The sequence below is a fragment of the Aquarana catesbeiana genome, linkage group LG13 (assembly GCF_042186555.1).
Source record: "Aquarana catesbeiana isolate 2022-GZ linkage group LG13, ASM4218655v1, whole genome shotgun sequence".
Classification (NCBI taxonomy): Eukaryota; Metazoa; Chordata; class Amphibia; order Anura; family Ranidae; genus Aquarana; species Aquarana catesbeiana.
Window position 1 is genome coordinate 156,743,449 of NC_133336.1, and position 72,089 is coordinate 156,815,537.

A 72,089-nucleotide genomic window follows, 5' to 3' on the forward strand; every position below is an offset into this window, starting at 1 on the left:
GCATGTGGGCTGTATTGAGTATTAGTGTCAGGTAGTACCTGTGTATTGTGAATACCTGAGTGTTGTCTGAGTAGTGTGTGTGAATCGTTAGTAATTTTTTATACTTGAGTATTGTGTGTGCTCATGGTCTGCGAGTGCACATGGGTCTGCAAGTGCACGTGGGTCTGCGATTGCGCATTGGTCTGTGAGTGCACATGGGCCTGCAAATGTACGTGGGTCTGCGAGTGCACATTGGCTGTGAGTGCATAATTGCCACTTGCCAACAGTCCCAATTTTCCCAGAACAATCCCTTATTTTGGGACCCTTGTCCTGATTGGAGGCCGTCCCAATTCAGGATTTTGCCTTTTGTCTATGGAAAAATGGGATTAATTGGCTTTGCAGCAGTTCTGGCTCTTGGCTCCAACAAAATGGCCACCGGCTGCCGACGCAGCCACGAGAGCTCTCCCCTTCTGTTCAGCTACATCTCCTCTTGTTCCTCAAGTTCGGTGGAGGGGGAAGGGGCCAATCCGTGCAGCCAATGAATCGGTTTCTCTCTTCACAATTCTCCAGCCGGGGTGAGCTGCACAGATCGGCCCCTCCCCTCTCCCCTGAACACGAGGAACGAGAGGAGATGTAGCTAGACTGCAGCCAACACTCCACTGGGTGCACTGACTTAAGAGGCACTCCACTGGGGGCACTGATTTAAAAGGCACTCTGCTGGGGGCACCTGATGTAAGAGGCACTCCGCTGGGGACACTGACTGCTGGGGACACCTGATGTAAGAGGCACTTCGCTGGGGACACCTGATGTAAGGACAGACTCTGCTGGGGGCACCTGATGCAAGGACGGAGTCTGCTGGGGGCACCTGATGGCATCTGGTGGCAGGTGACATGGCAGGTGACACGCTCAGGGGTCCCACTGATTCTGGATTATGGTGAGTTTAATTATTTCATTCTATATCACAAAGTAATAATGCACTTCAATCATCCTGACAACAAAACAGCCATGGTGCTGGGATGATTGAAGTGCTAACACCAGGTGTTTGGAGTATCTTTATCTGCTGATTTGTTAATCTCTGGAATACACATTTCTATTGTGGTGTAGGATCTGGGCCTGCTGTCTCTCCATCCCTCTTTCCTTCCTTCTCTCTCCTTCCCTCCTTTCTTTCTTTCTTTCCTTCTTTCTTCCTCCCTCCCTTCCTCTTTTCCCCTTTCTTTCTCCATCGCTCATTCATCTCAGACTCTAACCACACTCCCATTTGAACCACACCCATATAATCCACACCAATCTGTGACAAAGATCTGAAGCGCTGAACTTTATGTTGTCTATCGGGCGCTCGGGTTCGGCACATCACGAATCTGGTGGACAGCTTACTGGGAGGAGCTGGGGAAGACCCGGCTGTCATGGTGCATGTTGGCACCAATGACAAAGTCAGAGGCAAATACAGTGTCCTAAAGAATGATTTTAGGGACTTGGGAGCTAAATTGAGGAAAAGGACCTCCAAGGTAGTATTCTCAGGAATACTACCGGTACATCGAGCCACACCAGAAAGGCAGAGGGAGATTAGGGAAGTAAACAAGTGGCTGAGGAGCTGGTGTAGTAAGGAGGGGTTTGGGTTCCTGGAGGACTGGGCCGACTTCTCAGTCGATCACCAGTACTATAGAAGGGATGGACTGTACCTAAATGAGGAGGGTGCAGATCAGCTGGGAGTTAAGATGGCCAAAAAGTTAGAGGGGTTTTTAAACTAGACGACGGGGGGAGGGCCAAAAGGTAGAGATAGTCAGCACAGAACATATTCCAGAGGGTAGTATTGGGGGCATTAGTGGTAGGTTGAATAAACCCAAGGTAAGTATAGTAACAAGTCCTAGTTGCAATCTCCGAACACCCAATAAAAGGACAGTATTTGACCGGTCTAAACTACGTGGCATGTTCACCAATGCCAGGAACCTGGCGGACAAGATGGGTGAACTAGAATTACTGTTCTACGAGGAGGATTTGGAGTTTGTGGGAATTTCAGAGACCTGGTTCAACAGCTCTCATGATTGACTGGCAACCATTCAAGGGTATACCCTTTATCGCAGGGATAGAGAGGGTAAAAAGTGGGAGGGGTATGCCTATATATCAAGAATAATGCACAAGTGAATGTGAGAGATGACATCACTAAGGGAGCTAGGGAGGAGGTGGAATCCTTATGGGTAGTGCTCCAAAGGGATGAAGCTAGTTACATAGTTAGTACGGTTGAATAAAGACACCAGTCCATCCAGTTCAACCTGCGTGAGTACACCCTCACATCAGTCCCTACCCTCAAGAAACCCACAGCTAAGGGGAAAATAATACTAGGAGTATGCTATAGGCCCCCTAACCTAAGGGAGGAGGGGGAGATGGATCTCCTATCACAATTTGGATTAGTAGTACTCGGAATGGTCAAGGGTGGGTAGTGGGGTCCCCCGGTGTTTTGTGCTGGGACCAATCCTATTTAATTTGTTCATAAATGACCTGGAGGATGGGGTAAACAGTTCAATCTCTTAATTTGCAGACGATACTAAGCTAAGCAGGGCAATAACTTCTCTGCAGGATGTGGAAACAGGTCAAAAAAGATGTGCAAAAAGATCTGAACAAATTAATGGGGTGGGCAACTACATGGCAAATGAGGTTTAATGTAGAAAAAATTAAAATAATACATTTGGGTGGCAAAAATATGAATGCAATCTATGCACTGGGGGGAGAACCTCTGGGGGAATCTAGGATGGAAAAGTACCTGGGGGTTCTAGTAGATGATAGGCTTAGCAATGGCATGCAATGTCAAGCTGCTGCTAACAAAGCAAACAGAATATTGGCATGCATTAAAAAGGGGATCAACTTCAGAGATTAAATGATAATTCTCACGCTCTACAAGTCTCTGGTCTGGCCGCACTTAGAGTATGCTGTCCAGTTCTGGGCACTAGTCCTCAGGAAGGATGTATTGGAAATGGATTGAGTACAAAGGAAGGGCAACAAAGCTAATAAAGGGTCTGGAAGATGTTAAATATGAGGAAAGGTTGCGGGCACTGAACTTATTCTCTCTGGAGAAGAGACGCTTGGGAGGGGATATGATTTCAATTTACAAATACCATACTGGTGACCCCACAATAGGGATAAAAACAAGACGAAGGGAGTTTAACAAGACACGTGGCCACTCATTAAAGTTAGAAGAAAATAAGTTTAACCCTAAACTACGCAGAGGGTTCTTTTCTGTAAGAGCAGCAAGGATGTGGATTTCCCTTCCACAGGCGGTGGTATCAGCGGGGAGCATCGATAGTTTCAAAAAACTATTAGATAAGCACCTGAACGACCATAACATACAGGGATATACAATGTAATACTGACATATAATCACACACATAGGTTGGATTTGATGGACTTTTTTCAACCCCACCTACTATGTAACTATGTAACATCACATTCACTGTCATGGTCTGGAGTCAGGCTCAGAGGCCAATAGCTATAGCAGTGGAGCAGCACCCACTCACAAGCGGGACAAGTATACATGCAGGTCCTGTTGGATGACACAGGTTTATATGAGGCGCGGTGCTTAGGTACTAACCTGTATTCACCAGAGCTCCTGATGGTGGAGATAGGCCTGTTATAGATTGGGGGGAACGCCATTTTTTTAAACATTTTTCTATTGTTGGAAATGGTATTGCATGGCCGGCAATTTAACCACTTCCTGAACAGGCCATTTTTTGCAATACGGCACTGCATCGCTTTAACTGACAATTGCGTGGTTGTACCCAAACAAAATTGATGTCCTTTTTTCCCACAAATAGAACTTTCTTTTGGTGGTATTTGATCACCTCTGCGGTTTTTATTTTTTGCACTATAAACAAAAAAAGAGCGTCAATTTTTTAAAAAAAAAACAATATTTTTTACTTTCTGCTATAATACATAGCCAAAACAAAATAAATATATAAGAAAACAAATGTATTCATCAGTTTAGGCCAATATGTATTCTGCCACATATTTTTGGTAAAAAAAATCACAATAAGCGTATATTAAATGGTTTGTGCAAAAGTTATAGCATCTACAAAATAGGGGAAAGATTTAGGGACTTTTAATTTTTTTTTATTGCTTTTACTAGTAATGGCAACGATCTGCGATTTTTAGCGGGACTGCGCGACATTGTGGCAGACAAATCTGGCCCTAAGTGACACTTTTTGGGGACCAGTGACATCAATACAGTGATCAGTGCTATAAAAATGCAATGATCACTGTATAAATGGCACTGGCCAGGAAGGGGTTAACACTAGGGGGCAATCAAGAAGTTAACTGTGTTCCCTGGGAGGTGTTTTTAGCTCTGATCACTGTATAAATGTCAATGGTCCCAAAAAAGTGTCAAAAGTGTCCGATCTGTCCACCACAATGTCACAGTCACGATAAAAATCACTGATCACCGCTATTACTAGTAAAAAAAAATAATAATAAAAATAAAATTGCCATAAATCTATCCCCTATTTTGTAGACGCAATAACTTTTGTGCAAACCAATCAATATACGCTTATTGCGTTTTTTTTTTTACCAAAAATATGTAGAAGAATACATATCGGCCTAAACTGATGAAGAATTTTTTTTCATTTTGGGATACTTATTACAGCAAAAAGTGCAAAATTATCGCTCTTGTCGCTCTCGCAAAAAATAAAAACTGCAGAGGTGATCAAATACCATCAAAAGAAAGCTCTATTAGTGGGGAAAAAAAGGACATAAATTTTGTTTGGGTACAACGTCGCACTACCGCACAATTATCAGTTAAAGCGACGCAGTGACGTATCGCAAACAATGGCCTGGTCGGGAAGGGGGTAAATACTTCCGGGGCTGAAGTGGTTAATGTTAACATGGTGCAGATAGACTGGCAGCCAAAATCATAGCGATGAATGATGTTGTGTGTCCTGGCCCTAGAGTGTCACTGGTCATTATGGTGCTGGTTGCCAGCCCGCCCAAGTCATGGGAACTCATGATGCTAATCCAGGGCAAACTGAGTCCTGTGCTTGTAGCACTCAGAAGGAGCCCAGACTGCAAACCAGTTGAAAAACACTGCTTTAGTTTATAAAAAGAACAAGGAAAGTACACCTTAAAGGTGCTGAAAAACTTAGATTGAATTAGTGTTTGTCCAGAGGACATATACCTATATACGTAGATAATAAAGTCAACCCTAACTGTGTATTCAGATGTACAGTGTATAAAGATTCATAAAACAGAAATGTTTCTTTATCATACATCATAGGACACAGAACCTCAAGTAATTACTTGGTGGGTTATGGGCCTACCTTCAGGTGTTGACACTGGTATAACCAATACAGGAAGTTGACTCCCCTATATAACCCCTCCTCCTTCCAGGAGTCCTCCGTTTTTTCGCCAGTGTCTAAGGTGTTGGTCACCAGTGAAGATGTGCTCTGAGGAGCTCCAGGGAGGGATCCATGCTGGATTTAAAAAAACCTCCACAACCGGATCCATCCTCGCCACTGAAGCCATAGGATGGTATCTGGGCCTCGCATTGAAGAACGAGGTTTTGCCTGTAAGCTTCTCTTTGAGAGCTGCACCCTAGGAACCAGGACTCTTTTTGGTTTTTCATATTACCTAAAGTTGTTCCTGAGGGGTGCTATACAGGTCCATAGGAGCGGAACCCCTTTAAAAAGGGCCCCAGTCTTTGAAGGTTTAACTACGCTGCCCGCCGTGATGGGTGAAGGTTGGATCTGTCTGTTAAATCAGCAGTATCCTGCAGCAAGGATAAGGTAAGGGGAGAAGCCTAGGAACTGTAAAAAGTCCACCTATGCCTTTTTCTCCAAAAAATACATATAATATATATAAAATGTATAACTGTATGCCTTAAAATGTCTCCTCTAGAGGGAGTGTATTACACTTGCCTAATAAGATGCCTTTTTCAGCAGCTCTGTGTCTGGCTATAGCAGCGGGTTTGGTCCCTGCAGCCAGAGGGGAGTTCTTAATTGAACAGATGGTGTTCCTCTTCTGAGGGATCTAAAGGGGTTACAGCAGTAGTTTATGAACATACAAAACCAGCCATTTGCATTTTTTTGTATAAAGTGAAGTTTTCCTTTAAAACTAGGAGCTTAACAAACACTGCTGATAAAAATTCCCCTCCCCCTCCCCTCTCCTCCTGGAGAGGTGCCGTAACAGCTGACACTTATGTGTAATCAGAAGCAGACGCTCTCAGTTCAGATGCTGAAGACAGAAGTCTGTCACACTAAGAGACACAGGAGCGCTGGGCATGTAAAGGTGTGTAAACAGGCATTTCCAGCACAGGAAATATTATGGTACTCAGTATCAAAGGTTGATCCTTATGGTGACATTGTTTTCTTTTGCTAAAACTATTGGTCAGCAAATACCATAATTTGTTAAAGTGCCTCTGCTCTTGTGCTTAGCACATTTGATTTCCAGTGTACCACAAAGGTACCAAGGATTCCACCCCCAGGCACTGGAAACTCCAGTCATGCCTCCACACTGTCATCCTCTCCGGAGATACCTGACATGGCAAGCCAGGGTGAGTCATTGGAAGCAATTGGTGGTACAACTGCTTCTCACACTTCAGCCCCTGTGTATGTGACTGAAGATGCATTCTCCTCTGCCCTGTTGGGCTTAGAAGGAAGATTAGAGGCTTTAATCGCATTCTCCATCCAAGAGGATAGGAAGCATGCTAGATCCCCCTCCCCCACCTCAAACCCCTTTTTCCAAGGGAACAGTGGGCACAGGATGAGATGTTATCCTCAGGTGATCACGGGGAAAACAAGCCAAATTTTCCTCTGTGGAGGAAACAACAGTTGATGAACCGTATGCAACCTCACAATCTGACAGATTGATGGTACAAACTCTTACAGAGATGGTTCATTCCACTCTTTATACTAATCCTAACAGATTAAGCTGAAAGTCTGGGTCCCTTCTTTTTTTTTTTTTTTTAAACAACCTTTTTACAGCGCTTATTTATGCTGAATGGGATCATCTGGATAAGCATTTTTTCCCTCCAAAGAGTTTCTCAGTTCTCTATCATGGAGGAAAAATTCACAAAGGTTGGAAAGTACCAGCAGTAGACGCTGCGATTTCCAGCATCAAGATGCATAATTTCTTAAGCATCCAACAGATAAGGAGTTGGAATTTTTTTGTTAAAATCCTCCTACCAATGGCGCTATGTTTCGCCATAGATGCCATAAAAGACCCTATCCACCAGGCGTCTCGCCTTGCGCTTGTGCTAAAACACATGCTTAGGACCCTGTGGTTAAAAGGGTTGGTCAGCCGAAGCATCTTGCAAAAAAGGGTGTCTGACTAGTTTCCCTTTTCATTGGGGAAGGTTTGGAGAAATAAATCCAAATGATTTCTAGCAGTAAAGCTCTTTTGTCCAGTAGAAGGTTTAAATGTCCTATTATTTAAAGTGAAGCCACAACAGCTCACAGGTTAAGTACTCTGATGACCAGTGCAGCCATGGGAGACTTCCTGACAGACATGGGTTCAGATCCACATGTTGGCGTTCACTAGTGAAGGAACCACTCCTCACAGGTTAACTACTCTGACGGCCAGCGTAGCCATGGGAGGCTTCCTGAAAGACGTGGGACCTCGTCCTCACGTTGGCTCCTTGTGACCTTGGACAAGTCACTTAAACAGATTCCTTCCCCTGCGCAGGGGCAGCTGCCTCTAGGCAGCGGTCACGGCCTCCACTGTCAGATTCTAGGGCATGAATTCCAATACTGTTCAGATCTGTGCGAATTCAAGGTAGTCCCTGCACTACTTTGGTACCACTTTGATGCGACTTGAGGTCCATAAACCTCTAGAATACACAGGCATTGTTTCCTGTCACATCAAAATCATGCCCCGACATATTCTCAGTGGCAAAGGATCACGGTAAAATGATGCAACTTTGGGCTTGCAATAGTGGAAACTGAACCTAGATAATTAGATAATCATCTGAATGACCGCAACATACAGGGATATGTAAGGTAATACTGACACATAAACATAAAAAGGTTGGTTTTGATGGACGTGTGTATTTTTTCAACCTCACCTACTATGTAACTATGTAACTATGTAACCTAAGAGGAGAAAATATTCAGCCCCTGTATACATGATTGAAGATGCGTTTTTTCCTCCGCCCTGCAGGGCCTAGAAGGAAAATTAGCGACTTTAATAGCATCCGCTATCCAAGGATGGGAAGCGTGTTAGATTCCCCCCCCACCTGAGATCCCTTATCAAGGGAACAGTGGGTAGAGGATGAAGGATTACCCTCAGGTAATTGGGAAGAAAGGCAAACTGAGTACTCCTCTGCAGAGGAGACAACTAGAGTTGAACTTTTTTTCAGCCTCGCAATCTGAGAAATTGCTGGTACAAACCTCTTACAGAGATGATTTGTGCCTCTTTCAAGCTACCTCTAGTAGAGTCAGCTGATAGTTCTGTTTCTTCTTAGGTTCCTTGAAACCTTCACTGCCTTTTTCATGCGTTTCCTGTACATGTACAGAGCCACGCAGAAATTCAACAGATCCATTCTAGATCTAAAAGAATCTAAATCAGTTCCTGAAGATCCGCTCCTTTCTATGGAGTCGATCAAGTTAGTAGTTTCTATCCTGCAAGGAGGAAAACTTCTAGCGCCTATCAGCAACAGGGACGCATATCTGCATGTTCATATATTTCCCGCTCACCAAAGGTTTCTGCTGTTCGAAGTAGAACAGCAGCATTTCAGTTTATAGCCTTGCTCTTCGGGCTAGCTACAGCACCTCGAGTGTTCACAAAGGTGCTAGCGCCACCTGTAGCCAGGTCAAGGGCACAGGGCTTAAACAGTTTTGGCATACCTAGACGATCTATTGCTAATAGACCAATCGCTGTTCGGAGTAAGGTGTACGCATTACAATCAGTTATCTGGAAAGGTCTGGGTTGCATTCTCAACCTAGTAAAGTTTCCATTAAAATTGCTAAAAAAGGGCTACAGTATTTGGGTCTGATCATAGATACAGCCCAGAAAAAGGGTCTTCTTGCCCAGAGAAAAAAAAAAACACCACTCTATAAAAGAGTTGGCGCGGATGGTCAGGTCAAAAGGAGGTCCCTCCATTCACCTTTGCATGAGGTTGTTAGAAAGGATGGTGGCTTCATTCGAAGCAGTTCCCTTTGCCCAGTTCCATTGGAGACTGTTGCAAAACAGTATTCTATTTTCTTGGAACAAAACAATCCAAGCTTTGGACTTGCCAATGCGGCTGTCCCCAAAGGTGTCCCAAAGCCTCAATTGGTGGTTACTAAAGACTGTCCTAAAGGGTAAATCCTTCAGACCACTTATCTGGAAAGTGGTAATGACAGAGAAGACAACTGTCCAAGGACAGTGTTCAAGAACCAAAAGAGCCTTGCCCATCTAAATCCTAGAGATTCGGGCAGTGCGTCTGGCTCTAAAAGCCTGGACTTCCAGGTTAAGGGATTGTCCCGACGGGATCCAATCCGTCAATGCCATGGCTGTGGCCTACATCAATTACCAAAAGGGGCACCAAGAATCTCTCAGTGCAGAGAGAAGTGAACCATATTCTAACTTGGGCAGAAAGAAATATTCCGTGCCCATCGGCAGTCTTCATTCCAGGAATAGAGAATTGGCACGCGCACTACATGTGCCACCAGGAGATTCCCAGGGGAATGGTCTATTCACCCCGACATGTTTCGGGCTGTTTGTCAAGGATGGGGGACTCCAGATGTAGATCTTCTAGCATCCAGTGCAACATAAAGTTAGTCAACTTTGTGTCCACAACAAAGGATCCATTTGCATGCTGAACAGATGTGTTGATGATACTGTGGGATCAGCTTTTACTGATCTATGCATTTCCCCCTATTCAGTTGCTGCCTTGACTTCTTTGCAGGATCAAGCTGGAAAGAAAACCGGTAATTCTGGCAGCACCAGCATGGCCCAGAAGGTCATGGTATGCAGAGGTCGTAAAGATGGCAGTGGAGGATCTGTGGTCCCTTCCACTAAGGCCAGACCTGCTCTCACAGGGGCCGATATTCCATCCTATTTTACGAATGCTAAATTTAACGGCCTGGCTATTGAGACCCACATTCTGAAAAGACGTGGGCTTTCCAGGGCAGTTATTTCTACTTTAATGCTAGGAAGCCAGCTTCTAGAGCTATATAGAGTCTGGAAAGCTTATGTTTCCTGGTGTGAATCCAAGGGTTGGCACCCTCGGAGATGTATTATAGGCAGAATTCTTGCCTTTCTACAAGTAGGCGTAGAGATGAAGTTGGCCCTGAGTACTATTAAGGGCCAAGTCTCAGCCTTATCAATTTTATTTCAAAGACCACTTGCTACGCATTCTTTAGTCTGGGGTTTCATGCGAGGAGTGATGCGGATTAATCCGCCAGTTAAATCACCCTTAAGCCCTTGGGACTTGAATTTAGTTTTGTCAGTGTTACAAAAACCGCCATTCGAACCATTACAGCATGTTCCCTTAGTCCTTCTGACTAGGAAGCTGATATTTTTGGTTGCTATATCCTCAGCAAGGAGGGTTTCAGAATTGGCTGCTCTTTCCTGTAAAGAGCCATATTTGGTTATTCATGAGGACAGAGTGGAGTTGGGCCCTCGTCCAGGTTTTTTACCAAAAGTGGTCTCAGGTTTCCACCTGAACCAAGATATTGTCCTGCCATTTTTTTCCAAAACCATGTTGGTTATTCATGAGGACAGAGTGGTGTTACGCCTTCGTCCAGGCTTTTTGCCAAAAGTGGTTTCAGGCTTTCATCTGAATGAAGATATTGTCCTGACATTGTTTTTTCCAAAACCATGTTCCAAAGAAGAAAAGTCACTACATTGTCTTGATGTGGTGAGAGCAGTGAAGATCTGTTTAAAGAAAACTGCTCAGATTCGTAAGACTGATGTTTTATTTATTCTGCCAGAGGGTCATAAAAAAGGACAGGCAGCGTCAAAATCCACTGTGGCTAAGTGGATTTGGAAGGTTATAATTCAAACTTATGATTTAAAGGGAAGGATTCCCCTTTTTCAAGTTAAGGCGCACTCTGCCAGAGCGGTTGGTGCTTCTTGGGCAGTGCGTCACCAGGCCTCCATGTCTCAGATCTGCAAGGCCGTGACTTGGTCTTCAGTGCATACATTTATAAAATTTTATCAAGTAGATGTAAGATGGAATGAGGATATCGCCTTCGGGCGCAGTGTTCTGCAGGCAGCAGTATAATTCCTCAAGGTCTGGGGGTGCCCTACGGGTTGTGTCTCCCTCCCCTCAAGTAGCATTGCTATGGGACATCCCACCAAGTAATTACTTGAGGCTCTGTGTCCTATGATGTATGATAAAGAAAATAGGATTTTTAAAACAGTTTACCTGTAAAATCCTTTTCTTGGAGTACATCATATGACACAGAGCTCCCGCCCCTCTGTTTTATGGGGTGAGAGTATATTGCTTATATTGCTTGGCTACAAAAACTAAGGACTCCTGGAAGGAGGAGGGGTTATATAGGGGAATCAACTTCCTGTATTGGTTATACCAGTGTCAACACCTGAAGGTAGGCCCATAACCCACCAAGTAATTACTTGAGGCTCTGTGTCCTATGATGTACTCCAAGAAAAGGATTTTACAGGTAAGCTGTTTTAAAAATTCTATTTTTAACATAAAATATCAGTGCTGTATTTTTACAGAGTAATACAAATGTCTTTGATGGTATTCGATTTCTGTCACTTGATTAACACACTTAGGTAGTTCTGTTAAAATTGGGGTTTATTTACTATAGCACAGGGGAAACAAATGGTCACAAGTGACTAAAATCTATAGAAAATGACGAAATCTAGTCAGAAAAGGAGTTTACTATAGCACAGGGGGAATACATAGTCATGAAATCAAATTCACTATAGGTTACATAAATCAGTGACCGACTAAATCAGTAGTCGTGGTAGAAGCACAGGAATTGCTCATGCAAATAATGTTTAGAGTTTAAAGTGATTTGTAAGGGTTCGTTTTTATTTTTTTATATAACAAACATATCCTACTTACCTCCACTGTGCAGCTCCTTTTGCACAGAGTGGCCCCGATCCTCATCTTCTGGGGTCCCCCAATGGCTCTCGCGGCTCCTCCCCACATCAGCTAACCCCCTAGGAGAAGTGCTCTCCCGAGGGGGTTACCTTGCGGGTGCGCTCCCGAGTCCAGCATTCGGCGTCCATAGATGCCGAATGCATGACTTGGCCCAGGGGTGGACTGACAACTCATGGGGCCCCCGGGCAATAGGAGAAGATTATGTAGCCCCCGGGCAATAGGAGATTATGGGGCCCCCAGGCAATAGATTATGGGGCCACACAGTATAAACACACACACACAATATACAAACACAGTATACACACACAGAATAAACACACACACACACTGAAAAGGTACTGGAGAGGCGGGGCAGCTATAATCTTGGGATTTTTTAAAAAACACAGATTTTTACATGCTGTCCCTGGTTTTATTGAGGCTGGCTACCCTGATGGGGCCCCTTAGTGGCATGGGGGCCCTCGGGCAGTGCCCGAGTGCTTGAATGGTCAGTCCGCCCCTGACTTGGCCCCGTCCCCGGCGTCCGCGTCAGTGGATTTGATTGACAGCAATGGGAGCCAATGGCTGCACTGCTTTAAATCTAGCCAATCAAGAGCCAAGAATCCCTGGCAGTGAGACAGTGCGTCCCAGCCGGGTCAAGTTCCAGGGCTCATGCAATTAAAACGGGGGGCTGGTCACTGCCAGGTGTTTTTTCACTTTAATGCATAGGATGCATTAAGGTGGAAAAACACGAGGGTTTACAACCCCTTTAAACATAATCATAGTTTAAATGGTTCCTCACAGTGTTGCCAACCGCCCGTAGATTTACGGGCAGCCTATAAATTTACTCCCATTTTCGGGGCGCCCGTAAATGTCCGTTACGGGCAGCGGTGCTCGGAAAAAAGATGGCTGCGAGCCGACCATGTAACTGCACATGCGCCATTCCGTAGCCGGCCAGGCTCGGGAAAGCTCGTACTCGTTCGGCCAGGCGTCGCATGCGCTGTAACTTAATGGCGCCGTTTGGTGCCATTTTTTAATAGATTCCAGGGTACACTTGTTCCTGGCTAAGACATGGCAGCCGCATTTTGTGCACTCGCCGTAGGCGGAGGAGTCGAGGGGGGGTAAGTGAGGAGGAGAGTGTGACACTGGGGCAGAGGATGACATTACTGGGGACAGCAGCTGACACTACTGGGTCTGGGGACAGACGACAGAGGATGACATGGCATTACTGGGGGGGGCGGTGAAGCCATGGCATGCAGGGGGACAGTGAAGGACACTGATGTGCTGCCCTTGTGGACTGTGGAGAGGTGAAAGGGGAGCAGCACAGGAGCAGCACACACTGGTGTGGAGACTGTAATATGATGATGAACAGAGGAGGAGGCTACTGTGTGGTGATGAGGAGGAGACTATCATGTCCGCAGCCTCTGTCCCCCTCCTGTAGTATGTCCGCAGCCTCTGTCCCCCTCCTGTAGTATGTCCGCAGCCTCTGCCCCCCTCCTGTAGTATGTCCGCAGCCTCTGCCCCCCTCCTGTAGTATGTCCGCAGCCTCTGTCCCCCTCCTGTAGTATGTCCGCAGTCTCTGTCCACCTCTTGTAGTATGTCTGCAGCCTCTGTCCAGCTCTTGTATCATGTCTGCAGTATCTGAGGGCAATCCTAGAAAGGAGTCAAGAGTAGGAGTGCTGCCGGGATGGGGGTCACGGGAGGAGACAGACATGTGTGGACTGTGGAGAGGAGACTATACAATAAATCCAGAGCTGCCAAGCTGCTTAAGCCATCTGACTGAGCCCAGCACGGTGCACCTGAGAGGAGGTGTCAGTGACAGCGCCGCCAGGCCGCCGGTCTGAGGGTGGTTGCTTATGTAAGAGGGGAGTGAATAAAATAATGTAAGGGGGCACTAATATAAAGTTTCCCCCCTATATTAGTAACCCACCTTAGTGTATTCACTCTGCAGAAGGGGGTCTCTAGTCACCAGAGCAAACCCCCCCCCCCCATTTTCTGAGTTCCCCCTTTCATCATGATCTGCAGAGTTCCCCTTTACACAAGAGTTCCCTTTCACTGTAAGGGGAAATCCTGGAGACTCTAATGTAAGGGGGAACTCTGTGCTGGCCGGGTTATAGTAACCTGACCTTCATGTCAATGGAGAAATATGTTTTTTGACTTTTGTTTAACTTAAACACATTGCTAATAGCACTAGCTATGTGTTTATAGTTCACATATTGATATTTGCACTGTTTAGCGCAGAAAACTGTCATTTTAGGTACCTTTTTGCAGTGCCAGTAAAAAATGTTGTGTTGTCAGTAAATTTCAAGATTTCTGCCAGTAAAAAAATTGGTGCCATTTGTAAATTTTGGCGTCCTGCCAGTAAATTTCACTTCGAGGGGTTGGCAACACTGGTTCCTAAACATGTGGTATATTGTTTGGAGATGATCTGCTTTTACATTTCTTGAAATATTGTTGTGAAAGCAGAAATATGCTTGAAAGTCTGAGAAGAGATAAATTCACCCTGTTTTTAGAACTCTGTACTGACACAACTCAGCACGCCCAGACTGAAAACTAGTCACAATCCTATTCTCATTTCATTTTAGCCCCGTGCTATAGTGAATTTCGAAATGTGTGAATGCTAAACAATCATCCACGACTGGGAATTTGTGAGAGCTAGCAAACTATTTGCTATTTATAGTGTCAGCCATTGATTCTCCTTGTATGACTGACACTTCCACAAAAACATGCATTTAAATTTTGAGATGAACTGTTAAAATTCCTAAAATAAATTGTCCTTGGTGGGTTTTCATGCTGCTTTTTATTCCTTCTTTTTTTTTTTTTTTTTTTTACAATGCTAGTAATGTGTAATGTTTTCATGATTTTCGAACAGATATTATTCTCTCTCTCTCTCTCTCTCTCTCTAGATAGATAGATAGATAGATAGATAGATTTTGTTAACATATTTGAGATAGATGATAGATAGATAGACTATATGCATTTTCTGCATTATATATATTTGTGTATATACTGCAATGTGCATTGTGTATGCCCAGGGACTTTTCCATTTGTGACATATCTTTTGTTACACTGAGCATGCTCAGCCACTTTGCCATTTGAGCCATATCTCTGGATAAACTGAGCATACTCAGAGACTTAGCTGTTTGACATCGGATAAGTAAATTGTAGATAATGCACTTGTTGCTCTCCATCTCACACAAATCTAAACCAAAAACTCCCACAGCTGTCTTCAAAAACCACACACAATACCATTGCTGATGTAAATTTAAAATGAGTAACAATTTTGTGTGTTTAGTATTTCCAAATAATCATAATTTTCACCACAAAAATGTAATATGTGTACCAACATCATTATTCCAAATCAAAATGTCATTATCAAAATTCAGAGGGTAACGCCACTATTCTACACTCACACACCAATAAACACAGAATAAATCAAGAAACAGAACTCCTACCTGATGTAATTACACCACCTATAGGTAAATGCCTAAAGAAATGTAGTATTTAGGTGTAGGAGAGTTCCACCACCATTGCAAATCTTCCATGTGTTCCATGGGGCCCCAACATTAAAGATGGTCCTATAGCAGCATGCTGACAGTAATCAGCCATAACCAGCCTTGGAACCAGATGGCATATCACAGAAACAGGTTGTTCAATGGCACTCAGGACTTCCAGGGTATATCTGATTTGATTAACTTTTTGCACCCCAGGGACCTAGGGCTGTTTAACACCACAGAGATGGAGGCTCCATGCATGTGGCAGCACAGTGGCTAACTGGTTAGCACTTCTGCCTTGTAGGGATTGTTGGTTCGAATCTCAAAACATGCCACTATCTGGTAAGAGGTTTGTATGTTGTGGTGCTATAGCTTCTTTTTCACAAGGTATTATATTTCTGACGGATGGAAACAAAAGTGGAAACAAAAGAAATTACATTATAAATAAAGCAAGTGTGGGTTTTACACAAAATCTATAACAGTGTTTTTTGGTCAGATATGGATTTATAAGTATGGTGTAATCCTGCATCCATATTTAAATGTTGAATGCTGATGATGAATGTGCTTGTCAACAATTTGTGTGAAGCAACCCTCACAAAGTTTACATTTCTTGCTTTGTACCCTCCACATGCCCAACAACTTACAACTTGAATTGTTTTGTTTTTGGTATCACTGATCATGGCCAGAGACTTACACATTTGATCTTTTCCATTAAACACTGCACAGATACATATGCTTATAAAGCTGATGCATTCTTTCATTGCCAAGAGTGTGTATTCCTGATCAACAGGTGTGAGTACTTGAGGCATACATGAAGAGACAGAATTAATTACACTGGTGGGCGTGTCCTTTACTGGGCGGATGTAGGTGTGCTATCAATCCAACCTATGTTATATAAAGGCCTGCACTCCTGCAGTTTGCTTTGCCTGAAAAGAGGCCAGATTATTTGCGGGCAGGGTGCTATAATGTGCACAATGACCAACACCGGCTGTGGTGTAATTAATGTTTTGTCTGTCTGCTGTAATTGATTTGCCCTCAAAATTAGATTTTTTTAGTTCTTGTCCAGTGTAACCATGCGTTTCTTGTTTGTGAGCATCATCCGACCCTTCTCTTTTGATTGTTACTTACGTGTTAGACAACTCCTAATGTTGATCTAGTTTCCTAAATTGTTTTTATAAAAATTAAGCTTCCTGCTAACTCTAACCAAAAATGTGTATGTGAATTTAGAGGGGTATAGTTATTGCTCTGCCTTTTGATTTTGTCAAATTTTATATCTTGTCTGTTTTGTTTGTTTAATCCTGCACTTAAACTTTTGATGGGGGGTGGAGTGGTGAGAGTTGTTGTGCTCATATTATTTTTGTCCCTGCTGTACACCATGAAATTTAAGGTGTGTCCAATTTAAGTGTTTCTTTTAGTTTGTAAGCTCTTTAGAGCAGGGCCCTTCTAACCATAGTGTAAAGTGCTGTGAAAAATGTTGCAGCATTAAATGCCAGTCAATTTTTTGGGCAAAGTAAATGAATGTACAAAATAGTTTTCCTATTGTCCAAATAAAATGTAGAATCAGTTTTAATTTTTATTTTTTTTTTATTTTTTAAGGATTAATAAAATATTTTATAAGTGGGATGTATTGTTAGCACACCTTCCAATCTCTATTAAATCTACTTTGCTACAAAATAATTTTTATTTTGCACACATGCAAGTCATTAAATAGAGAAAAAAAGGTAAATCCAAAACTACAAGAGCAAGTTTTTAACAGCTCCAATGCTGATTTTCAGGTCCCAATGATTTTTACTATGGCCTAGGTAAACTATTGAACATGTCAAATTAAGTATTAATTTTCTCTAATCACCACAAGTTGTCCACCCCATGAACACCATTTTTGAAATAATTATTTAAGAAAATAAGCAAATTGAACACATGTGAAAAGATGTTAGCGAATGTGAATTTTTTGAGATTGCATATATCTTTTCGCAATGGCACACAACTGGTTGCCCGGGCCGGCTTCTGGACTGGAAATGCATCCTCGTGTGTAGAAGGACATTTGGTTGCACTTGCAAGTTAGTGCTGCTCAGAAATGTCAGCACGTTATCATGGTAAGATCACTTTTTTTATCATGAGGAGATGTTGCTGATTTGCAAGGTAAGTGTGGGAGATGGCTTGGTGTTTCCAGGGTTTGGGGGATGTAGTGTTTGGAATTTTGTGTTTAGTGATCCTCAGAACACACGTCACTTCCTGATTCTATGCACAGTAGACTTCCTTCTTTTGTACATGTACAACGCTTCATCTCTTGCTGGTGTAGCGGTACCCTCTTGAGGGCTGCTGAGTATTGTAGTCCACCTGTCACCCCGCGCAGCCAGGCACACGATTTCCAGTCACTCTTAGACAGAAAACAGTCCATGCACTTTGTTTTGTATTTTTATTGAGGGGAATTAACTCGGATAGGGTAAGGGTATATGGGATGCCCAGTTGATTGAAGAAAATTTACATGGGACAACTATATACACTCTCTCTATGTACACTCCAGTCTTCACTCCAGCACAACACTTGCTTGCAGTCTATTATTCCTCAATACCTCCAGCACTTCACTTGCTTATATTTCCAGGACCAGCTAGCACTGAGTTGTAGGCAGGAACTGACTCAACCAGGCCTAAGGTAGATACCCTTTGCAGGCAGGGACAGCTGGCCCCTTTTAGTGTAGCACAAAAATAAAGTACTTCTTTAATGCTAGCTGTCCACGAGGCTACTGAGCCCAGTACCACATCTTCAGGCCCTGCCAGTCCTCATGGCTGCAGCTGCCTCTCTCCACTGCCCATGTTTTCACAGTTCTCTCACCTGATTCAGCACCCATCTTAGACTGCAATCTCCCAGTCCTCTCAGGCGTGCCTCCTCAGTCCTCTCTTTTAGTTCTGCATCCATGTCAGACTTCTCTTTAGCAGTCTTCTCAGGCCTGTCTCCCCAGTCCTCTCCACTGTGCTTCACTCACCAGCCCTCCTGGCTGCGACCTGTTGTTCCTCCTTGGAGACTTGCCTGGTAGTGCTCTTTCCTGCTGTCCTCTCCTTTCTCCTCTTGGCCAGGACACCTCTGTGTGTTGTAGGAGTGTCCCGTTCGCACCCAAGCCCAGGCCCAAGGTCACACCCCCAGACTGGGGAGCTCCCTCAAAAGCCACCGACAGCCTAGCACTCCATCTCCAACCACTCCTCCCCAGCTGAGCTGACCCTAGGTATTTAAGGAGGCTTTCCCCCTGCCAATCCTGGTTGGGGGTTGGTCAGGGCTCCCAAAAAAACCCCAGGCAGCTCCACCTCTCCTCCTCTCTTTCCAGAACTTTCCAGCAAATCTAGAAAGAAGAGGGAGGTCTCAGTGACGCTGCCTGTAAGTCACCAGCTGCTACCCTGAGCCACTCCCAGCCCAGATCAGATCAAAACAAGCTGCCACCCAGGTCTGCCTAAATGTACCTATCCTACAAAATCCTATCTCTAGCACCTACCCAGAGGGTGCTACAATGGTATGTAGATATTAGACATAGAAGCCAGTAAGACACAGGAAGGCATTCATCACCTGACCTCATCAGCACACACCTGGGACTACTTACCCTCCTTCCAGCAGATCCCAACCACCAGCTAGGTGCATGGTTTTCTAATACAATTAATCAGTGATCACTGATCTCACTAAATACTAAATGTTGTCTTAAATTCATCTTGCATAGATCTGTTCATTTGGAGAGTGCAGGAAATGAAAGATCGGATAACAGCCTATATGGATAGAGCTGTGCAGTTGAAAACAGAAGTGTGTCCTGGGTTCTGTAAAACTCAGCATACACTATACAATTTGATTGTACAATCTCCTTTAGATCTGCCATCAATTATGTAGTGCAAGGGCCTGCCTGATTGGGTAGCTGGTGTGTCCTCCCATTATATAGTTTTGCTAAATCTAAAGGAGATTGTACAGAGCTTGTACAATCAGATTGTATAGTGTATGGCCACCTTTAGCCACCTAAAATGAGCTAGTTTCTAACTACTTCTAATCATTGTTTGCTTTGCAACAACATTTTCAAAATACAAATCCACTTCAGTAACATTTAGAAAAGTAGGAGTAGCTCTTAATTGTGTCTAGGCAAATCTACTGTATGTAGCTTTGTGGATTGGAGTTGTGCTGCCTGCCACAAGTCGGTGTAACAACATGAATTTGATCGGAAAAAGAATCAGCGTGGGGGTCCCCCCAATCCAAACCAGGCTCTTAGGTCTCTATTATATGATAAATAATTGTTAATGTCTAAATATAATTTTATTAGAATGTTGAATTCTAGTACTACTATGTATTGTAGGGAGAAATTTGATCAACATAGTGTCTTTGTGGTTAGCACTCTGATCTAGCAACAGTCAGGTCATGGGTTCAAATCCCACCCATGCTACCTATTACCTCCCTAAAGTTTCAATCGTGAATAGATATGTACGTAGGTGAAAGCATATTTGCCATCAGCATGATACAATTTATCTCTCGCTGATGGCACTTATGCATTCGTCCAAGTACATATGCATTTGCCATTGATATTGCTATTCTAGGGAGGTGGTAGCATGAGAGGGATTTGAAGTCATGACCTAAGTGCTGCTAGCTAAAGATTAAGCCACTGCGCTGAGTACAATTATACCTAGAATATAAAGAAGTACCATGATTACAGAATGAACATATATAAATAGAAATCAACATTTTCATAAAATACGAATTAGACATAAAAAAGTTTGACATATATAGAATAGAGATGTAACTCTTACATCAATGATAATTATATAAATATCAGCAAAAGAAGCAACACAAGTCACATCTACTAATTTTTGATGATTTAGCAATGATCTTGCATTTTTATTTTAGAAGAATATAGCTTATGTGCTCATCTCAATGGCTTAGTGGGTAGCACTCCTACCTAGAAGACCACGGGTTTAAATCCTGAGCATGGTATCACCTGCTTAAATTTTAAACAGCAGAGTATGCTGAAAATAGGCGAATGCCTAATTGCCACTGGCACATCAGCATGGTTGTCTCCATAATTCGTATGCTCAATTACTCATGCTCATACTATTGTGTATGTTATTTAGCAACAATATTATTGTGTGGAATTAAAATAATCAAACACTAGGGTGTTAGCATGGTTGGGATTTTTTTTTTTTTTTAGATAAATGAGCTTTATTAGATGTATCCAGATTCCTTGAATTTAATCTTTTACTCTTCAAGCTGCTGGACTGTTCCTTTTTCTGAGACATAGATACTCTTCAAGCTGCTGGACTGTTCCTTTTTCTGAGACATAGATACCATCCAAGAATTTTCGGAGTCTGGTGACTGCAGAGCACTAGGCCAATGTGCTGATTACAATTAGACTTGTATAATAGTTTAGTATGATTAAATAATGAACATAGATAATTAGAACTCTATAGTCTCCTGAAAAAGAAATGTAACATGAAAAAATTAACATATACAGTAGCAGATTTGTAACTGTAAATGATAAATATTCACGGAATAGCAGACATTATTCTGTAATAATCATTCAGAACAGCATTCATTAGCAAAAGAAGAAAACAAACTATGCACAATAATTGTAATATAAATAAATAGCCTCACACAAGGTAGAGCACACCCCATATAAGAATGATTTATTGGTATACATGTACACACATGATCATAGCTAAATACTGCCAGCAGTTCCATATATGAAACTCGTTGGCAAATGGCAGTTATGGAACCACAACTATGCTAAGCAGGAACATGGATCTCTGTGTTGTCCCAGTCAGTCCATCTCCCACACAGTTAGAAAACACTCCCATGGAACACACTTAACCCCTTGATCAACCCTGGTGTTAACCCCTTCCCTGCCAGTGTCTTTAGTGCAGTAACAGTGCATACTATTAGCACTGATCATTGTGATAATCTCACTGGTTCCCAAAAAAGTGTCAGTTAGTGTCCGATTTGTCCGCCGCAATGTCACAGACCCGCTAAAAATCATTGATCGCCGCCATTACTAGTAAAAAACTAAATAAATACAAAATTGCAGAAAAATATCTCATAGTTTGTAGACGCTATAACTTTAGGGCAAACCAATCAATATACAAAAATATGTAGCAGAATACATATTGGCCTAAATTGATGTACATTTTTTTATTGGATATGTTTTACTGCAGAAAGTAAAAAATATTGTTTTTTTTTTTTTTCAAAATTGTCGCTCTGTTAGCCCAAAAAATAAAAATCCCAAAAGTGATCAAATACCATCAAAAGAAAGCTCTATTTGTGGGAAAAACAAACACATGCATAGGTTCGACACGCATGTAAAATATCATTACACCACACATGTGAGGTATCACCGTGAACATAAGAGTGACAGCCATAATTCTAGGGCCATCATTCCCAATTAGAGAGGAAGTAAACCCTGGTGGGTTTTACTTCCTCTTTATTTCCCTGCAAAGGTAAAGCATAATGGGCTACTATGCATTGCATAGTAGCCCATTATGTGTCACTTACCTGAAACCGAAGCCCGCAATGTCACCGTTGTCCCCGCTAGCAGGGAGTGTCCATCTTAGCCCCTCTTCTGTGAACTCCGGCTCTGTGACTGCCGCCAGTCACGGCATGACCGCTATTAGAAACGGCACGATGCGCCCTTTCTAAAGTGTGCATGCGCCAATGACATTGGCGCATGCGCCGTAGTCATCGGCGTTCGGGTCTTTCGCAAATGCAGTTGCAATAAAAAGTATGTGAACCCCTTTGGAATGATATGGATTTCTGCACAAATTGGTCATAAAATGTGATCTGATCTTCATCTAGTGCCGTGTACACACGGTCGGACTTTTCAGCTACAAAAGTCCGACAGCCTGTCCGACAGACTTTTGACAGACTTTCGACTGACTTTCTAACGGCTGGACTTGCCTACACACTATCACACTAAAGTCCGACTAATTTGTACGTGATGACGTTCACCGGAATATAATAAGGAAGTTGATAGCCAGTAGCCAATAGCTACCCTAGCGTCGGTTTTTGTCCGTCGGACTAGCATACAGACGAGCGGATTTCTGGGTCCGGCAGAGTTACGACGTAAAGATTTGAAGCTTGTTCCAAATCTAAAGCCCATCAGATTTGCGACTGGAAAAGTCAGCTGAAGGTCCGGTGAAGCCCACACATGATCGGATTGTTCGCTGGATTTGGTCCGTCAGCGTCCGTCAGACCAGTCCGGTCGAAAAGTCCGACCGTATGTACGCCCCATAAGTCACAACAATAGACAATCACAGTCTGCTTAAACTAATAACACACAAAGAATTAAATTTTACCATGTTTTTATTGAACACACCATGTAAACATTCACAGTGCGGGTGGAAAAAGTATGTGAACCCCTAGACTAATGACTAATGAGATTGGAGGTGTTGGTTACAGCTGCCCTGCCCTATAAAAAACACACACCTGTTCTGGGTTTGCTTTTCACAAGAAGCATTGCCTGATGTGAATGATGCCTCGCACAAAAGAGCTCTCAGAAGACCTACGATTAAGAATTGTTGACTTGCATAAAGCTGGAAAGGGTTATAAAAGTATCTCCAAAAGCCTTGCTTTTCATCAGTCCACGGTAAGACAAATTGTCTATAAATGGAGAAAGTTCAGCTCTGCTGCTACTCTCCCTAGGAATGGGCGTCCTGTAAAGATGACTGCAAGAGCACAGCGCAGACTGTTCAATGAGGTGAAGAATCCTAGAGTGTCAGCTAAAGACTTACAAAAGTCTCTGGCATATGCTAACATCCCTGTTAGCAAATCTACGATTCGTAAAACATTAAACAAGAAAGCATTTGGAGGATACCACAGAGGAAGCCACTGCTGTCCAAAAAAAACATTGCTGCCCGTTTACAGTTTGCACAAGAGCACCTGGATGTTCCACAGCAGTACTGGCAAAATATTCTGTGGACAGATGAAACCAAAGTTGAGTTGTTTGGAAGAAACACACAACACTATGTGTGGAGAAATAGAGGCACAGCATACAGTAAAAAATTGATTCACCACAAACTCGCTCCTAGTGAACTCAAAATAGCAGCGCTAAAGGTGATCCCTAATCAAATAATGAGGTGTAGTGAAGAGTGATAAGCTGATGTATCAACCTGTGCAATGATTACATCACGTCCTCATCCTTCATCATTAATGTGCATACAATGACATACTCAAAAAAATCACAAACGAATGGTGCATATAAACCAATTAAGTGAATAACGTATCTGTGCACATACAAATATAATGTGAAAATTATAACTGAGAGCCAATGTGAATTAACTCGCAAAAAAATTATTATATCTATAAAGTGTGTCCACAAACAATCCAAAAGTAAAATAGTCCAAAACAAAATCCGTGACGTGTTTGTAGTGCAAATCTTCTACTTAAATGAATCTTCCACCGCACCTCTGTGACTGTGAATCCACTCCCCTTAGGTGAATGCACTCACCAGCTCCTTTTGCCCACACTCTCGTGTCAGGGCCAACAAGCTTTTATCCCACACTCACAAGGGATAAGATTGGTCTTCAGTGGTAAACCTGTACACCTTTACTTCTCCAAAGTGTAATGCCCAAGAGCTCTCTCCTATCCGGGCAGACGCACACCTCGCCTCCATGTGCTTCCCATGGACAATACTACAGCACAGCTGGCTTTAGACCATGTGACCGACCACCACCAATCAGCTCCTGCGTGAGGCACATGAAGCACATGGAGGCACATGAAGCACATGGAGGCGAGGTGTGCGTCTGCCCGGATAGGAGAGAGCTCTTGGGCATTACACTTTGGAGAAGTAAAGGTGTACAGGTTTACCACTGAAGACCAATCTTATCCCTTGTGAGTGTGGGATAAAAGCTTGTTGGCCCTGACACGAGAGTGTGGGCAAAAGGAGCTGGTGAGTGCATTCACCTAAGGGGAGTGGATTCACAGTCACAGAGGTGCGGTGGAAGATTCATTTAAGTAGAAGATTTGCACTACAAACACGTCACGGATTTTGTTTTGGACTATTTTACTTTTGGATTGTTTGTGGACACACTTTATAGATATAATAATTTTTTTGCGAGTTAATTCACATTGGCTCTCAGTTATAATTTTCACATTATATTTGTATGTGCACAGATACGTTATTCACTTAATTGGTTTATATGCACCATTCGTTTGTGATTTTTTTGAGTATGTCATTGTATGCACATTAATGATGAAGGATGAGGACGTGATGTAATCATTGCACAGGTTGATACATCAGCTTATCACTCTTCACTACACCTCATTATTTGATTAGGGATCACCTTTAGCGCTGCTATTTTGAGTTCACTAGGAGCGAGTTTGTGGTGAATCAATTTTTTACTGTATACTTATCATTTAAGCAGCAGCTCAGATTTAGGTTTTTGCCATCAGCGCAGCGTTTTTGGGTGTATGAGTGGGCGGATTTTTATACATCTGATTTTTTTATATTATAGAGGCACAGCATACCAACATCAAAACCTCATCCCAGCTGTGAAGTATGGTGGTGGGGGCATCATGGTTTGGGGCTGCTTTGCTGCGTCAGGGCCTGGATGGATTGCTATCATCGAAGGAAAAATGAATTCCCAAGTTTATCAAGACATTTTGCAGGAGAACTTAAGGCCTTCTGTCCACCAGCTGAAGCTTAACAGAAGATGGGTGTTGCAACAGGACAACGACCCAAAGCATAGAAGTAAATCAACAACAGAATAGCTTAAACAGAAGAAAATACGCCTTCTGGAGTGGCCCAGTCAGAGTCCTGACCTGAACCCGATTGAGATGCTGTGGCATGACCTCAAGAAAGCGATTCACACCAGACATCCCAAGAATATTGCCGAACTGAAACCGTTCTGTAAAGAGGAATGGTCAAGAATTACTCCTGACCGTTGTGCGCATCTGATCTGCAACTACAGGAAACGTTTGGTTGAAGTTATTGCTGCCAAAGGAGGTTCAACCAGTTATTAAATCCAAGGGTTCACATACTTTGTCCACCTGCACTGTGAATGTTTACATGGTGCATTCAATAAATACATGGTAACATTTAATTCTTTGTGTGTTTTTAGTTTAAGCAGACTGTGATTGTCTATTGCTGTGAGTTAGATGAAGATCAGATCACATTTTATGACCAATTTGTGCAGAATTCCATATCATTCCAAAAGGGTTCACATACTTTTTATTGCAACTGTATCTCCTAAACCATGGAGGTTTAGGAGATATTTCAAGCACCTACAGGTAAGCCTTAATATAGGTAAAAAAGGTTGTACTGGGTGTACAACCACTTTAACTCTACACTAATAACATGTAAAGGCTTTTAAATAATCACCTATGAAAAAATGTTGTTACTATAGTTTGTTGCTGTGTTTCAGGTATGTGCAATTTTGAGTCTTGACATGTTTGGTATCTATTTATTTGACTCAAGATCAACTTTTATATTTTACCAAAAAGTTGGGTATTGTGTCTGTGTGCCTAAAATACATTTTAGCATTTTTTTCCCCAAATGTTGCATTTAACCAATGGCTGGGCAAATGTTGTGTGACCTAAAACATTTAAACAACCACTATTTTATTTTTTGGGGCCTCTGCTTTAAAAAAAAAAACATATAATGTTTGGGGGGTAATTTTCTTGTAAAAAAATGTTGATTTTAACATGTAGCGCAAGTGGTTAATTAAATACTGATGCTTGCTCCTAAACTGACTGTTTCTAAAGAGCTGCCCTAATTGTGGACTCTTACATGGGATGTCCTTGAAAATATGAGATACTGTAACCAGTTTGCTTTCTGATTTACAAAGAAATATCTAATGTGTGAACTAGATCTCTGTGGGAAGCAGATATGTTTAGATTGCCTGCCAAGTAGTCTACCATGAAATGGCACCATCAGTTATTCTCTAATGTTACTGTGGTTCATAAAAAGACAAGGAGACAAAAAAGAGAAACTGTATGCAGGTCTCTTCACAGCTTCATTGTGTGACTTTTCAGTACATTCCAGTTCACAGGACTGCAGATAAGAGACTAAACAATTGGATTGCAATCCATTCAACACATTTTTCCACATTCTGAATTCCTCAATGTGGCAACTATTCATTGTGTTTTAATGGTTTTTCTGAACATGTTTGTGTGCAAGAGCTTATTGTTAAAGTGTGTTACATATTATCTTCTATAGCATATTCGCCTCTGTATGATGTAAACATTGGGGCTTTGTTCACAGCTGTTGCATTGCAGGAACATGCGCAAAATTGCACACTTTCCTGCAATGCACAAAAATGCATCACACTTTTACAAATGCCATTAATTCTAAATGATGCCCCCACCCATCGTGCTAATGTGTGCGCCTTTGTGCACGCCAAAACACATGGTACTGTAGTACCATATATTTTGGTGTGGCATGATTTTAAATGGTGCAGGCATTCTTTGTTAACAAACTTTTACTGAATAATTAAAATCGTACAAAAAGTGGCATCAGAGATGCCCAATGAGAAAAAACATACAAGGCAATCAGTGTAAAAAATCTATATTATGGTAGTAAGAATAAAATTATGCCAATTATGCAAAAAGTTCCCAATGTCATCAAATAAACTGGAAAAATTTACAGAAGAGAGAATTCGGCTGACATATAGCTAAAGATTAAAGAGGATTCATGAAAACAGGTCTCTATAAAGGCCCCATTGTTTATGAAAGAAGGGCATCGTATGATGATGTACTGTATGGTAGATAAGTTGCATAAGCATAATCGAGTCTAATTTATTTCTAACGAGTATATTTGGGACCTCTGTGAATTGCCATTGAAAGGCGATAGCCCATTGGGTAGCTACACAAGGTGTATGTATCAGCCTTTCAGAGGTACAAGAGGCCTCATGTATGAGAGTGAAAACTAAACAGTTAGCCATAGTCAATGTTAGAGAGTAACAGACTAACTTCGATGCAAACTCATTATTTTTGCGCCAGACTGGTGCTATTCTATTGAACGACCAAAATATATGCACAAAATTATCAGGAAGGGGACAGCCTCAAACAGTTAGGGGAGAATATCCGATAGATGGCATGAAGTTTGTTTGGGGTCAAATACCATCTAGTGAATAGTTTTATGATGTTTCTCTAATCATAAGAGATCTGGTACACTTACAGAGTTTAACAATAGAAGTGTCCCAGTCCTCAAAAGTTAAGGTTCAAATCACCTTCATGTTCCCACTTTAATACATAGTCCAGTTTAAAAGTAGGTTTATTCATTTGTCATATAATTATAGAGATCTAAGATAATACCTTTTACCTCTCAGATTCTCCGATTTTTCTGACATATTTCATAAAGAGTAGGAAGAGAGGTACTGGTGAGGGAGTAGTGAGTATCGATCTACCATAAACATGTAGTGCAAAGGCCTGCTTGATTGCATACAAATTGAAACTCTTAAGGTTTGACCTCATTTTATATGGTTTTGGTAAATCCGAAGGAAAAAATTCTACAGAAAATTGTATAATGTGTATCCAGCTTTAAAATTTTGAGTCCCCTTAAATGGAGGCTTGGGGGGGGGGGGGGGGGCATAGGTGAGACTAATGCATATTTTGAATTGCATTGGGACTGTAGTTTAAAGATTTCAGTGACAACTGTATTATTGGGGGCCACGTCTCCAGAGGTAATCGATTTTGACCAAAGTAATCCAGGTGTGTGGTAAGGGTGGATGGATTCATATTCAATTCTAATCCAGGGCGCCTTTAAATCTAGAATGTTCTATTGGGAGAGTTGTGAAAGGCAGGATGCCAGATAGTATGACCAAATGTATGGAAGGCCAAGACTACACTTATGATTGGATCTATACAATATTTTGCATGAAAAACGGGGACAATTATCCGACCAAACAAAGCGATTAAGCTTTGATTGAAAGGAATCAAGAGATGTTTTAGTGAGGTTGATAGGAAGGGCTCAGTATAAATACAGACGTTTAAGATTCATACTCATTTTGATTGTGGTGAATTCACATTAAGGCCCCTTTCACACGGACGGATAGAATGGTGCTTTTAGCTGCGGATTTTCTAATTTTCTACCGCATCTAAAAGCACACAATGCTTTCCTATGGCCCAATTCACACACTGTGTTTAGCTGCGAATTAGATACATGCGGTTCTGTGCGGATAGAAGAAATAGAATTGACTGCGTCCAGGAGCGATTTAGCACAGCTATCCGCACATAACCGCAGGTAATCACAGTGCACTGTGTCAGCTGCTGAGAACAGCGCCGAGCTGCTCATCGGGAAAGGAAAAATGCCAATGCCCGGCACTGTCTGGTATGAATCTTGAGGGGGAACTCCACGCCTAATTTTAAATAAAAAAAAATGGCGTGGGTTCCTCTTAAAATCCATACCAGACCGAAGGGCCTGGTATGCCCCTGGGGGGGAACCCATGCCATTTTTTTATTTAAAATTTGGCGTGGAGTTCCCCCTCAAGATTCATACCAAACAGTGCGAGTCGGCACCCAGTCGGGTTGCCATGGAAATGGCAAACCGCAGCCAAACGCGACCGCAGCTAATCGCACTGTGCAAATGCAGCTGATCGCAGTGCCTGGAGTCTTGAACTCCACAGGAAAAAAAACATGCTTTTAACTGCGGCAGAATAGCCATCCGTGTGAAAGGCGCCTAAGAATGAAATGAGGTTGCTATATACTGTACTGCAACAGCTGTAAAGAAGGGGTGAGTCTGATACACAAAGAAATAAAATCCAAGGACCAGATAAATAGAAAGGATTGTCTGAGGGAGTGATGTTGAGTTCGAGAAAAGTTAAATGGCATAGCCATGGATTTGGAAATATTCACAGATAAATTTGATAGAGTGGCAACATTTTGTAGAAAATTGAGGAAGTTATTTAAGGATACAACAGGTTGTGTTAAAAACAACAGAATGTCATCTGCATTCATGCTCAATTTAAATTTGGTAAGCGATATGGAATAGTGGGAAATATCTGGATGTAAGTTTAGCAAAATCCCAGGCCCCTTTAGGCCTAATGGTGACCTCCAGAGTCAGGGACAGCTGACATCCTTCTGAGTATGGTGGGTTACAAGGCATGGTGGATGTAATGCAAGATGAAACGGTGGGCGTCAGACACTTTTTAAATGCAAAGAGATTTATTGTCTCTAAAACAGAACTGTGGGAGAGAGGGTTGGGGCCAGGACACCCTTAGGTAGATGCAATGATAATTGGCAGACTCCGAGACTTCTATAGGTAGACAGCTATACAGGTGAAGGCCTCCAGCCAGACACCACTTCTGTATAGGTAGGACACTGTCTCCTATGGCAACAATCTTGTAGAAGTTACTAACTGTAATTGCATCCAACTATTTGCAACACGAACAGTTCTCAGCGTCCCCCCAATCACTCACTGTGGGCCTTCACTCAATGAGCTCCCAGTCTCTCTCACTAGACTTCAGATCCAATAGCCACTGAATCCCCTGAGCTCTTATACTGTTAGCACTCAGTATCTTCCTCAAGTATCACCCCCGCTGACATGCTAGGTCCCTGGCTTTGCACTCACTGATGCTCCACAAGCGTCACCTCTGCTGTCCCTCTGGGTCCCTGACTTGGCACTTGCTAAAGTTTTCCCACTTCTTCACCGTCCCCGGCTGGTGAGAAGTCTGCTCTGGTACTGGCCTCAGCTTACTTACAGTGGTCTCCAGTAACAAGGTGAATGATCCCTTAGTGGTGACAGCTTCCCCTCTACCTCTGACCACAACCGGTTCCCCGGCTGGTGGAACCGTTATTTCTGGCTGAACTACAAGCCTGCAGTCCAAACCCTATGCTGCTCTCCTGCTTCTGGATAGGCCCTCAGACAGCCAAGCAGCCAGATGACCCCAGGATAGACCTCGGCTTCCGGCCTAGCAGCCCAGGGCAGTAACACACATCCACCCAGACAGTCGTCCAGGTGGCAAAAAACCCCAATCACCTGACTCCACCCAAATAAATAAGCTCTCCCAGCAGGCCAAGGAACTCAAGAAAATCCCTGCCCATTGGCTGAGACATCCCATTCATTCCTAATCTTCCCTTGCTATGCCCTTGTCTTATCTAATGTCAGAAAGTCGTCCAGGTGGCAAAAAACCCCAATCACCTGACTCCACCCAAATAAATAAGCTCTCCCAGCAGGCCAAGGAACTCAAGAAAATCCCTGCCCATTGGCTGAGACATCCCATTCATTCCTAATCTTCCCTTGCTATGCCCTTGTCTTATCTAATGTCACCAGCTACAGTGCCACCTAGTGACAGAAGAAAAAAGTGCAGCAAGTACTAAATTGGGGGGAAATCAATTGATCTCATAACAATTGGCCAAGGCAACCATTGCCTTGAAAATAAAATTTAATAGCAGCCCTGCCTAAACATCAGGGTGCTACATTGGGATATGGCAGTGGCGAGTGTTTCTATGGCAAGGGCCCTGCCTTGCCCCTCTACTGATCTAAAAAAATTCTGAGCTACACCTAGGCAGTCTAATCCAAGTATGATATTAAAATAATAAAGGACCTGAAAACCATGAAAAATTCCTCTTTAAAGTCATCATTTTGTAATACCGTTGATAAATATTGCCAAGTAACAATGAGTATGAGGCAGAAAAGCCATCAGGGCCTGAGGCAGAAATGACTTAATGATAGATTAAATGTTTTCAGGAGAACAGTGTACGTTCAATATTTCATCTTGTGAAGGTTTTAAGGTTGGGAGTGGAATGCAATTGGCAAACCACGATGCCGATGAGGGGGAGATGGCAGATTGCTGAGAGGAAAGCAAAGTGGTATAGAATTCCTCAAAAATGTTAAGTACATCTTTAGGGAGAGTTTTAATTTGTCCTGAAGGCTTACACAGTTTATATCACAGTTTATATATATATGAGGAGGTTTCAATGTTTGATTAAGCATTAAGGAATAAGAGTAACTAAAAAGTACGAATTTTGTTTTAGGCCAATATAGTGCCTTTTCGACCCTATTGGATAATAGTGAATCAAGTTTTAAACTTTTTTTTTTTTTATATCAATTGAGAGAGGGACAGTGAATGAGTAATGGAGTGGGGTTTTATACAATTTTTTAAGTTTCAATAATTTTTATTAAAGTTTTGCAAAATCATTGATACAGTCTTTTACATAGTGAAATAAAAAGTCTATATCCATACAACGCATAAGAGAACGAGTTTCAGATAGAAATATTTAGAAGCAACTGCAGTCAGTGGGTGCAGGTATATCCATTAAACCCGGGTGGGGAAAGCGCCACCCATCTCCGGACACCCCAACTGGGTACTAGCTGTGTTGTATCGAGGGGAGCGGTGCTTCCAACCCACAGATTCAATGCTATTTAGATTATCGGGGATGTTACCTTCTAAAGCCTGCTACCCACATGGCCGGGTAATATTCAAAGAAAATAAAATAAAAATAAACATTGCATTCATTGAGCATACATAAGGAACAGTGGTAAAGCATTCCTACATGTATATCGGTCAGAATTATATTCGTTAATCAAAGCAATACTGTTGTGTGTACAGGGTTTCCAAAAGAGAGGCTAACCGGTCTGGACTGCCAAGGGGATTCATGGGATCCCGCCAACAGTCCGGATAGCAGTCCCCTTAGTTTACCCAACGGGGGAGGTAACATGTCAAAATGTACTATGTGAATAGAAGGGACTAGGTAGTCCCCGAAAGAAAAGAAAGGAAACGTGTTAGAAGGAGAAGAAGTGGAGATATTTAGTGTCACGGTGGAGGAGGAGCACTACCCGATCCAGGTTCCATTCCCGTAGGAGCGGTATGTGACAGTACATTGCCCACGGTTCTCAGGTGGCATTGAATCTTTCGATTTTGTCAAGCAGTTTCGCTACTATTTTCTCCTGGGACATTATCCATGATACTTTTCTCTTACAACATTGGAAGGACACAGTGGGCCTTTTCCAGGCTTTAGCTATAGTAATTTTGGCCCCCCAAAAAATGAAGAAGGAGAGGATTTGAGAAAGCTTAGATATATTAGGAATAAAGTGGTTAAGTAAAGCTATGTGGGGGTCGGGAGCTACAGATATGTTCACTAGAGTACCGATAGTTTGGAATATTTTCTGCCAAAAAGATCTAATGCGGGGACAAGACCACCATATGTGGAGCATTGTGCCTTCCAATTCACAACCTCTAAAGCACAGTGGAGACGTCCCAGGATAAGTCAAAGCCAATCTGGCGGGTACATAATACCACCTTGTCAAAACCTTTAGGCTGGCCTCTATAAGAGAGATGTTGCAAATACCTGTGTATGAGCGGGTCCAAACTCGGAACCAATTCGTTGGCGTCCACGTTCTGCCGGTGTCCTCCTCCCAGGTCCTAGCGTATGTCGGTTTGTCTAGTTTCGACATAAGTGCTGTGTATATCACAGATATACCTCCTTTCTGGTTGGAAATGTTAGAGCACCAATGTTCATAAGGTGTAATTGAGGGAGACTCGGGCTTATTAGTCCAAATAGAGTTTAGGAAGTGGGAGATTTGGGTGAATCGGAATCTTTCAGAGGCAGGCATTTCCAGTTTGCGTTTACAGTAGGATAGGGTAAGGGGGCCTGCAGGTGTGAGGAAGAATTCTGTAGAGGCCTTTGTCTGTCCACCATCTAAATGCCCGTATGTCCAATCCTGGAGGAAAGTTAGGGTTGTGAAAAATGTGCGAAAGAGGTTTAAGAGGGGAGATCAGGGCCGGTTGTGTGAATAGTTTTGTGCATAACTCAATGGAATGTGACAAAGTGGGGGCCATTATGGCCAGCCTATTCTTTGGGTTGCACCACATGAGGAAGTCAATAGTATTGAGGGGCGTAGCCCACCTTTCCATAGATAGCCAGTCAGGCTTTGGGCCCCTTCCGAAGATCATTGAAATTTGTGACAGTTGGGCTGCCCGATAGTATCCCCATAGATCAGGCAGACCCAATCCAACCTGTGATCTTAAGCGGAGGAGTATGCTAGATGGACATCTGTAACCCTTATTTCCCCAGACAAAGCGCATTATCTCAGATTGTAATCTATGGAGGAAACTTTTCGTAAGAGGGATTGGGAGGGATCGGAATAAATATAAAAGGCGGGGTAATAGTGTCATCTTAATAGCATGTACTCTTCCCAGCCAGGACAGACCACATCTAGCCCATTTTTCGAGTTCTCCTCTACATTTGAGAACCAGGGGGGGTAATTAGCTTTGTAAAGACTAATTATAACAGGTGTTAGGTGAATTCCTAGGTAGGGGATAGCTGTGGTGGACCAGGAAAAGTCAAAGTTACTAGTAAGTTGTGAAAGAAGGTCCGACGGTACCGTGATATTTAAAGCAATTGACTTGTTCATGTTTACCGTCAGTCCTGAAATTGTGCTAAATGACCTCAGAACCTTATATACAACTGGAGTGGAGATCAAGAGAGATGTAAGGTAAAGTAAGAGGTCGTCCACGTAAAGAGCACATTTGTGTTCCTGGTCCCCACAGGTTACCCCTTTAATATCAGGATTTGTTCTGATTGCTATGGCCAGAGTTTCTATCGCTATAGCAAATAAAAGGGGGGAGAGTGGGCATCCCTGTCTGGTACCTCTTTTTATTGGGAACGAGGCAGAGTATCTACCCATCAGTTGAACTTGGGCTGATGGGTTCGAGTACAGTGAATTTATTAGGTTTAGCAAGTACTGGCCAAATCCCCATCTTCGCAGGATGTCAGACAGGTATGCCTAGTCTATTGAGCCGAATGCCTTGTGTAGGTCAATCGACAATATGAAGCCCTTTTGGGGGGGCCTCTGTCCCATTGGGATTGCAGAAGTGAGATAATGTTTATGGTCCTTCTAATTTGGTCTGGACCCTGTCGGCCAGGGATAAAACCCACCTGATCTTTGTGAATGTACGTTGGAATAAAACTTGCCATCCTGTTAGCTAGAATCTTGGTTAAAATTTTGATATCGTTGTTAATCAGGGATATTGGGCGGTAATTCCCAATCTCGCTGGGATCCTTCCCTGGTTTGGGGATCACCGAGATGTATGCAGCATTTAAGTCTGTCCCCAGCGGAGATCCTTTCCTAAGGAAGTTCAGAAAATTAGTTAGATGTGGGGCTAGGGTGGTGCCAAATTTTTTGTAGTGTCCAGTCGAGAACCCATCTGGGCCAGGGGAGAATCCGAGTTTTAGTGATTTGATTGTATCCAGAACCTCTGCCTGGGTGAATGGGCTCTCAAGTAGTTCCCTATGATCGTCAGCCAAAGATGGCAGCGAGAGGGAGTCAAGAAACTCCTGCCGAGATTTGCCCACCGGTGGTGATTTAGGTTTATAAAGATCAGCATAGAATTAAAGGAATGCTTCCATGATCTTACTTGGATTTTGGGTCAGATCCCCCGAGTTCAGCTTTATTTTGGGGAATGCTAAGGGGCGATGTTTGGGGCTAATCTTGACCGCTAATCTAGAGCCGATCCTATGCTTTTGGGAGTAAAACTTAGCTCCTGTCCACCTGAGGTGTTTTTCAGCAGCTGTCGTTAGGGTCAGGTTGAGGAGAGCCCGGGCCCTATCTAAGTTGGCTAGAGATTCCATGGTAGGTTTTAGTTTATGCGCCCTGGCTAGAGCTCTGAATTCCTCAGATTGTTTAAGCGTATCTGCTTTGCGTTCCGCCTTAAGTTTAGCCGCCATTTGTATTAGTTTCCCCCTGATTACCGGTTTGTGTGCCGCCCAAACTGACTCTGGTGAGATATCAGTGGTTGTGTTGATGCTAAAGTATTCCTTAATGGAATCCTCTAAAATGGCGCACTGTATTGGGTCACTGAGAATGGTTTCCTGCAGTCTCCAGCGGGGGGGTTTAATTGTACCCCGAGGGTTTTTTCGTAATCAAAGTGACCATCGAGTGGTCCGAAAGAGGTGAATCTACAATCTTGGATCTCACTATCAGAGGAATCGTATAGGGGCGAGTGAAGATGTGGTCTATCCTGGCGTAGGAGTCATGGGGTGAAGAGTAATGCGTGTAGTCCTTAGAATGAGGGTTGGTTTCCCTCCAAATATCGCTTAAGCCTTCTTCATTCAGTAGTTTTGCTATTTGAACACTCTGTCTGGAGGGTCATTTGGGTTTTGGCTTCCCAGAGCTAGTTGAGTCCAGGGAGAAATCAAATGCCGTATTAGTGTCTCCACCAAAGAAATTTGTGCCTTTTACGTGTGGGCGGAGTTTGTGCATCAAGGATTCAAAAAATGCTTTCTGACCCTTGTTGGGGGCATAATAGGAGACGAACGTGTATAATTCCCCATCATTGTTCCCTGAGACCAGAATGTAACGTCCCATAGGATCAGATACAGTCTCTGGATGGGAGAGATTAACATGTCTGGCAAAGCAAATGGCAACGCCTTTTGTTTTGTTGGAAGCTGAGGAGAGAAAAAATTGAGGGAATTGATGATGCAGGAATTTGGTTTGGTAAGATATGGGGAAGTGGGTCTCTTGTAGAAAAAGGATGTCAGCATGCATGGGCTTATAAAGTTGGAAGAGCTTTCTACGTTTGATGGGAGAGTTTAAACCCTGGGTATTATGCAAGATAATATTAAGGGTGGGAGTCATGTTGGGCTGATCAGTCATGTTGTTGTCGGAGTGGTGCTAAGCTTAGAAAATGCTTCTTACCTTGCTGATGAGGGGAGTCCACTCCAAGTGGGAGAGAGGGTGTGTTAATTGCGGAGGTGTGACCTGGGAGGAAAGGCCGGAGGCGAACGTGGAGCCTGGGAGCGCTCAGAAGCATAGTGTAGAAGAAGGAAATTAAAGGGGTGAAAGAGAGAAGGAGAGAAAACATAGATGTTACATTGACCTGTATCGTTAAACATTCCTGTACAAAATTATAACATAAAGTAAAAATAAAAACTCGGGGGTCCCCAGACCCCCCATATCCCGGGGCAGGATGGACTAGCCATACCTAACCCTTTAACCTGAGAGGACTGGCACCCTACTAGTAGGGCAGCCAGCCAGGGAACCAGGGGCATGAATGGTGCACCTGGAACCTACTGGGGGTGCATTGAGACCACCACGGCCCGACCACCTGTAATGCAATGCAACTGTAGACAATCTAATAAACTATATCCTAATATGTCATAGAGAACAGAGCGCTCCAACTGTGAGGTCAACATTAACCTAAATAACAAACCGAGGACTTTTCAGTCTGTGCCCTCTCCACCCAGGGTCCCCACCCACTCTCCAAGGGGCCCAGGGGGGAGAAATCGGGCTCTTCACGGGGAGGTAAACGAAGCCCAGGGCCAAGTATAGGCTGCGAACCCAGAAAGCCTAAAGGGAGTATCAGCCTTTTAATAGGATCAGTGATACTCGACCACCATGCCTGTGCTACTTAATTAATGTGAACATTTCAATACTTCAGACAAAATTTGTGAGCACCTTGCTAGCGCCCGTAGTGCATATTTCAGTTCAGTTGAGGGGAGAAGTGTGTCCAAGAATAACCTTCCGTTAAAGATTGCCTCAGGTTGTAAAGGGAGCCAGGCTATCAGAAGGACAGATCCCCCTTTCCCTTTAACTCACCACCCCCGCCCTTTAATGGAGTATAGTAGGCTGCCACTTGTTCTGATTGTTCAGTGAGCCTGCTAAAGGTTGGATATGCGTCAAAAGAGTGTCAGTGTCATCCTGGTGACTTCATCACAGTGGGAGGTTGTGAAACCTGAAAGATCCGTCTGGACCGAAGGAAGGCACAAAGGGAAATGTAAAGTCCCGGATCCGAGATAGGATCCTAGAGGGATCTCGGACTTCAAGAAGGGATGTTTTCTTTAGAGCATTTAGAGCTCTGCTTGAGCCAGGTAGGTTGCAGAGGACTTGCTGGAGGTGGACACTTTGTTGATGATGGGGTGCTCCTTCCTGTCTGGGAGTGTACTGGTTCTTGTGGCATCAGACCCAATTGAAGTATCAAGAGTTCTCCTTCTGCAAACGATGAAGAGCCGAAACTTTTCTTTCTGTAGGAGAAGTTCAGTCTCAGTGGAAATGACCATCGGTATGTTATAGCTTTCTCGGTCAGAAGTTGGAGCGACGGTCTGAGAGAGCGTCTCTTCTGTACCGTGTATGGCGACAAGTCTGCGAAGATTTGGATTCTGTGACACAGTAATTTTAGATTATCTGATCCTCTGGCTCTCCTCATTATCTCTTCCTTAACGGAGAAAAAATGGGGCTTCACAATGATGTCTCTTGGAAGACCATCAGTACGGGGGGGTTGCAGTGCTCTGTGGGCTCTATCCAGCTCCGTTCGATGTTCAGCTATATCAGGTATGAGGTCCTTCAGCAGGGTTTTCACCACAGTATGTACATCTTTCTCGAAAATTGTAACGTCTTGAACGATTTTCGAGATCGTAGATTTTGGCAAAAGCTGTTTCAAGTTGGTCTTGCATGTCTTGTATTCTGTCTGAATTTTGGTTGATACGTGCAACAGCTTGATCAGCCCTCTTTTCAATCGTGTCTATTCGCTGCCCCAATTGCTGCAGGTCAGCATGGATGGAGGAGGTTATTTGGGCAGCGTTCAGGGCCAAGCACTTAGAGAGCAGTTGGGAAAAAGCTTCCATCATGGAAGGGAAGTCTGTGGGAATAGGGGTGGCTGTGGTAGCTTCAGTCACTGACAACAGAAGGCCTGTGTGCGGGTCTATCATAGGGGAGGAGGGGAGGCCGTTCTGCAGTCTGCCCAGCAGAGACTCAGTGGATGCCAGGGAAGCGCCCAGAGGCAAAGGCGGGAAGTCGGTACCTGGTGATAGTGGTGACCGTGCATCCTGATCCGCAATGGATTCGTCAGCCTCCCCTATGCTGCAGGTGCCTCGTGGAGCCGCCGCCATCTTAGCGTAGCTGACCGGGCCGGGCGCCGCGGTCATCAGGCTCGTGAGGCTCCTCCTGGCTTGTGACGTTATCTTCCATGGGTTCTTGGGGTTCTACCCCGCTCGTATATCCCGGTTTGAAGCTCGGGGGATCGCTCTGTGTGCTCCAGTGGCGAATGCAGGGCCGTGGTGGAGCGGAGCTTTAGTGACCAGCGGCCATTTTAGGAGCTGCCGCGCATGCGCCGGGATTTATTCAATTTATCGAAATCTTTGGTTTATGAGTGAATCTTGCTCCAATTTTCTTTATTGCGGGCGGTAGCCATTGCAATAAAGCAGCCTCTAATGACCGCTTTATGGACACTCAAGAGGGTCTGTGGAGAAGCTTCTGGAGGGGTTTTAAGGGCAAAGTATTCTTCAATAGATACATTTATCTCTTGTTCTCAAGCAGGATCAGCCAAAAGAGATTTGTTTAGATGCCCAGAGCAGGACGTAGGTGAAAGTCCTATAATTTCGGTGGTGAATTTTACGATTTGATGATCAGACCATGAACATGAGTGAATGGGAGCTGTTTCAGAATGCCACAGTATCACAGGGGTACAAAAAATATAGTTCAATCTGGCATATGTATAGTGGGAGTGGAAATAAAATGTAAATTCCTTGGCGCCTATATTATGAGCAGGTGTCAATGAACTGGAAAGAGTTGAGAAATCGTAGGATAGCTTTGGAAAAGGCTTTAGCGTGCAAGCTAATGTGGCTTCTGTCTAAAGCCGGGTGAGCAACCAGTTTAAAATCCCCACGAAGATACATATGAGAGTTGCAAGCATTCTTTCACACATTTCTTGTGTTTCTCGCACATAGGGCAGCTGATTGAAGTTATAGGACTACCCTAAATGCAACATCCAAAAAAGCGCGCATTCTGAATTACACCTCCATGGTGTGAATGCAACCTTAAAGTGGAACTATAGCAGATATACTCACCTTTCCTCCAATGGCCCCCACCCCTTGCAGGCACCTTCTTCTATGTGCCAGGTTTTCATTGGCCGCCAATGATGTCACATTAGCTATTCAAACTGGCACACAGAAATTGGGTCAGCTGCTGTAAGCTGAGCTGTGTAGGCTCTTTTCATTTTAAGTTTTGCAGAATAATGACCAGACTCTTACTTTTTTCTACATTTTTATTATAGTTTACATGTTGTAGCGGACCCCCTTGGAATTACATACTGCAGTATTTTGGTAAGTGGAACAAGTTGTCCTTATTTTAATATACTGCTAATCATCTGATTGAAAGTTTATTCTTGTGCAGAGAGTTTTTTTTTTCTTTCATTTTAACAAGAGAGGACAAACAAAAGCAAATGACACTTTCACAATAGTGACACCTATAGGCTGTGAGACTCTACTCTGAGATGTACATGCCATAATAAAAGTGTTTTCTCTAAGTTTAAAGTAGTTGCAAACATACAACGTTAATGTAGCGCCACCCCCGAAGGAGACACTTGAGTATATTTGGTTCTGTACTCTGCCTCTCAACCCCAAGAACAGTCTCAGCCCCTCTGGCACACCTAGTAAACAGTGTTAATGCAAACACGATAGTAAATGGACACAGGCGGTATTTAACCAGAAGTCTGTTTTTACTGCAGACTTTCTTTAGCAAAAAGTAAAACAGTGACAAACATAATAACGTGACTGTCAAATGTAACCCAAATAGGTCAACTGTGTCTTATGGCTAAAAATTTTAAACAATATGATCTGGCTATTTTCAGGGATCTCCTTAAAGTGATTGTAAAGTCTTGTTTTTTTTTATAAAAATAACAAACATGTTATACTTACCGGCTCTGTTGCAATGGATTTGCACAGAGCAGCCTGGATCCTCCTCTTCTCGGGTGCCTCTTCTGTGCTCCTGGCCTCTCCCTCCTGTTGAGTGCCCCCACAGCAAGCAGCCGAGCTGCAGTTACCTGTGTCCATTCAGACATGGAGCTGCGGTTCTGCCCCACCCCCTCTCTCTCCTAATTGGCTAACTGACTTTGATTGACAGCAGTGGGAGCCAAAGGCACTGCGGCTCTGTCTCAGCCAATCAGGAGGGAGAGTTCTGGACAGCCGAGACAATCGTGGACATCACTGGACAGAGATGGGGCTCAGGTAAGTATTAGGGGGGTTGAGTGCGACTGCTGCACACTGAAAGCTTTTTATCTTAATGCATAGAATGCATTAAGATAAAAACATCTTCTGACTTTACAACCCCTTTAGGCTAGTAACCCTGAAAGCAGAGATCACTACACAAAAATGACAAATTGCAGGATGAACAGTAACACTCAATAAATTGACCACCAACTCTACTTAAGTCATCTCTGGGAGTCCAGGCAGGTGGAGGGCAGAGGAATGACCCTTTCTTATGTCAAACCCAGTGGCAGCCCCCCTCCAGGCAGTCACAAAAAAAAATAAACAAAAAAAATAAAATATTTTAAAAACTGGCCCTTCATAAAAAAATATATAAAAAAGGTCTATAAGTGCACTGTGTTTGGATGCCGGACACAGTGCACTTATGGGAAGCGCCACGTCTATGCAATCACAAGATTGCAGACGCGGCGCTTCATTTGCGGGATTTTGTCCCGCCTTGTGGTGCATTCTGCAGCGCCGAGTAGCTTCCACCCGCCGCCCGTAATATCTATTACTACAGCCGGGTGGTTTGATTGACATCCAAGTTAGATGTCAATCAAACCACACGGTTTTCTCTCTCCCATTGAGCCCGAGACAGAAAAGCGGAAGTAGGAGTAGCGGACTCCTCCATCGCCGCTGCTAGTGCCCGTCTGAAGGAGACACTGCAGGAGAGGACACCACAGCAAGGTAAATGCTGGTGTGTCAGTCCGGACCTCCCGCAGAGAAGGGGGGTTTGATGGGACACAGGCTGCATTTGATGGGACACAGGCTGCATTTGATGGGACACAGGCTGCATTTGATGGGACACAGGCTGCATTTGATGGGACACAGGCTGCATTTGATGGGACACAAGCTGCATTTGATGGGGCACAAGCTGCATTTGAGGGGACACAGGCTGCATTTGATGGGACAGTGAGGCTGCATTTGATGGGACACAGGCTGCATTTGATGGGACAGTGAGGCTGCATTTGATGGGATACAAGCTGCATTTGATGGACACAGGCTGCATTTGATGGGACACAGGCTGCATTTGATGTGACAGTGAGGCTGCATTTGATGGGACAGTGAGGCTGCATTTGATGGGACACAGGCTGCATTTGATGGGACAGTGAGGCTGCATTTGATGGGATACAAGCTGCATTTGATGGACACAGGCTGCATTTGATGGGACACAGGCTGCATTTGATGGGACAGTGAGGCTGCATTTGATGGGACAGTGAGGCTGCATTTGATGGGACAGTGAGGCTGCATTTGATGGGCACAGTGGCTGCATAAGATGGGCACAGTAGCTGTATTTGATGGCACAGTGGGAGCATTTGATATGGCACAGTGGCTGTGTTTGATGGGCACACTGGCTGCGTTTGGCCACAGTGGCTGCGTTTGATGGCCACAGTGGCAGCAAATGATGGGTACAGTGGCTGTGTTTAATGGGCACAGTGGCTGCGTTTGATGGGGGTTTTTTCAGAACTTGTTTTCGCCCCCCCCAAAAATTGTGAGCACCAGCCGCCACTGGTCAGAACTCTCCCTTCCGTACTTCAACCCCACAGTCCCAAAGAACTGTTTAAACACAGTATCTGGTTCAGTGCACTGACTTAACCCTTATATTTTAAACTCGCTCATATAGCAACTAGAGTCCTGGGTGTAAGAAGAGCTCTTATATCACAATGAATTTAATCCCTTGTGAGGGAGATAGGTCATAGTCTAGGCAGTTGAAATGGTGGCAAAAGCTTATTCAATTAGGCTTTGACAATAAAACCTGGAAACTGATTTTTTTGTGCAGAGCTGCACCAGATTTTGCACTCTCCAGTTTTAGTAAATCAACCCCAGTGTGCTTGTATTCCATAGTCTGTTTAACCTAAGGCAAGATGCAGGCTGGGCTTAACCGGGGGGCATGTTCAAGAGGCACATTGTGTTTGGCAGGGAATGTGTGCCAAAAGCAGGCTGTGATTGGTTGGAAGGCACGATGGCTGAAAAAAACTAACAGATACAGGAATACTGTGTGTCTGCACAGTGTCCTGTACTTTTGAATGACCAGCCAAAGGATAAAAACTGTTCCTGCTAACACAGGTCAGATTTTTAGCTTTGTGTGGTCAGTTTAGAACAAGGAAGAAAGATGATTAGGAGGATCAACCAGGTACTTCAGATGAAATAGGTACATAAAATGGTAATGGAGATTATGATTTATAAAATACATATTGATAGAAAATAAATTTAGGGTAAGATACACTTTAAAGGGGCAGCTATATAGATAAGTAATAGGTTTTCAGGCTACATTTTTTGCAAATAATAATTGAAGTAAACCTGTCCTGCTAGTTGCCTGGTAGTCATCTTAATCCTGTCCCCCAGGCAAAATTCCCTCTACATTCAGCAGGAACTGTTGCTTTGTTTACTCTGAAGCTCAGGCACATAAGCAATTTCAGTGCAAAGAAAAATAAAAAGTATCAGCAAAATATCCATGAAAATCAGCATACCTAATTGTTCAAACCATAAAAATATGCTACCAAACAAATCTCTAAAACTTCCTAGACTTTTAATGACTGCTTCCCCTCCCTGCATCTCTGAAATTCACTGGAAAAAAACCTCCACCTTCTCACCTCGGGCCTCCAAAACTGCTGCGGGTGTGGAGCAGGGGTCTACAGTACTCTGTCCTGCTGCCAGCACTTCTACTGGAGGTTCGCCATGTGGTTCCTCCTCTACAGAAAAGTCTATTGACTACTTCCCGCTTGGAGGGTGTACATGGACGTCCTCCCATTTCAGTAGTTATACCGGGCTGATGCCTGCACCTACAGGCATCAACTCGGTATCGTTCTCTTCAGCCGGTGATTCTCTGCACCATAAGAACAATCATGGTGGCAGTCCCCCCCCCCCACCAACGACCTCCGGTGTTTCCACCGGCTCGCTCCGTGTGATCCGCAAGCCAGAGAAGGAATCCACTGGCGCTGGAAGTTGACCATAGTGATTTCTGGGGAATGGATGGTCCCCAGTCATCTCTATGACTCTTGCAGGCCTGGGTGCGACGTTATGATGTCACGCCCGGCCTGGCAGTTGTAAATACTGCCATATACTCGGCTGGAAAGCCGAGATCGTTCTGGTTTTTTTTTAAATTGTGTTTTTTTTTAAATCTCAGGCTTTCCACCCGGGAGGAGAGATGTGGGGTCTCGTGAGTACACGAGTGCTGTGAGTGCACGTGGGCTGTGAGTACATGAGTGCTGTGAGTGAACGTGGACTGTGAGTGCACGTGTGTTGTGAGTGCACAATTGTTGCGAGTACCTGTGTATAGTCTTGTTGAGAACCTGTGTATTATTGAGTATTAGTGTCAGGAAGCTAGTTGTTAGTTAATCTGGACAGAGTATAACCCCCAATCCCCATTAAATTAGTGGGTACGATCAGTGGAGAATTAAGGTGGTCATGGGCCCCTAGGCTACTTTTTGTGTGGGCCACCTCCTAAGCATGCTTTACCAGAAAATAAATTATTTAGTGCCATGTGTAAAAGGGTAGACCTATATTACACGCCTCAAGTGCAACTCTCAGGTCTACAGCCCAAACACATTCAGATATGAACCTACTATAAACAGCAATGCCACAGAAAAAAAGCATTCAAAATACACCTGCAAGCTGGTATCAGATTTTACCTTTCTAAACCAACAGTTAGGCCAAAAAGTCTGCAGCAGCTCCTGTTTAACTGACGCAAAATCACAACATCCTGACAGAGACCAATCGAAACGCTGTCTAATATTCCAATACAATAAAAGCCATACAAATACCATAAACAGCAGCAGCACATAAAAGCAAGCAATAATCAACAGCAGAACAATCATACGTTCCAACGGCAAGAAGTGCCAGCATCCATCGGCGCAGCCTGTCCATCGGACACCACTGCAATCCAGGAAACGGACCAGACTCACTCCCAGGATATCTGGCAGCTTTTGCCAACATGCTTGTTCACTATGTACTTTTGTGAGTACCTTTTTTGCAGTTTTATTAAACTCCATGTTTTTTAATGCACTTAGAGTGGCGCCTTTGTTTCATTTTCAGAGTGCATATAACACGCACCCTAACATTAAGAGGGAAGCTTCAGGAAAAAACTTCCCACAGCCCCCTGCACAGTACGCAGCCCCCCTGCACAGTACACAGCCCCCCTGCACAGTACACAGCCCCCCTGCACAGTACACAGACCCCTTTCCCTGCACAGTACACAGACCCCCTGCACAATACACAGACCCCTTTCCCTGCACAGTACACAACCCCCTGCACAGTACACAGACCCCCTGCACAGTACACAGACCCCCTGCACAGTACACAGACCCCTTTCCCTGCACAGTACACAACCCTCTGCACAGTATACAGACCCCCTGCACATAACACAGCCCCCTTTCCCTGCACAGTACACAGACCCCCTGCACATAACACAGCCCCCTTTCCCTGCACAGTACACAGACTCCTTTCCCTGCACAGTACACAGACATCTGCATAGTACACAGACCCCTTTGCCTGCATATCACACAGGGCTCTTTCATTATAAAGCCCCCCTGCACTCCCAGGAGACCCCCAGTCTCCTGGGAAAGAATACTCGAAAGTTGAGAAAACATCACTGCCAGCCCTTTCTCATACACCGCTCCTCCTGTGTCACTCATTGTAAATCAAAGTTTCTAAATACCTCAATTAACGCCGTTCTTCGTGACCCGGTCATGTGACTGCTCTCCTCTGCTGTTTCATTGACGGTCACTCCTGCAATCAAAGGAGGTGGATCAGGAGGAGGAGAGCTGCCAGACAGAGCGGCTTTAATTGAGGTATTAAGAGACTTCCATTTACTGAGAAAGGGCTGGCAGTAATGTTTTCTCAACTTCAAAGTATGCTGGCAGCGCTGTCCCAGGGCCAGGAGAGGCAGTCCAGCTGGCCTGACCCCCCCAATAGGTGGAATCCGGGGCAGACTGCCCGATCCCCGCCCCCTGATGGTAAAAAAACATTTATCGGCGTATTCGTATAACACGCAGGCATGGTTTTTATTCTACATATACATAAATATATATAAATTAATAAAAATATCATGGCCAATCGGGGGCCCTTGTACACGTGGGGCCCTAGGCTGCAGCCTAGACCAGCCTGTGCATTAATCCGCCCCTGGGTACGATGCCCGGCGGGTGTGGAGATGCGACTCATTGTACACCTAGATTGTAAGCTCTAGCGAGCAGGGCCCTCTGATTCCTCTTGTACCAAATTGTAATGTAACTGTAATGTCTGCCTTCATTTTGTTAAGCACTGTGCAAACTGTTGGCGCTATATAAATCCTGTATAATAATAATAATCTTGTAGCATGTATGCGTTCCTTGATCATCCGATCGAGAGGGAATAATGCTGTGCAAAATGTAAGCACATTGTTTCCCTAGAAGCCCACGTTCTGAATCTAGGGAAGCAACTGTCAACATTGAGAAGTCCTTCCATACTAAAAAAGAGTTGGGATCGTTCCAGGTGGGTGCCGGCAGCACAGAGGCGGGTGGAGATAAAGAGGGGCAGCCACCCATGCAGAGTAGATGGGTGACAGTCAGGATGGATAGAGGGGAAAGAGTCAGGGAGGCCGGTCCTGGGCTGGAACATCCCAATAAGTACGCCCCGTTGAGTGACATTGGTGAATCCAGTCAGGGACCAGCACTGCTGGAGCTAAGTGAGTCCCCTAGCTTCCAGGGAAATAACTACTCCAGTGAGGGTGGGAGTAGAGCCAAGGGAAAGGAAAGACAGATTCTGGTGGTAGGGGACTCAATTCTGAGAAGGACAGAGAGGGCAATCTGTCACAAAGACCTGAAGCGCCAAACTGTATGTTGTTTACCAGGCACTCGGGAACATCACGCATCTGGTGGACAGATTACTGGGAGGGGCTGGGGAAGACCTGGGTGTCATGGTGCATGTTGGCATCAATGACAAAGTCAGAGGAAGATGGAGTGTCCTAAAAAACGATTTTAAGGACTTAGAAGCTAAACTGAGGAAAAGGACCTCTAAGGTAATATTCTCAGAAATAATACCGGTACCTCGAGCCACATCAGAAAGGCAGAGGGAGATTAGGGACGTAAACAAGTGGCTGAGGAGCTGGTGTGGAAAGGAGGGGTTTGGGTTCCTGGAGAACTGGGGCGACTTCTCAGTTGGTTACCAGCTCTATAGAAGGGACGGACTGCACCTAAACGGGGAAGGTGCAGATCTGCGGGGAGTGAAGATGGCTGAAAAGTTAAAGGGGCTTTTAAACTAGGCGATGGGGGAGGGTCCAGAGGTAGAGATAGTCGGCGCGGAACATATTCCAGAGGGTAGTATTGGGGGCATTAGTGGTAGGTTGACTACAGCACATAAACCCGAGGTAAGTATAGTAACAAGTCCAATTTGTAACCCCAGAGCACCCAATAAGGAGATAGTATGATACCGGTCTAAACTATGTTCACCAATGCCAGGAGTCTGGCGGACAAGATGGGAGAACTAGAGCTACTGCTGTATGAGGAGGACTTAGATTTTGTTGGAATTACAGAAACTTGGTTCGACAGCTCTCATGATTGGCTGGCAACCATTCAAGAGTATTCCCTATATCACAGGGATAGAGAGGGTAAAAATGGGGGAGGGGTATGCCTGTATATCAAAAATGATGTACAAGTGAGTGTGAGAGATGACATCACTAAGGGAGCAAGGGAGGAGGTGGAATCCTTATGGGTAGAGCTACAATGGGAGTAAACTAAGCGCAAAGTAATACTGGGAGTATGCTATAGGTCCCCTAACAAGAGGAAGGAGGTGGAGGTGGAGGCGGACCTCCTATCACAATTTGGATTAGCGGCAAGAATGGGAAGTGTCCTTATAATGGGGGATTTTAATTATCCAGACATAGACAGACCTGATCATGGATGTGGAAATATGGGGCAATTTAGGAAACAGCTATCACAAGTCAATTAGTTTTAGTATAAATCACACAAATAGGAAACGTAAGGGGAATACAAAGACACTGAATTTCAAAAGAGCCAACTTCCCTAAATTAAGATCCTTGCTAGAAGATAATAATTGGGATAAAATCTTAGGAACAAAGAACAAGGAGGAAAAATGGGTATGCTTTAACCACTTCCCGCCCGGCCTATAGCAGAATGACAGGCGGGCGGTGGTTCAGTTATCCTGACTGGGCGTCATATGACGGGGGCACGCATCGCGGCGATCGGTGGTGCGGTGTGTCAGTCTGACATACCGCTACACCGATCTCGGTAAAGAGCCTCCGACAGAGGCTCTTTACCACGTCATCAGCCATGTTGAATCACGGCTGATCATAATGTAAACAGGAAGAGCCGTTGATCGGCTTTTCCTCACTCGCATCTGACAGACGCGAGTAGAGGAGAGCCGATCGGCGGCTTTCCTGACAGGGGGGGGGTCTGCGCTGATTGTTTATCAGTGCAGCCCCCCCACGGATACCCATATCAGGGCCCATCATTGAAGAAGAAAACTTACTTATTTACAAAAATATTAACAGAAACAAAGAAAACCTTTTTTTTTTCTAAATTTTCGGTCTGTTTTTATTTGTTGCGCAAAAAGTAAAGATCGCAGAAGTGATCAAATACCACCAAAAGAAAGCTCTATTTGTGGGAACAAAATGATAAAAAATTTGTTTGGGTACAATGTATCATGACCGCGCAATTGTCATTCAAATTGTGACATCGCTGAAAGCTGAAAATTGGCTTGTGCAGGAAGGTGCGTAAGTGCCTGGTATTAAAGTGGTTAAGAGCATATTAAATAAGAGCATTAGCCAGTGCATCCCAATGGGAAATAAATTAAAAAGAGCTAATAAAAGTCCTGAGTGGCTTAACTCCAACATAAAAATGCATATAAAAGCAAAGGAGAAGGCCTTCATAAAATACAAGGCTGAGGGATCATCATCAGCATTCCAATTTTACAAAGAATGCAACAAGAAATGTAAGGGTGCAAATAGGGCGGCTAAGATAGAACACGAAAGGCACATAGCAGAGGAGAGTAAAAAAAATCCAAAGAAAGTCTTTAAGTACATAAATAGTAAGAAAGGGAGGTCAGATCAAATTGGCCCCATAAAGAATGATGAAGGGAATCTGGTTACTAAGGATGGAGAGATGACGAAGGTATTGAATTTTTTCTTCTCCTCAGTCTTCACGAGGGAAATGGGGGGGCTTCAGTAACCAAAACTGCAATGTTTATTCTCATAACATGTCACAGGAAGCACCCTCATGGCTAACAGAAGACAGAATTAGAAATAGACTTGGGGTTCCTTGGGGTCCTTAAGGAACTCAGTCAAGTAATTGCCAGACCATTGTTCCTAATTTTTTTTTTTTCAAATAACATTTATTTTTTTATCAGCTTGAACATTACAAGAATGAGTAAAGAAAACGAGAAAATACAAATCGTGTTATACACTAGTATTTCAAACATATGCTCAGTACTTCTCATAGTATGTTCTAAAACAGTTGCGGTTACATGTCCGAAGTTATTATATGTGCATATTAACATCACATAGTAACATATATCAACAAGAGGAAGAAAAAAGAGAAAAATATTAGATAGAAAGAAGAAGAAAGAAATAGAAGAGAATAAGGAAAGGAGAGGGGAGAAGTCACCATAGAAGCTCATTTACCTGGACCTGGAGGGTCCTCCCGAAGGTGCCACAGCTCCCATACCCTGTCATGAGCATCCAACCTGTCCTGCATCCTGGCCGTCATCTTCTCCATCAACTCCACATCTTTAATTCTAGCGCATAGTGCCTCAGGGGTAGGGGGGGGCCTCTTTTTTCCAGTTTAATGCAATAAGACGGCAGGCAACCGTGAGGATGTGGCGTACTAATTTTTTGTATGTTTTGGAGATTTTTAGTGGAAATAAGCCTAATAGAAAAAATGTGGGGGTCATAGGAATTGGTATGCCCAGAAGATTGGTCAGCAACTGTTGGACTGCTTTCCAGAAGGGGTAAATTAATGGGCATCCCCAGTAAATATGGAGGAGGGTGCCCCTGGCTCCTTGGTATCTCCAGCATCGATCTGAACTAGGCGGGTAAATGGCATGAGCCACATCTGGGGTCATGTACCAGAAGAAGATTATTTTGTACGCATTTTCTTTATATAGTGTGCAGAGTGAGCTCTTTGCCGCCTGTGACCATATCACCTGCCATTGTTCTATGGGGATGTCCTCTTTGAGGGCCTTCTCCCACTTATAGAGGTTATACAGTCATATAGAGGTTTTACACCCTCTAGTGGCAAAACACAGGCAAGGCATCGCATTTTCACACCAGAAAGATCAAGTGAATTATATATATATATATATATATATATATATATATATATATATATACACATTCCCTGTCTTTCTGACTTACCTGATCCCCACCGCAGGACTGCTGGAAATTATCACAGACAGATCCAGCCTTCACCCATCATGGCGGGCCGTGTTATGCCAGACCTTCAAGGACCGAGTTCCCTTTCACGGGTCCACTCCCTTGGACCTGTACATCACCACTGCCGGAAAACTCTTTGGCTGTATTAACATGACCAACGTGCTGGATCCCAGGGTCCAGCTCTCAAAAGAGAAGCATCACAGGCAAAAACCTATTTCTTCTTGTACGCGGGCTGGGTACTATCATTTCACTTTCAAGCACTTTAGATGGATCTGTTTACACAGCCCCTTAATCCCGTCAGGGATTACTTAGCGGAGCTCTCTTAGCACTTCATCAATCGTGACCAACACCTTAGACACTGGCAAAAAAACTGAGATACTCCTGGTATGGGAGGGGTTATATAGGGAGGGCACTTCCTGTTTACTTTTTGGTTATACCAGTGTCTATTTACCTAAAGGTGGCCTATAAACCATATAGTTATTATTATGGTGCTCTGTGTCCCGTGATGTATGATAAAGAAATACAATGTAATACTGACATAAAATCATACACATAGGTTGGACTTGATGGACTTGTGTCTTTTTTCAACCTTTCCTACTATGTAACTATGTAAAGGGAAAGTGTAAAAATCAAAAAATGAAAATAAAATAAACAACCCGAACCCTTGAACTGCCACTGGTCAGAGACATTTTTCCATCCAAGCTCCTCCTGTGCAGAAACAGGTTCGTCAAGGTCAGTGAACACTTGCTGAATCCGCCATAAGACCTCCGCATCCACACTGTTACTCTGCCCCATTTCCGACACTTCAGCCATGATTTCAGGAGTGTCGGCTGGTACTTCTGGATAGTCCCAGGCAAAGGGAGCCCTGATCTGCTGCTGAGCAGAATCTAGCAGCCTTCTGTATGCAATCTCCAGCTCCCATTTCTTTTGACTACATAGTAATGTGTAGAAAAAAGGTAGTTATAGACCACTCACACTTATTATTCATTTCTTGGTGTTTAGCTCTCCAATTTTCTTGTAACAATACATCCCTATTTGTTTTTTTGTGTGGAATGGCTGCTTTATAAAGTACAAGAACATTTATACATCCGTTAATAAAGGTGGGGAACAGAACACATGTGTAGACATAAAACAGACAGATTTGTGAAGATTAATTTTCCACATTGAACCTTGTTAGCAAAATAACCACTGTGGCTGTGTGTGCAGACTGGACGTTTTGCTTGCCCTTTACATTGCGGTCACATCCGAACCATGTTCACACATTCATACTGTGAAAAAAGCACTGGTAGGATTATATAAAGGGCTTTCCTTTTCCCTAGGATACTCTGTTTACTAAAAGCACAACGAAAGCCAGTTTGGTGAGGAAAGGGTACTGTGGGTTCTTTAGAAAGTGGAGTAATATGGGGCAATTAGGCCACTGATATGACCATTGTTTATAGTGGAGCCAGCTGCTTCCACAAGGCAGTCTTTCTCAAAGTTCCCCAAACTACAGGGATTCACTGTATTATTGTCACTGGTCCCAAAAATGTATCAAAAGTGTCCGATGTGTCCGCCATAATATCGCAGTCCCGATAAAAATCGCTGATCACCGCCATTACTAGTAAAAAAAATAATAATAATAAAAATGCCATAAATCTATCCCCTATTTTGTAAGCACTATAACTTTTGCGCAAACCAATCAATATACGCTTATTACGATTTTTTTACCAAAAATATGTAGAAGAATACATATCGGCCTAAACTGAGGAAAAAATTTATTTTATTTTTTAAAAATTGGGATATTTATTATAGCAAAAAGTAAAAGATATTGCATTTTTTTCAAAATTGTCACTCTTCTTTTGTTTATAGCGCAAAAAATAAAAAACGCAGAGGTGATCAGAAAGCTCTATTTGTGGGTAAAAAAGGACGTCAATTTTGTTTGGGTACAGCATCGCACGACCGCGCAATTGTCAGTTAAAGCAATGCAGTGCCGAATCGCAAAAAATGGCCTGGTCATTGAGCAGCCAAATCTTCCGGGGCTGAAGTGGTTAAGCATGCAGCATATAACACAAGCAAATATGTACAGTTGATGAGTATAAAGAAATACTGCGCTAAGTGAACTAATATGTACAAAAGAGCAGCATCTCAAAAAAGTGAGATACACATGTAGCACCCTCTACTTACAGGTAGGTGCTAGTGTTATATTTCTCTATTACAGGGCCTCAGAGCAGGTAAATTTGGCCAGGCCTGTGTTTTATTTCAGGCCTGGTTGTTATGATCTGGGGACTGGGAGTGAGCAGTGTAGTGGGGGGTGTGGCCACCTACACTTTGGCTCAGAGATCCTCCCCTGCTTTCAGAGGTATTGTTCTGGAAGAGGGGTTGGGCTTAAGACCTGAGTGGCAGGCAGCTCATGTGGGGAGCTCTGACCAATCATTAACTTGCATTGGCAGGAGGCAGGCCTCTCATGTAGGCTGGGGTCACATGCTTTTGGGTGGAGAGTCTGGAGTACCAGGAAAGTCAGCATGGAGTAAGTGAGGTGCTGTCCTGGGCATCCCCATGTGGGGATGCGCCATGCACGGAGGAGGGATGGAGGAGCTCTCAGGAGGAGACCAAAGATAAAGATCTTAATCTCTGCGGAGTGCATCAGGTTTCTGTGACAGGGGAACACAGTGCTTGACTGTAAAGAGGATCAAGTGGAGGAAGTAGAAGTAAAGCGGCGTAAGTAGATCAGCTTATCGGATTTCTGTGACCGGGGAACACAGGACTTTGATACAAAGGAGAAGGTCACTGTAACTTAAGAAGAGAAACCGGTCAGAACAGTGTAGAATGCTGTGTGGCTGGGGAACACAGTATGAACAGAGGTGGACAAGCTGGGAACAGTAGCTTGTCGGGTTTGCCATGTGCCAAGTCATCAGGAGGGAAGATCCTGTGTGTGTGCAGTGGTGATAACTTCCAGAGACTGTGAGGCTGTTTAGTTCTTTGAGCCATGGAAAATAGGCGATATAGGCCTTTGGCTCTCTGATATGTAACAGGAAAACCACATCAGTCTAGAGGGGAATTATTCAGAGTGATTCTTCTTGTCTAACTGGAAGCAGTGAGTAGTAAATCTTTAGTCAGATATGCCAAATAACAGAAGAAGCAATAGTCTGCAGTGAGGATTCTAAGGAAAAATCCATTTACTAGGCGAAGGCCATGGATGATATCCTGGAAAGTGAAATCTTTATCGGCATCTCATACTTCCCTTGTTTCTTCCAAGTTATACCCTGACAATAAAAAGAGAAAGAAAACTTAATCACTGACTGTTTAATGTCTTCACACGGTGCATGGGAGGTTGGCAGCAGGGTGATTGGTGGATCGCTATAACCAACTCAGCAGCCCACATGAGGGTACTGCTACACACACATATATAAGAATAATAATTATAGTGAGACTGCACTAAAAAATGATGTTGTGATAAACAGATCAACCACACACATACTGTATATATAAATACATCTGAAATTATTTCCAACACACCAAAAAATGAAAAAGATATATAAATAAAAAATAGTTCATACAATACAAAAAATGGATGAACTCTTGAATTGACTTCAAAACACCACCATAAATCCGTGCACCTCCACCACATAAAGTGCGTGTTTACCGGAAGGCAAGCTGTTTTAAAACCTGCGGCTAATACCCAGCCAGGGCCTTTTTCCAGGGAGTATATACCACCAACTCAGAGATACTTGATTGATGAGGTGGATTAATACAGCAAAATGACCAGGGAACTCGATCACTCAGTGGTCAGGGTTGAAGACCAGGTTATTACCCAGAATTGAAAGGAGCTCACCATAGTGTAAATCTTATCATACAGAAAATGTATTAAGTCTTAAAAGTTGCACTTACAAGAAGTAGAATTTAAAATGTCAAGGTTTTTAAAAGCCTGCCGGCTTGCGAACACCCGTCCTCTCAGCTAAACAGCGCGATGACGTCAGCACGCCACTTCTCTCGATGCGCCTTTCGTTACACACTGACATCGTCCCGGGGCACGGGCGATGCACTGACTCATCGTGCTATATAGTAAACAAGAAGAACCACACCTCGGTTTGAGCCTCGAGCAGCGGAACCAAACCTCCATATGGGAGACTAAAAATGTACAAATATAACTACTCCTAATGTTTAAAATGTATTTAGAATTTGCGATTAGCAATGTTGATATATCTAAAAGGCACAGGAACAATATGAGGAACTAAAAGGACCTACAAATAAATCTGACCAACCAGTAATTAGGTCATAATCCCGGGGCCACACATAATTCAGAAAATTAGGTGGAATGAAATTGCTAAAACAGAGCGATCAATCACCACCAAATAAATTGGCCAATTAATCACTCCACATAATTCAAAAAATTAGGTGGAATCAAACTGCTAAAACAGAGCGATCAATCACCACTAAATAAAGTGGCCAATTAATCACTCCAAAGGAGTCTCAACCTTATCAAATAAATGCATGGTTAGCATTGTACCATTACTGGGAGGCATCTTCCCAGATATGGGCCAAATTTAAGCTATGGGGACAGAGAAAAAACTCATCTATGTCCCCAATGGTGAAGGTAAGTATTGCAACAAATGTGATTTAACACACATATAAGTACCAACACTAAAATTCTAAGATAGGTAATCCAAGACTAAATAAAACTAAATTAATACGAACCAGAGTATGGAAAAATATTAAAAATTATATTTAAAAATAATATTGAAAAAACATTATTAAAAAAATAATATTTTGTAGCACACCAGAAACTAAATCAAACCACCATATTAGACACCATCTAGTGGTGTACTACTCTACGGTGCAATCTATAGATTGCACATAAGGAGGCTCAATTAGAAATAAAGGAATATTGGTCAAACTATATATTAGTTACAAAAAAACGCAACAAAAATAGTTGATCCAAATTCCAAAGAGAAAGTGAACCCTATGACGGAGTAAGTCACGAACTCATCTTTCTACAGGTATTGCCATTAGAGACTCAAATTGAGTTCACATCATGTAAAAATAACAATAAATGAGAAAGAGTGCTTAAGAGTCATCGATAAATGAGTTTACATCTATGTCAACATTTAAACCAAATGGAGTATGGCTTTTAATCCTATGTATCCAAGACATCTCAAGTCTAAATATGCCTCTCACTAAAGAGCTGCCTCTCCATTGTGGGCAATATTTGTCTATTCTTAAAAATATAGTCTTTGAGGGATCTTTATTGTGGGCCACTAGATAGTGTTTGGAGACTGAATGTTTCAAAAATTCATTTTTAATATTTTTATAATGTGTTTGTTTAATCTCACTGAGAGGGGGCATTTAGTCCTGCCCACATATTGAAGCCCACAAGGGCATTGGAGCAAGTAAACAAACCCCTTGGTGGAACATGTAATAAAAGGTTTTATCTCATAGAGCAGGGGTCTCAAACTGGTGGCCCTCCAGCTGTTGCGAAACTACAAGTCCCATCATGCCTCTGCCTGTGGGAGTCATGCTTGTAACTGTCAGCCTTGCAATGCCTCATGGGACTTGTAGTTTTGCAACAGCTGGAGGACCACCAGTTTGAGACCCCTGTCATAGAGGTACTAGATGAGGTACATTTCTGAGTTCTCCTGTGTGTGCTTCCATTTAGGGAGCAAACACGGCATCTCCTGCACTGAAAGAAGCCAGTAAGATTCTGAAAAAAAACCCTCTTGATGGACAGAGGGTTAAGAATATTAGGTGCCACTCTATCTTTAAGCGAGGGGGCTCCCTTATATATAACCTGGGGTTTACCAGGCAAAACTGCACTTAATACAGAATCATTACCCAAAATGTGCCAATGCTTTTGTATCAGTTTTTTTATACTCGTGTGTTGTACAGAGTAGGAAGTGATAAAGGGAATTGTAGGTGCTCTATTCTCACGTGGGGGCTTTTCCTTGAGAAGATCTCCTCTCTCCATAAGTATAATCTCATCAAGAGTATTTTCCAAAGCATCTCTGGGGTAACCTTTTTCCTCAAATCTTCTCGTTAAAATTTCTGCCTGTCCCAGAAACTCCTCATTATTTGTACAGTTGTGTTTCAAACCGCATATATTGACTTTTTGGGACAGATCTGAGCCAGGGTCTATAATGGCAGCTATTGACAGGAATATACGAATTCCTGTCGGTAGTCTTGAAATACGTTGAAGTGTTGAGCTGATCATCTTTTATTGTAATGGTAAGGGCTAAAAAATGAATTTCAGACTGTCTGGCTTCATAATTTAAAAAAATACCTCTGGTGTTATCATTGAGGTACTCCATGAATATATCCAAATCGGCTTGATTGCCATCCCAGAGGAGGAGGATATCGTCTATATATATTGCTCACAGTATCAACTGAGGTCTCTGATGGGCATAGATGGCATCCTCCTCCCATAGGGCCATAAAGAGGTTGGCCAAACTGGGGGCATATTTAGCCCCCATAGCAACTCCCCTATCTTGGCGAAAGAATTGACTCTTGAACCAAAAATAATTGTGTGAGGCCGCGAACCCTAGCGACGCTATAATAAAGGTCTGTTCATCTAACAATCCAGAGTTGCTCCTTAAAAAGTATTCTACAGCAAATAATCCTAAATCATGCGGTATAAAGGGAAGGGATGTAAAGGGATGTGACATCTGTCATCATCAGCCACATACCCTCCCTGGGGGCATATCTAGACAGGAGATTGATCACATGACGTGAATCTTTAATGTGAGTGTAACATTATGCATATGTACTGTGTAACATTATGCATATGTAAGTGTCTGAAAGGTTTAAAAAAAAAAATGTCGCTGGACCTCTGCTTTAATACCGGATCATTACCCAAAATGTGCCAATGCTTTTGTATCAGTTTTTTTATACTCATGTGTTGTACAGAGTAGGAAGTGATAAAGGGAATTGTAGGTGCTCTATTCTATACCCTTCCTGGATGCAGTGAATGCTGAGCTACCAGCATTCACCGCTCTTTCCCGCGCATGATCAGTTTGTACGGCGCAGAGCAACGTAAACTTCCATGTTGCCATCACAATGGGTGGCGGCGTCGGATGTTCCCTTTCCGTTGTGATGGCAACAAAGAGCACAACACAAACAGAGATGAAGGAAAACTCAATACAGGGAGAGAGCATCACAGTAAAGTTAAATAAAATGAAGCAGTCTGCCTGAATTTTTTAGAAAAAAAAAGAGTCTATTGAAAGCTCTGTTTATTTAAAAATTTTCTTTCTAATTATATTACTTTATATGTCAATTTTTTTTTAATATAGATATTTATATAATTGCACACAATCTATCTATCTATCTATCTATCTATCTATCTATCTATCTATCTATCTATCTATCTATCTATCTATCTATCTATCTATCTATCTATCTATATATATATATATATATATATATGTATATATATATATATATTTTTCATATTTGGACTATTTCTATTTGTTTTTCCCGGAAGATTTGTTGCAGTGCATGGTGGACCAAACAAATCTCTATGCAGAGAAATTTATTGCTGCCAACCCCAGTTCGTCTACACCCGTATGTTCCATTGGCGACGTCTCACACTAGACGAATTCAAATTGTTCTTGGGCCTTACTTTTAATATGGGGCTTACAAAGAAAAACGACCTGCATGCCTACTGGTCCACCCACCCCATCCACCACATGCCCATATATTCTTCTGTTATGTCCAGGACACGGTACGATATGATTATGCGTTTCATACATTTCAATGATAATTCGCAGCGCCCTCCCCAAGATCATCCCAACCACGACAAATTATATAAGCTTCTCCCCCTAATAAATTCTTTTACCAAACGATTTTCTGAAGTCTTTATCCCTGACCAAAATATTTGTGTAGACGAATCCCTTATCTACTTTACTGTCCGGCTGAATTTCAAGCAGTATATCCCAAGTAAGAGAGCCAGGTACGGGGTGAAATTGAACAAATTATGTGACCGAGCCACTGGATACGTGTACTCATTTCGTATTTATGAGGGCAAAGACTCCCAGCTCCAGCCCCGTGAGTGCCCCACATACGTAGAAACCAGTGGTAAAATTGTGTGGGACCTTGAATACCCCCTGTTCAAAAAAGGTTGCCACTTACATGTAGATAATTACTACAGCAGCTTGCCCCTTTTCCGTCACCTGTATCGTGAAAAAACCCTGGCCTGCGGAACCTTACGAAAAAATAGGAAGGGCTTCCCACAGAATTTACTTTCAAAATGGCTACAAAAGGGGGAAGCCGCATTCATGAGGAATGAGGAGGTGTTGGCCATGAAGTGGCGGGACAAGAAGGATGTTCACATGATGACTACCATTCACAATGACACCTTGGTGGAGGTTCAGAGAAGACGTGGCCTCGTAGTAAAGCCTGAATGTGTCCATGACTACAACCTGTATATGGGGGGGTGGATTTAAATGATCAGATGCTGCAATCATATTTGTCAACCCGCAAGTCCAATTATTGGTATAAAAAAGTTTCATTTCATCTGTTTCATATGGCCATGTTCAATTCCTTTGTCTGCTATCAAAAATCACCCGAAAACCAACCCATCACCTACCTCAAATATATTGAAAATATTGTCACTGCCCTTATTTACCAGCAAAGACCCGCCCCAGGAAGCATTCGCTCTGATAGTATGAGTCGACTTCATGAGCAACATTTTCCCTATAACATTCCCCCTGCAGAATTCGGAAGAAGATGCCAAAAGAAATGTTGTGTATGCTCAAGTAGAGGAGCCAGAAGAGATACAAGTTATTATTGTCCCCAATGTGCCTCCCAACCTGGCCTGTGTATCGGTGATTGCTTCAAAAATTATCACACATCCATCAGATATTAGTTCCCCTTATTAGTAACAGAATGCCATTTCCCCATTTCAATTACCTGTGTGCATCATTTGCCTGCCACCATGTTTCTACCTTCCATGTTAACTGACCCTGGCCTGTTTACCGACAATGTCTTTGCCTGCTGTTTTAACCACGTTTCTGACTACCACGTGCACCGACCTCAGCCTGTTTACCAACGATGCCTTTGCCTGCCATTTTAACCATGTTTCTGACTTCCACGTGCACCAACCTCAGCCTGATTTCTGACGATGCCTTTGCCTGCCGTTTTGACCATGTTTCTGACTTCCACGTGCACCGACCTCGGCCTGTTAAATCGACCATGTTTTTGCCTGCAACTTGGACTGATCCTATGCCATTCTACTTCAGTACACAGGGGTCTCACATATGTGAGGGGCTTCAGAATAACGTTCTGGGTAGAGAATATTCGTTTTTGGTTTTCTGTGTTCCCAGAACAGGTTCTGGTTGCCCAGAGGCTTCAAAGAGATTTGGGTGGGAGAAGCCTCTACCCCGTCCCCCTGGCCCTAAGCTTGATGGTCCTTCCTGCTGCCTGGACCAATACTTTGGCTGTGCTGACCATATCGCTGCCTGTAATGATCCAGGACTTTATGGACTGTGTTTATTTCTGCTGCCTGGACCAATACTTTGGCTGTGTTGACCATATCTCGGCCTGCTGCCTCTACTGACTATAGACAGTATTTCTGCCTGGATATCTCTGCCTGCTACCTGGACCAATGCTTTGGCTGTGCTGACAGTATCTCTGCCTGAACTAACTATGGACAGTATTGCTGCCTGGACAATTGCTTTTGCTGTCGCTGACCACATCCCTGCCTGCTGCCTGGACCGATGCTCTCCTCTGTGGACCACTACACTACTAAAACCACAGGTAATCTTTTGTTATTTGGTATTTACATGTTATGTGTTAGAAATATGAAGGGCCTTCAATAATATGATCGGTAGTCATGAAATTATATGTGTAATTTATGCTCCTAGAACGACTGGAGGTGCTATTTGGATGTTGGGCTTCTGTATGTGGCCAGGCTGTGTAAAAGTGTCACACATGTGGTATCGCCATACTCAGAAGGAGTAGTAGAATGTATTTTGGGTTGCCATTTTTGCTATGTACATGCTATGTGTTGGAAATATCTTATAAATGGACAACTTTGTGTAAAAAAAAATGCGTTTTCATTTTTTTCCCACGTTTTCCGAAAACGTCTGGAAAAAAATGAACCGTTCAAAAGACTTGTTATGCCTCATAGATTATACGTTGGGGAGTTTGCTTTCCAAAATGGGGTAATTTTGTAGGCGTTTCCATTGTCCTGGTGCTCCAGGGACTTCAAAATTGAGATAGGTCGTCATGAAATTACATGTGTAATTTTGCTCCTAGAATGTCTTGGAGGTGCTCCCTGCATGTTGGGCCTCTGTATGTATAGAAAGCAAAAATAAAAATTAAGTATAGCGCTAGGTTTAGAAAGAAAGTGAAAAGCAGCCAACACACCTATAGACTCAAGGCAGAAAAAAAACAAAAGAAACAAAAGTGTGGCGCTATATATCACATCCACAGCCGTGTGTATTACAATAAAGACATATAAAAATGGTGAATACTACCAAAAAATGTATGCCCATAAAATGGATAGTGTCAAATAATTAATCAGTGTTGATCACATATAAAGTAAATACACAATAATACTTAATCATCGGATGTGCCAGTGATTAATAGAAACCCGTGCTGGTTCCATGAGCCAGACACCAAACATAAAAAACATGAAACTTTAGAAGTCCATAAAAAATGTGTAGAAAAATAGTGAAGAAAACATCAACAGAGTTCAAAGGGGGTGATGCATGGCCAGATGGTATTCACAGAATTTTAGTCGCACCAAATCTGGCGAGTGGGCAGAAGGGAGACCACAAGTGTGCATAGATTGTACATCAGTGCCGGGGCCAACACCAGGAGTAGAGGAGGCTTACCGGAAAGAATTGACGCCAGACAAGTCAAAAAAGCATAATAACAACTGGTTCTGGGAAATGCGTCTTGTCAGATGTCATCAACAGATGGTGGAAAGAAAAGGGGGGGTCCGCACGGCTTCCTCTCCCATAGGTAATCCAGCATAAGCCAAACGTGTAGTTTCATATGCCATGCAAGGAGCAAACAAAACTCACATAGCGTAATAACGTTTTAAAACACTAGTTTATTAAAATAATAAAAAACAGACTCACATTTTGGAAGAACGAAACAGAGCTCAAATATCAAATAGCGGCGATCGTGAGGGGTCCACCTGACATGTTTCAGCTAAGGAGCCGTCATCTGGGGTATGGACCACCCTCACCTCACTGCTCTATAAACAGAAGATGACCCCCACTGGGAGTGTCTACAAACCGGAAGTGCAACAAGTAAGAATCACTTCCGGTTTTCAGGGTCATAGGATGACTAATTGAATAGTTATATTAAGAACAAATTAATGAAGCATGTATCACATGTTTCTAAATTAGGAGATTAGAAATGAAAAATAAGTACAAAAAAAACGGTAAGCAGTGCCCTGAATCAGTCCATCTACCAGGAACTGGTCAGAGCGCTAGCCAAGCCTCCCTTTCAGCCAGCCTGCTTCTCAAGCCTCACTTTCATATGTGATGCACTTCTCATCAGACAGAGAGGAAGTAATACCACTGCACTCCATAAGGAGGAAACCAAGCCTCAATCTGAGGCGAAGTGTCAGCAGAGAGGAGAAATAAATCAGTGCACAATTATTACACAAGGCTAATGCTTGCAATAACATTACCTTATAAAGGTGATACAAGGACATTCTAATAAGGTTAATTAGTGATCAATATTAGAATCATGGACCATAATATTAAAGGGACACTGCCAATGGGGGACATCAACAGCGTACATATCAAAAATTACATTCTGAATTAAACCGTAATTATCTCGGACTCCATGACATAAATTAAGACAACCAATAATATAATCATCTTGTATAGTAAAAAAATAATATTCTTTGTCATTTAGACAATAAGAGAGATCATATTTATATTCAAGCTTGGCTAATAAAAGAGTTGATGTCCCACTCCACGTTGATACCCTGTGGAAAATGGGACCCCAACTCATATACCCAGTAGGTCTCTAAACGCGAGACACCTCTAAGAATCGACCCGCCCCGCCAGGGGGGCACGTACCTATCTATAATGAGGAATTGAGTACCCACAGGGTTCCGATCGTGAACCTCCCTGTATTGTCTAGGGACAGTGTGTTTAGTACTGCCCGCTTTAATGAGATTGATGTGTTCCGAAACCCATGTAGTAAAAGATCTGATGGTCCGGCCGACATATTGCTTGCCACAAGGGCAAGTTAAAAGATAAACTATTCCTGTAGTGACACACGTGCAGAAATGTTTAATTTTGTAAGTACGGCCGGTCACGGTGGAAGAAAAACTATGACTAGTCCTTCTGCCACAGGTATTGAATTTACAGACCAAGCACTTTTTACAAGGATAAAATCCAATCAAGTTGTGGAAAAAGGATGGTCTCTCTGGTGGGTTGATGACATTAGGTGCTAACCTTTTCCGGAGAGATGGAACACCCTTAAACACCACCTTTGGAGTCTTAGGCAACAGAGGTCCCAAGATTTTATCTGTTTTTAAAACATCCCAGTGATTTTCAAAGATTTTCTTAACATGCTTGTACTGCATGGAGAAAGATGTCAAGAAGGACCATTTGAATTCATCATTCATTTGTCTAGGTCTATCCTCTAATAATGACTGACGGTCTGTTGCACAAGCACTTTCGATCTCATTATCTAAATCCACAGAGTTATAACCCTTCTCCAGGAACCTATCTTTTAAGGTCATGGCCTGTAGTCTAAAAGTGTCTGAACAGTACAGTTCCTTCGTAATCGTAGGAACTGACTTTTGGGAACAGATCTGATCCAGGAACTGTGGTGGCAACTATCAGTCGATATGTATGCCTTCCTGTCGGTGGATTTAAAATAAGTACTAAATATAAATGAGGACCCACTTCTTTCAATGACAAGGTCTAAAAAGTGGATTGAGGTGGTACTAGTTTCAAAGGATAAAGCAATACCCCTATCATTGTTATTCAAAAGTTGTAAAAAAAATCAACCAGACCATCATGACTCCCTGTCCACAGGAGGAGGATGTCGTCTATGTACCGGGCCCACAACAGAAGGTGTGGGTTCTCCATGACATAGACGACATCTGTATGTAGCCAGGCTGTGTAAAAGTCTCACACATGAGGTATCGCCATACTCAGGAGGAGTAGCAGAATGTATTTTTGGGTGTGGTTGCAAGTATGCGCATGCTGTGTTCAAGAAATAACCTGTCAATACAATAAGTTTGTGTAAAAAAAAAAAAAAAGTCTTAATTTTCCCCATTTCATGTGGGAAAAAATTACAACTTACACATTACAAATGACAAAACTCACCATGCCTCTTAGGCCCCTTTCACACGATCGGACCGTTCAGGTCCGCCTGTCAGTTTTGACGGCGGACCTGAACGGGCGATCCATGTTAGCCTATGGAGCGTCGGATGTCAGCGGAGACATGTCCGCTGACATCCGACCCCGTCCGATCCGCTAAAAGCAGACGTATGGCTCTACGTCCAGATCCGTCGCTGGCGGATCGGATCGGGTGAGATCTGACGAAAACGGACACGCTGTCCGTTTTCGTCCGATCCCTCCATAGGCGGCAGCGGCGCCTGACAAGCCCCTCCCCGCTCAGTGAGCAGAGAGAGACCTGTCATCCGCCGGCTCAGCGGAGATCAACGGACTGATCTCCCGCTGAGCCGGCGGACCGAGGCGGGCTCCGTAGAAACGGAGCCCGCCTCGTGTGAAAGGGGCCTTACTCAATACCTTGGACTGTCTACTTTCCAAAAAAGAGTCATTTGGGGGGGTATTTGTACTTTCTTGATTGTTAGTGTCTCAGGAAATGAGATAGGCCTTTAGTACATCAGGTGTGATCAGATGTGATCAATTTTCAGTGATTTGCACCCTAACTTGCCACACAGATGCTCAATAGGGTTTAGGTCTGGAGGCATGCTTGGCCAGTCCATCACCTTTACCCTCAGCTTCTTTAGCAAGGCAGTGGTTGTCTTGGAGTGGAGTGGTGTTTGGGTTCCTTCTCATGTTGGAATACTGCCCTGCGGCCCAGTCTCCAAAGAGAGGGGATCATGCTCTGCTTCAGTATGTCACAGTATATGTTGGCATTCATGGTTCCCTCAAAGAACTGTAGCTCCCCAGTGACGGTAGCACTAATGCAGCCCCAGACTATGACACTCCCACCACTATACTTGCTTGTAGGCAAGACACACTTGTCTTTGTACTCCTCACCTGGTTGCCGCCAAACACGCTTGACAGCATCTGAACCAAATAAGTTTATCTTGGTTTTATCGGACCACCGGACATTGTTCCAGTAATCCATGTCCTTAGTCTGCTTGTCTTCAGAAAACAGTTTGCAGGCTTTCTTGTGCATCATCTTTAGAAGAGTTTTACTTCTGGGACAACAGTCATGCAGACCAATTTGATGCAGTGTGCGGCATATGGCCTGAGCACTGACAGGCTGACCCCCACCCCTTCAACCTCTGCAGCAATGCTGGCAGCACTCATACGTCTATTTCCCAAAGACAAACTCTGGATATGACGCTAAGCACGTGCACTCAACTACTTTGGTTGACCATGGTAAGGCCTGTTCTGAGTGGAACCTGTCCTGTTAAACCACTGTATGGTCTTGGCAAGCTGTACACTCACTACTTTACATTGTAGCAAAGTGTAATTTCTTCAGTGTTGTCACATGAAAATATATAATAAAATATTTACAAAAATGTGAGGGATGTACTCACTTGTGTGAGATACTGTATATCAATCATTTTTTTAAGTTAGATTTATATATAAACACACGCACATTGCTGACAAAAATGCCAAGAGCAATAGCAGTTTTTTTGTGTCTAAGCAGCTAATTATTTATTTCATGGATTCAATGTAATCTTATCTCTGTTGCCATAACAATGGTGCAGATAAGTATCTGCCTCAAAACCATTGAATGGTCAGTGCAAACTAAAAAAGGTCTCTGTAAAATAGATGTTATCTATAGATAGATAGACCTATTATATATATATATATATATATATACACACAGTGGGGATGGAAAGTATTCAGACCCCCTTACATTTTTCACTCTTTATTATATTGAAAACAGATGGACCGTAGAATGGAACTTCTTACGTTTGCAAAAATGCACAATTATTTTTGGTGTGAGAATTAATTCTACCTCCAGGACAGTGGAGTGGCCATGGGGGCTAAATATGCCCCCAGTTTAGCCAATTTGCTTATGGCTAAATGTGAGGAGGATGTCATCTATGTCCACCGTAGACCAGAACTGGTCTTGTGGGCAAGGTATATAGATGACATCTTCCTCCTATGAGATGGCGATATTGATAGCCTTCATGAATTTATGGAATTTTTAAATGCCAATCACAGATGTATTAGATTGAACTATGAGGCTAGTATGGAAGAGATCCACTTTTTAGATTTGAAGATTTTAATTAAAGAGGGTAGATTTGTTACCTCTACCTTCTTTAACCTTACCGATAGGAATTCTTTCATCCCCCTTAATAGCTGTCACCATGAGTCATGATTGAAAATCTGTTCCTAAAAGGCAGTATATGAGACATACAGTGGGGACGGAAAGTATTCAGACCCCCTTAAATTTTTCACTATTTGTTATATTGCAGCCATTTGCTAAAATCATTTAAGTTCATTTTTTTCCTCATTAATGTACACACAGCACCCCATATTGACAGAAAAACACAGAATTGTTGACATTTTTGCAGATTTATTAAAAAAGAAAAACTGAAATATCACATGGTCCTAAGTATCCAGACCCTTCGCTGTGACACTCATATATTTAACTCAGGTGCTGTCGATTTCTTCTGATCATCCTTGAGATGGTTCTACACCTTCATTTGAGTCCACCTGTGTTTGATTATACTGATTGGACTTGATTAGGAAAGCCACACACCTGTCTATATAAGACCTTACAGCTCACAGTGCATGTCAGAGCAAATGAGAATCATGAGATCAAAGGAACTGCCTGAAGAGCTCAGAGACAGAATTGTGGCAAGGCACAGATCTGGGCAAGGTTACAAAAAAATTTCTGCTACACTTAAGGTTCCTAAGAGCACAGTGGCCTCCATAATACTTAAATGGAAGACGTTTGGGACAACCAGAACCCTTCCTAGAGCTGGCTGTCCAGCCAAACTGAGCTATCGGGGGAGAAGAGCCTTCCCGAGAGAGGTAAAGAAGAACACAAAGATCACTGTGGCTGAGCTCCAGAGATGCAGTCAGGAGATGGGAAAAAGTTGTAGAAAGTCAACCATCACTGCAGCCCTCCACCAGTGGTGGCTTTACGGCTGAGTGGCCCCTCCTCAGTGCAAGACACATGAAAGCCTGCATGGAGTTTGCTAAAAAACACCTGAAGGACTCCGAGATGGTGAGAAATAAGATTCTCTGCTCTGATGAGACCAAGATAGAACTTTTTGGCCTTAATTCTAATGCCCCGTACACACGGTCGGACTTTGTTCGGACATTCCGACAACAAAATCCATGGATTTTTTCCTACGGATGTTGGCTCAAACTTGTCTTGCATACACACGGTCACACAAAGTTGTCGGAAAATCCGATCATTCTAAACGCAGTGACGTAAAACACGTACATCGGGACTATAAACGGGGCAGTGGCCAATAGCTTTCATCTCTTTATTTATTCTGAGCATGCGTGCCACTTTGTGCGTCGGATTTGTGTACACAGGATCGGAATTTCCGACAACGGATTTTGTTGTCGGAAAATTTCATATCCTGCTCTCAAACTTTGTGTGTCGGAAATTCCGATGGAAAATGTGTGATGGAGCCCACACACGGTTGGAATTTCCGACAACAAGGTCCTATCACACATTTTCCGTCGGAAAATCAAACCGTGTGTATGGGGCATAAGCAGTATGTGTGAAGAAAACCAGGAACTGCTTATCACCTGTCCAATACAATCCCAACAGTGAAGCATGGTGGTGGTAGCATCATACTGTGGGGGTGTTTTCCAGCTACAGGGACAGGACGACTGGTTGCAATCGAGGGAAAGATGAATGCAGCCAAAAACAGGGATATCCTGGACGAAAACCTTCTCCAGAGTGCTCAGGACCTCATCCAACCTGACAGAACTGGAGAGGATCTGCAAGGAGGAATGGCAGAGGATCCCCAAATCCAGGTGTGAAAAACTTGTTGCATCTTCCCCAAAAGACTCATGGCTCTATTAGATCAAAAGGGTGCTTCTACTAAATACTGAGCAAAGGGTCTGAATACTTAGGACCATGTGATATTTCAGTTTTTCTTTTTTAATAAATCTGCAAAAATGTCAACAATTCTATGTTTTTCTGTCAATATGGGGTGCTGTGCGTACATTAATGAGGAAAAAAAATGAACTTAAATGATTTTAGCAAATGTCTGCAATATAACAAAGAGTGAAAAATTTAAGGGGGTCTGAATACTTTCCGTCCCCACTGTATATAGCTAATACAATTAAATTATTTACAATACATTTTTGATATAATTTAGATATCTATCTATCTATCTATCTATCTATCTATCTATCTATCTATCTATCTATCTATCTATCTATCTATCTATCTATCTATCTATCTATCTATCTATTTATATATATATATATATATATATATACCGTATTTATCGGCGTATAACACGCACTTTTTTTTTTTTAAATCAGGGGAAAATCGCGGGTGCATGTTATACGCCGATGCCCTGCGATCCCCCGCTGTCAGATCTAAAAAATCGCCGACTGCGATTTTGAAAATGGCGCCGCCGGCGCCGAATTACACAGTGCCGGTCCTCGGCTCTTCTTGGCCACTTTCGGCTTCACTCGAGCACCGCCCGAACCTAGCCGAGTGTACTCGGCTAGGTTCGGATAGCTCCGCTCACCGTCACGCCCATCCCGAGTGGAGCCGAAAGTGAGCGAGAGCCGCCGAGAAGAGCTGAGGACTGGCTCTGTGTATTTCGGCGCCAGCAGCACCATTTTCAAATCGCGGTCGGCGATTTTGAAGCTCAGTGAGCTGCAAGGCTGTACTGGGGCAAGGCTGGACTGGGGCAAGGCTGCACTGGGGCAAGGCTGCACTGACATGGCTGCACTGACATGGCTGCACTGGCAAGGCTGCACTGGGGCAAGGCTGCACTGAGAAGGCTGCAATGATGGGCATTTAAATGTAAGTTTTTTCCCTTCAACTTCCCTCCTAAAAGTTTTTTTTTTCCTTAAAATTCCCTCCTAAATTGGGGTGCGTGTTATATGCCGATAAATACGGTATATAGATATATATATAGATATATATTACATATATCATAGGTGTGTGTAGCCTATTGCATTCCTGTGTGCACCCCAAAGCACATGTGTGTGTGTGTGTGTGTGTGTGTATACAGTATCGTATAAAGGTAAGTACACCCCTCAAATTTGTGTAAATATTTTATTATATCTTTTAATGTGACAACACTGAAGAAATGGCACTTTACTACAATGTAAAGTAGTAAGTGTACAGCTTGTATAACAGTGTACATTTGCTGTCCCCTCAAAATAACTCAACACACAGCCATTATTGTTGAAACCACTGCCAACAAAAGTAGGTACACCCCTAAGTTAAAATGTCCAATTTGGGCCCAAAGTGTCAATATTTTTTGTGGCCACCATTATTTACCAGCACTACCTTAACCCTCTTGGGCATAGAGTTCACCAGAGCTTAACAGGTTGCCCCTGGAGTCCTCTTCCACTCCTCCATGATGACATCACAGAGCAGGTGGATGTTAGAGGATGCCATACAGAGGTTCAATAAGGTTTAGGTCTGGAGACATGCTTGGCCAGTCCATCACCTTTACCCTCAGCTTTATAAGCAAGGCAGTGGTCGTCTTGGAGGTGTGTTTGCTGTCGTTGATATGTTGGAATACTGCCCTGTGGCCCAGTCTCCAAAGGGAAGGGATCATGCTCTGCTTCAGTATGTCACAGTACATGTCAGTATTCATGGTTCCCTCAATGAACTGTAGTTCCCCAGTGCCGGCAGCACTCTTGCAGACCCAGACCATGACACTCCCACCACCATGACTTTGTGTAGGCAAGACACACTTGTTTTTTTACTCCTCCCCTGGTTGCCGCTACACACACTTGACACCATCCGAACAACATAAGCTTATCTTGGTCTCATCAGACCACAGGACATGGTTCTAGTAATCCATGTCCTTGGTCTGCTTGTCTTTAGCAAACTATTTGCTGGCTTTCTTGTACATCATCTTTAGAAGAGGCTTCCTTCTGGGACAACAGCCATGCAGACCAATTTGATGCAGTGTGCAGCATATGGTCTGAGCACTGACAGGCTGACCCCCCCCCCACCCCTTCAACCTCTGCAGCAATGCTGGAAGCACTCATACATCTATTTCCCAAAGACAACCTCTGGATTTGACGTTGAGCATGTGCACTCAACTTCTTTGGTTGAACATGGCGAGGCCTATTCTGAGTACATCCTGTCCTGTTAAACCGATATATGGTCTTCGCCACCGTGCTGCAGCTCAGTTTCAGGGTTTTGCCAATATTCATATAGCCTAGGCCATCTTTATGTAGATCCACAATTTAATTTATTCAGATCCTCAGAGAGTTCTTTGCCATGAGGTGCCATGTTGAACTTCCAGTGACCAGTATGAGAGAGTGAGAGTGATAACACCAAATTTAACGCACTCCCCACTCACACCTGAGACCTTGTAAGACTAATGAGTCACATGAAACCAGGGATGTAAAATGGCTAATTGGTCCCAATTTGGACATTTTCACTTAGGGGTGTACTTACTTTTGTTGCCAGTGGTTTAGACTTGAACAGCTGAGTAGTGAGTTATTTTGAGGGGAAATCAAATTTACATTGTTATATAAGCTGTACACTCCCTACGTTACATTGTAGCAAAGTGTAATTTCTTCAAAGTTGTTACATAAAAAGATAGTTGAAAATATTGACAAATATGTGAGGGTGTACTCACTTTCATGAGATACTGTATATATATTGCAGTAGAGCAATGGACAGTGTCAGTAAAGCAGTGGACGATGTCAGTAGGGCAGATGTTTGTTTCAGTAGAGCAGGGCACGGTATTATAAGGTTCAGAGATTAGTGTCAGTAGTTTATTTTTTTAGATTATATATATATATATATATATATATATATATATATATATATATATATATATATATATATAATATATATATATATATATATATTTTTTTTTTGTAATTATTTATTATATTTATTATAAATAGTGATAACTGAAGATTTTGTTCTTTAAATTGAAATGGTAAGTAAATGTTTAATATTTAGGTTTTATTATTTAATCATTATTTTTAATTTTTCATTGAAAAATATTAATTGCAATTTTTAATTGTAATTTATGTTTAGGAGAATACTGCAGTACCCACAGGATCTTTATCCAGCAATCATAGTTCCATGACACAAGAGGAAAGAGTAAGTTGTATCTTTAATTTTTCATAAATATCCACACATACACACATCTTCTCTCTCTCTCTCTATATATATATATATATATTTCTATATATCTATAAACATTTATATTCATATTTAGGTGTGTGTTTATATATATAGATATATATATATAGATATTCTATATATAGAGAAAGAGATCGAGAGAGAGATCTCTATTTTTATGTATGTGTATGTTTGTATCAATTAATTAATTTATCTAATTACAAACACGTATACATATATCGATCTGTCTGCATTTCTTTTTTTATTACCATGTTCTAACATGTTTTTTTTTGTTTTAAGTTTTAGTGTTTTCACAATTTATTTAATTTTTAAAAAAAAATTATGTATCTTTTGAAATAAATGTCTATAATCAATGTTAAATGTATATCATCATATTTTTTTTAGCGCAATCTGCTAATACAACTATTGGCCAGGTATCCAGCACCTGAAAATGATCATGTCTTTCCAAACAATCTGACCGTGCCCTCTACCAGTGATGGTTCTTGTACTTTACAATCGATAGAGACAGGTGATGATAGAATTGGCAAAATACACTGGTGTTTGTGTCAGTGCTGTATAAAAATGCCAAGTAGAATCTGTGTGCTGTCGAGAAATCAAAGAGGTCCAAGGCTGTATTCCTGAGGGAAGAAAATGCATCACTAAAGCCGATATGTTCTGTACCAAATAGCTACCGGGCAACATGTTAGGCTAATGTATATGACGATGCATCTAGAGAGCCTACCTCTTGTGGATGCCAACAACAACAGGTAATTCAATTAATTGTAATATTAGTATTGTTAAATAAATATACCACTATATCATTGTTTACATTATATATATATATATATATATATATATATATATATATATATATATATATATATATATATATATATTTATTTATTTATTTATTTTATTATTTTATTTTTTTTGTAGGTGATTAAGAAAAACACCATACCGGGCTTTCATTGCATGGATCTATGGATTTTTAGGGAAGGGGAACAGAAGGGTGATCCCACCCTGTGCAGTAAAAGTAGTGAGAGAAGTATTTCCAGATCCTAACGATTCTTATGTCGGTTTCCTTTATTCTGACGATTATGAGTCATCTGAGATGGCATTTCATTAAAGCTATATGTAAAATGTTTAAATATGTTTCAATTGTAATTGTTTTTTAATTATTGTACTTTTTCTTTTCAATAAAAACTAATTATTGATTCTAAAAATATTATTTTATTTTTTGTTTAGATATTTTACATTAAAGTTATGTAAATAACATTATTAGAAATTTTTTCTTTATAAATTATTAGAAAAATCACAAATGCAAGTATAATTTGTTTATTAATTAATTTAACAATTAAAAAAAAAATCGATTCAACTTTATATCAAAAAAACATTCGTAATGTAAACAAAAATACTAACCAATTTTTTAAAATATTTTTTAATACTTTTTTTGGATAAATGTCGATTTTGAAGAAAATTTGTTGTACAAATGACAACTCAAGGTTTATTTATTTATCAACAGTTGGACTGGAGCAATGTTTTTCGGCATTTCAATATTTTTGGGTTTCCATGAACTAATTATGGAACTAATACAATGGAAATCATGTTTGAGAGCATATTGATGGCATGTTCATTATCCATTTTTTGGAATACATTGCACACTATCCACTTCTTTCTCCCTCTGGGAAACGCCAAATTTCTTCACGACTTGAATCTTTTTTTTTTTTTTTTTGTCAGAGCAGGTTTGCGTATCACAATATGATTGTGGCACAATTCTGCCAATTTGGTTCTGGCCTCCATAGAATGAAATCGATAATGAATTCATTTTGGATGATATTTTAGACTCATGCTGTGATATGTTTCTATAACACCAGTCTGACAAAAAAAGTGAGATGTTTCATGTCCTTTTCCAATTGGGCATCCA